The sequence below is a fragment of the Eucalyptus grandis genome, chromosome 11 (assembly GCF_016545825.1).
Source record: "Eucalyptus grandis isolate ANBG69807.140 chromosome 11, ASM1654582v1, whole genome shotgun sequence".
Lineage (NCBI taxonomy): Eukaryota > Viridiplantae > Streptophyta > Magnoliopsida > Myrtales > Myrtaceae > Eucalyptus > Eucalyptus grandis.
The window spans coordinates 47,476,416-47,548,504 of NC_052622.1; the positions used below are offsets into that span (position 1 = coordinate 47,476,416).

The following is a 72,089-nucleotide window of genomic DNA, read 5'->3' on the forward strand; positions in this document are numbered from 1 at the left end:
ACTAATTTGAACCCATTCGCACGATCCGATAAATAAAATGCCAATAACAAAATAAATGCAAATATAAATCTATATGCTATAAAGTTTAACTCCTAATTTCCTATGCAATAAATAAATAAACTAAATCGTCAAAATTTAGGTGTCAACACAAATAAAGCCTTAATATCTTCAAATTTGGCCAAAATCTACATCAACCCGTCAAGCCATGTAAGAAACAAAGTTATAAGATGTTGTTTCTATGTTACTGAATAATAAACCATTGTACGATATAAAATGATGTTGACGATTGTCGTTCTTTCATATTGGTCAATCCATCTTCGAAGTCGGGTGTATTGTATGCTACGATGAAATGAGTATTAGTATGACAAATGAGCCGATGATACGGCCTCGTACTATTATTTTATTGTAGAGGCAATAAAATATATGAAGTGTAGGTACATTAAACGGAAGCCAATTATGAGGTATTACAAACATATATAACAATAAGGTTTTGACAAGCAGTAGCAACTTATGAGGGCGTCCTACATTTTATCCTACCAAAAAAAAAAGAAAAAGGAGGTCCCCATCGAAACCTTACAGCTTCATCCAACTGGAGTGAATGTAGTTTCGATGTCTGAACTCGAAGTCCTCTTTCTCTTCAGAATCACGGTGGAGACCATCGGATGCTACGGAGTTGCACGGGACCTCTCATTGTCATCACGATAAATCTTGAATTGTTGATGAGATGTCCAAGCGAAAAAAAGAAGAAGAAGTCATAATCCTATTGTATTTATACCAATTTGGTCATAAACTTTTCAATTATACAATTTAAATTCTAAACTTTTGACAATCTGCTAGTATAGTCTATTTAGCCAATTTTAGCCAAAAATCACTAACATTAACGATGGTTGTTCTGTATGGCACAGACGGTGTTAATATTGACAAATTTTACAATTTTTTAAATATTATTTTCTTTTTTTCCTTTCTATGTTTATTTTCACAAGTCTGAGCCAACAAGCATTTGGTTTGGTTGATGGCCACCTCACTCTCACTAAGATCCAGGAGGGCCACAACGCCCTCACTAGCCACAAGCAAGGGGCTTATGGCTCTCACCCTTGGCCGACAAGGGCATCGTGGCCCTCTCTGGCCAACAAGAGAGGTCATAGCTCTCTCCTAGATTTGGTTGAGGGCCCAATGCCCTAGCCTATAGTGGGCAAGGGCACAAAGGTCCTTAGCCGAACCTTGCCTATAGCTGGCAAAGGTCTGCCCACTTTTAGTTTAAAAGAAAAAAGAAAAGAAATAAAACAACAAACAAAAAAGTACTAAAAATTCATAATTTTTAAAAAAAAAATAACAAAATTATCAACCTTAGCATTGGTCATGCCATGTAGGACAGTTGATGTCTATGTCAGTAATTTTTGTCAAAATTGGCTGGATGGACTATTTTGGCAAATCGTCAAAAAATTTAAGACTCAATTGATACAACTGAAAATTTAAAAACTTCAACGCGGGAAAACCCCTGCAAAAAAAATAAATAAATTCTGCAGTCGTTGTAAAGCGTGTATCTACATGATGCCACTCACCCTATAAAGGAAGTGGGAATAACGCTGAGCAAATTACGAACATAGGATTAATGACGATGAAATGAACCATATGTAACTAGGACAGAGACGCTATATCCTTAGAGAACCCAATGAGTGAATCACTACCACTTGCATTGAATCCTGTGCATGTGCCTAAAATCACACTCGAGCACCAAACTCCCATCCAATCTTGTCATAACAAAGCTCTCCACCTAAGACATGGCAACCGAATCTCTTCCACTTCCTGTCACCTTTGAACTCTTCCACTCTCTCCACTCTCACTTCTCTTCCTGATCCACCATCATCATGAGCCCACACTCCTTCCCTCATCACCACTTCATCTTCTCAGCAATGGCCTCACTCACCCCAATCTGATTCCTCTCCGTGCCTTGTCATGTGTCATGACCTTGAACCACACAAAGCCATCACTAATCCCATCATCATCCTTCACTGCTCTCAGGCCGAAGACCGAAGCCTCCTCCTTTGTCAAAGCCACATTTACCCTTGCCTTATTATTGTCCTCGTTGTTCACATTATTCTCACACGTGTGAAGCTCCTCCCACTTTTGCTCAAGTATCATCTTGTAGAACATTGACTTCTTCATTTGGTGCTTGGTCTCGACACCTTCATCCCTGACAAAAACACATGGGCAATACCATTCCCCACAGCAATAGGAGCAGTAGACTTGACTCACACCTAGCCTCTGGATTAATCAAGGCTCGTGTGGATATCAGAATGTAACAGATGAATAAGCTGTAATTCGGATTCAATTGCAACAAAAGTAGTTTAATATAACATAGATGGTATCTCTTTTAGTTTCTGTGACTATAATTGGTCAAGAGAAATTAACGCATATTGCATACCCAAAGAACATGTTGAGTGCAAACTGTAGTTAGTACTATTACACATACCCTCGGTATTTGCCCTCCGCAGTTATGATATAATAGATGTTGGATGAGAGAGGCCTATCGAGTGCCGGAATGAACCAGAGCGTGGTTTCGGGGTCTTCACATAATGACTGGAAGAACAGGACCCTGTCCTGAGGAAATGGAAGCTTCGTGACCGATGTGATCTCGTACCCGCAGCAATTCGTGTTCTCTGCTTCTGCTTCCACGTCCGTGATCACCAGGTAGCCTGAAAATGGACCTTCATTTGGTAACTCCTCAAGAGCGCTCGTTGACTTCCTGCATGCAGACAGAGGCCGAGTCGCATACATCTCTCTCTCTCTCTCGCTGATGGTGGTGATTTTTTACTATGCCATTTATACGACAATTGAGGAGACTATTGCACCAGTTCTTGATTGACAGAATGGAAATTTACCTTAAAGAAGGCCAAATATGACATATATATTTTGTATTTGTTGAATCGTTTTAAGGGTAGAATGAAATGGACATAATGCATTTCTTTAGTGATTACTCATGCATTTCTTTTGAGCAAATTAAGATTGGATTTTTGTATCATGCGCGGTAATGCATCGGTAATGCATCTCTTTCTATTTGATTGCAGTGAATTTTAGCCATGACTTTAATATTGAAACCACAAAAAAAAAAAAAAAAATGAGAAGACTACTGCACGATCCTTGGTTGAGAGAGCGGAAATTTATTTTAAAGAGGGCCGAATATGAGCAATTGTTTATATCTGTTGAATAGTTCCAAGGGTTGAATCAAATGGACATAATGCATTTCTTTAGTGACTACTTGTGCATTTCTTTTGAGCAAAATTAGAAGTACTCATCCGATTCCGTATCATGCATTACCTATAAGATAAATGTGTTTAGTTTACTGAAAATTTCTTGTCACTAGAAAATGTTTTCAATAAATTCACTTTCGGAGAAAGCAAACCATTCTCTAGTGTTTGTTTGTAGGGAAAACAAGTTGAAAAAGTTGGTTTTGGTTTCGATAATTCACTAAATGGCATATGATAATAAATAAACTATAATCAAGATCTGCTTTGTTTATTCTGTAGTTCATCAAAATAGCAGGACTTACGAAAATTATGAAATTTTATCCAAAAAATGTTGTATATGATGGTCTTTTGGGAATGTGGAAGAATATAAATTTATTATGAAGAGAGTAGACAAGATTATCGAGAAGAAATATGAGACTTGCTGGGAAAAAAAAAATTGATGAGAGAGATCGGAGAAGGCAAATAATAACAATCAAGGAAAAACGGCTCCTCGAGGGCCATCAATAAATCTAAAGACCGAATTGATATTATTTATATTGATATGTTTGTAGTATAATACTATATATCGATATCGATTGGAAATTAAATATATATTCTATGTAGATAGAGTCAAAAACTATCGGAAGGTCCTGAATTAGACCAATGGAATTCTGTCAGATTTCTTTCTTGCTAAATCAAAAAGCCATATTCCCCAATCTAAGCTTATTATTTTCAATTCATAGTTAACTTTCCAGATTTCTCTTCATCCCCTCCTCTACATCCTTTTCAATGCCGTCTACAGCATTTGCCTTTTCTAGAGTATTGTTGTCGGCTAAATATGAGTCTTGTTTGAAGTTTGTTTGTAAAAACAAACCAAGTGCATGTTTCCTTGTCCCACATAGGAGAAATGGGAGGAAGTGGGACAATTAATAAGTTTGGGGTTTCTTTAGTATACCTAAAGAGATGATTGGGTGTGGACTAGACCCTCGCTGGACGCTGGCTTCCCTCCGCCATGGCCGAAGGAGAGAAGAAGAAGAAAAAGACCAAAATGCCCAATTCCGTTAACTTTAACTAACGGAATGACGAAATTGGTCAATTTTCAAATAGTCAGGGACTAAATCGGACATTTATCGATAGTTCAGGGACGAGATTGCATATTAAGTAGAAGTCCAAGGACCATTTTCCTAATAAACAAAAGAGCAAAAAGGGAAAAAAAAAAGAAAATCCAGAATTTTTTTTTTTAAATTTGAACAAATTGTCCATGTCAGTGTTGGCCTATCATGTCCAACGTCCACATTGGTGACTTTCAGCCAATTTTGATCGGAAGTATTATATTGATAAATCATAAAAAAATTCATAACTAAATTAGTAAAATTGAGAGATTTAAAGTTAAATTGGCCATCGTAAAATAAGTTTAGAATTGAATTGGACATTTATTTGTGTATGTATGAATACGTCAAATCTCAAAGTTTCCAGAACGTTTGTAGTATGTACGCAACAAACTGGGTTTATCTCTGGCTGATAAGTCTAGAAGCGGAATTGAAGGAAAGACAATGACTCCAAGTCAAGGGGGCATTAACTGTGTTTAGAGGGAGTTATCTCTTTTTTTTTTCTTTTCTTTTTCGGTCGAATAGAGGGAGCTATCTCGTAGGGTCAAAATTGTGTAGCGTGATAGGGAAGGCATTAGTTGCTACCAAGAGAATTTTCCAAGTCAGATTTATGGGTTGTTGGGCTTGCAAAGCTAGTCAGATAGGATAATGCATGGACTTAGTTTATGCGTAGTGTAATGGATACAAATAATCACCCAATGCAAAATTGGTATGCACGTTTGTGTTTGTTTTTATGGCTCCGCACATTTTTAAACGTGATTGGCTTGATCTCATATATTTAAAACTATGGAATAGTTGCTATTTACCAAAGTATGCATGGAATTGCTTCAAAGAGGATTTTGAGAAAATATTATATCGTCTATCCACCATAAAGACCAAGCTTGACTTTATTATTATTCATATCAGCCTTGTAGCAAGACCCGTAGAGTTAATTTATTAGATGGTATGGATCCACGTCCACACAATATCTTCTAGAATACATAATATGTTTGTCACGCCCTGACCCGCTTCGAGCATGCGGCACCCCTCACTCGTTGTCATTCATTTCCTTTAGGTCATTCGATTGCGACATCCCAGGAGTCGTCGCCGACACAATCGTTTTATTCGATTAAATACGCAAGTGGAAGCATAAACAATTCACCCAATCAACAAATAGGGATAGTTTCGAACACACTTATAATTACATATATGCATCCATAACGTCATTACAACATACCAGCTATTTATATTCAAACTTGAACGTCACTCATTACGCCATTTCGTGTTCAATCAAAATACGCGGTCATTCGCACTTCCAACTCCAATTTAAAGTTTTAACAACCAAAAATTGCAAAATAGTACATTTGTGACACAATGAACATCAATTAGTTTCCATTAAATTAAATTAATACTACAAAATGGTATACATGTGACAAACAGAGAGTAAAATCCTAAATTAGTATTTCTGTCAACTGTCATTTGTCATCCAACTCAGCAATTTGATTGTAAAATTTAATGGAAACTAAGGGATGGTGAATTTGTCATAAGTTTACCAATTTACAGTTTTTGGTGGTCAAAAGATTAGTTTAGAGTTAATTCTTCACAAGTATATTAGTTTGGGATTTTCGTAGTGCTAACCCATTTTAAAAAATTGCACAAGTTGAAAACATTCATGATTTATGTTCCTTTTTCCACATTACATCAGATATTAGAAGCAAAGCCCAAGTCAAGTCATTATGAACTAAAACTAACCCAATATTTTACTGACCAACTCTTCCACAAATGGATAGTTTTGTTTCAATTTTTGAGAATTGCAATATTCTATTAAAAACAGAAAAAATCTAATGAACTAATTGAAAAATTAAAGAATGACTTAAGGGTTTTAGAACTAATTTGGCCACTTGGGTGTGTATCACCCCGTCATATCTCAAAGTTTCCCGAATGTTTGTAGTATGTACGCAACAAACTGGGATTCTCTCTGGCTGATAGGTCTAGGAGAAGAATTGACGGAACGACGATGACTCCAAGTCAATGGGGCATTAATTACGTTTAGAGGGAGCTACCTCGTAGGGTCAAAATTGTGCAGCGTGATAAGGAAAGGCATTACTTGCTACCAAGAGAATTTTCCAACTTAGTTTCATGGGTTGTTGGGCATGGGGACAATTACTCCAAGTCAATGGGGGCATTAATTACGTTTACAGGGAGCTACCTCGTAGGGTCAAAATTGTGCAGCGTGATAGGAAATGCATCAGTTACTACCAAGAGAATTTTCCAAGTTAGTTTCATGGGTTGTTGGGCATGGGGACAATGACTCCAAGTCAATGGGGGCATTAATTATGTTTAGAGGGAGCTACCTCGTAGGGTCAAAATTTTGCAGCATGATAGGAAAGGCATCAGTTGCTACCAAAAGAATTTTCCAAGTCAGTTTCATGGGTTGTTGGGCATGGGAAGCTAGTCATGATAGGATCACGTATGGACTTTGTTTATGCGTAAAGTGATAAATATAAATAATCACACAATGCAAAATTGTTATGCAAACTCGTGTTTATTTTTTATGGGTCCATATGTTTTTTAAACATGATCGGCTTGATCTCGTATATTTAAAACTATGGAATACTTACTATTTACCAACGTATGCATGGAATTGCTTCAAAGAGGGTTTTGGAAAAATATTGTATGGTCTATACATCAAAAGGACCAAGCTCCTCTTTATCGTTAGTCATGTGAGCCTTACAGTCAGACTCGCACAGTCAATGTATTAGATGGTATGGATCCTCGTAATCTATAGACCACACAATGACTTCTAGAAGGCAAAAAAATATTGGTATAAATATGTGTTCCATTAATTTATTGACACGCCTATTTACATACTTGTTTTTTATTTAAATTTTGCCCTTTTCTCTTTCAATTCTTTCCTTTTTCCTTTGGGAAAAAATTCATATTTTGCTCTTCATTCTTGACAAAATGTAAATTGAATTTATTCAATTAGTTTCTTAAAAAAAAAAAAAATTTAAACATGATTAGATTTAATATGAACCTTTTGGCTATACGAAATATTTAGAAACCTTCAACCATAACTTCCCCTTTTTTCCTTCATTTTTCACTCAATATGAAAACATAATTTAATTTCTTGAAAATTTTACGATTGAATTTTCTAAACCCGAAGCTTTAGTAGTTTATTAGATCCTGTTAGTGCATCACATAAAAAAGATTTATTATTTGCTTTCCTCAACACCAATAAAAAGCTATTTTTGTATCTTGCACAATTTAAAAACATTCACATATTATTTTCCTTTTTCCGCATTACGTCAAATATTAGAAGTAAAGCTTGAAAAAACTTAGCATTATATAAGACTCAATTCGTTTTGCGGAAAATGTACAATTGTGGAAAATGTTTTTAAGAAACCATTTTTTTGGAAAATGACAATTACAATATTTGGCTGAAACTTGAAAATGAGCTAAAAATATTTTTTGTCATTCGGTATCAAAAATCTCATTTGGTTTCCTTTGTGCACCACTTTTAATAACTTTTTTTTAATTTTTGTAAAAAATTGAAATTTTAATTATTTTAATATTATTTTTTTTTTACTATTTCTTTTCTTTTTTTCTTCTTCTTCGGCCAATTGCTGGCCATGGCGGCAGGACGACGAGGCGGCCTAACGCAAGCTCTAGCTCACTAGATTTCGGTGAGCCAAGCCGAGCCAAGCCGACCTTGGGTGAGACTCCACCTCGCTAGATTTGACTAGTAGACCCTTGCCCAAGCCGGCGAGCCGCCTAGGTTGGCGAGCTAGGCAAGGCTCAAGCCTCACCAACCTTTGGCAAAGTCGGGTGGGTCTTGAGCTTGCACAGTGGCCGGTGTTAACAGCCATCATGGTGGCGATCGGTTGAGGAAGAAAAAGAAAGAAAGAAAATAAAATAAAAAATTGAAAAATAAAAGTTAAAACCTTAAATTTTTTAAAGAAAAGAAGAAGAAGAAGAAGAAGAGGGAAATGTGTTTGGTGAAAGAAAGTGCTTCACTTAGTAGTGAAAGAAGGATGATGAAAAACGTTTTCCGCTTTCCCCACTTTTGAAAGTGTTTTTCCATTGACAAAAAATGTTTTCCTTGATTAATTTATTTTCCGTGAATTGAATGATGGAAAATTTAGAAAGTTTTTTTTTTCTTTTTTTTTCTTTTTCTGAAAGTTGTTTTTTTTTTTATATGAATGGAGCCTTAGAGACATGGTAATAATTTTGATTTGTATTTGTTATCTTTAGGTAGTTTTATTCTATAGCCTATTGTTATATGAAGTTGGATTGCGCTTATGTTAGTGGCTGTCGAATTGGGCTAGGCACATGATTTGTACGGAGTACAGTTTTTGGGGTCGTGAGGGAATTGGTCTGACCCTTTTTTTTTTTTTTTTTTTTTGGTCGAAATATTGTTCATTCATTACTAGCCCACTAAAGGGGCATCTTTAGTTGGAACATCTAAGCATAAGATTAAAATTAAAGGTTGAGGAGGATATGAAAACCAATTACTTGTGAAGAGAATTTGCTTGATGGGCTTTAGTGACCCAATCCGTGACCTTGTTTGTTTCTCGAGGCTCATAGATGATCGAAATTCCTTTAAGCTGGGCCAGTAAACTTTTGTAGTCTTCCACAGTGGACCAAGCCGGCCAAGGGGGCTCTTCAAAGCCGATGAGCAATGCACAAGGGGTAAGTGATCTGTTGACACCCGCAGATCAGCTTCGTCGTGGCTTTCAAATCGGTTTCAGTCTGGCCTTTCTCTTTGGCAGCTACAAAGTTCATTGGATTGCCATAATCCTGCTCATGGCTGTCTCTCCCACATCAGAAATACTCTCCACCTTAATTAGAATGAAAAAAGGAGAAACTATCTCCGTTATCCGCTTACTCTAATATTAGTACAGTCAATATATTATAATAAATTGACGATTAAATATTCATTTGATTTTGTGTTTATTGATATTGTATAAATTGAAATACAATGTTTCTATTCATCATTCAATAAGAGTAGTTTATTTTGCCATAATCCTGCTCATGGCTGTTTCTATTCATTTGATTAAATATTCATTTGATTTTGTGTTTATTAGTCGAGTTGCCAAAATGCCAATTAATCGAGATGCTTATTGTATGCAAGTTACAGAAAAAGAATCGATATACGACAGCTCCTTTATCTATGTTGAATTATTAATGAGAGTCACAAGACTAACACAAATAGTAGTTGTTTGTAAATGTACATAAAGCTAAGATTTCCTTGTATCAAATTGACATAACGAACAAATTCTAAGTCTGTAATTTGTGACTTGTATGGAATCACAGTTTGTTTTCCCACTTGCCGAGACAATTGCTTCGCTCACTACATTATTTATTTCACGTAAAAGTGTATAATGTTTTGAAATTCAGCATTAGGTGGAGATTAGCCGAATTGAAGAGGGAAGTCGCAAGTGGATTAAATCTTATCTTTTCGAGAGATTTTACATTAGTTCTTTTATTTCAAAGGCGTAAATGTCATTCCTTATTATGTCCTTTAGCGTATGTATTTTGTCTAATCTAAAGTTTCTTTATTACTAGTCTATGAATAGTGTTTGTGAAGTCTGAATCGAGGGTTCCCTGAACCACATACGATCATTTTCATCACGGAACGTAGTCAAAACCAAACTTCTTCCACGAGATCTCTCACCATCAATTATGAAAGCCCTGGTTTTCGTGTGTAGTGAGCAAAAAAAATGAGGTACTCTCATTTGTGTGTCGTGTCCAACGGGCGCACATAGTGATGCAAAAACCGATTCTGTTATGAGCATCTCCAACCTAGCGTTCTGGAATCCTCCAAAAGCTCCATGGCGCTGAGTTGCTTCGCTCGGTCCCTCGCGCGCTTGTGACGTCCGCAGATCTGGAAGGCGTCGGGGGAGGAAGGGAGAAAGAAATAGAGAATGGGCCGAGTCTTTCTTGACGGGCTCCCCGACAGTGGGGCCTTTCTTTCTTACTCTTATTGAACCTCATTTGGTGGGCTGCCTAAGGAAATGGGTCGGCAAGAAGAAATTAGTGAAGTCTCATCGGTGGGCTCTGAGCTTGGGTTAATGGATCGAATTCAACTTCGAAGAAAATGAAGCAAAATGGGTCCTGTGGTTTAGATCTGAATCGCGGCACTAAAAATCAAATTTGGGCGACATGAGCTGGGCCATGATAAGAAACATGTTTTCCTCTCCGTATACTCCAGAGCAAAATGGAGTTGTGGAAAGAAAGAATAGATCTCTTCAAGAAATGGCTAGAACACTTTTAATTGAAAGTAAAATTTCTTCACTTTCTTTGCTATATTATAAATAGAGTCTTTCTAAGACCTATTCTTGATAAAACCCCCTATGAATTGTTCAAAGGTAAGAAGCCTATTGTTTCAGCTTTCATGTGTTCGGTTGCAAATGCTTTATTTTGAAAAATGCAAATGATCGAGTTGCAAGTTTGAAGAAAGATCGATGAAGGCATCTTCCTTGGATATTCTACATCAAGCAAAGCTACAGAGAGTCTTTGGGAAGAATCAATGAATGTCAAATTCCAAGACTTCAAGATGAATTTGAATCCTCTAGATCTTCTCAAGATTCGGAAGTCCATTCATTTATAAAGAAAAAGATCATATTTCCGTTCCCAAAGATCTTATTATTGGCGAACTTAATGAAGGAATATTTCTAGTGATTTAATATCAAAATTTACGGACTAAGTAAGTTTTTATTACAAAATGGTTTTGTCAAAGGTAAAGTAGATACTACTTTGTTTTCAAAAAGGAAAACAAAAACTTTTTACTTGTTCAAATATATGTTGATTCTAATGAAAGTCTTTTGATGGGAGAGTTTATACCAATTCTCGTAAGATTTTTCATTCTCATCGGTCTTTGGTATCCAAAGAGGGGAGACTTTAATCTTCTAGGATACTGGATGCGAGATCTGGCCGGTTGCGAATCGATAGAAAAAGCACCTCGAACTTGTCAACTACTTGGAAACAGAACGGTGTCTTGGTTTTCAAGGAAGCAAAGCTTGTAGCTCTTTCAACGCATGTAAGCTGAGTATGTAGCTCTTGGGGCTGCTGTTTCGCAAATTCTATGGATAAAACAAAGCTACAAGACTTTGGCATTGAAGACTCATGCACGTAAATCGATGTGACAACACCCGGTCGATAAATCTCACCAAAAATCCAATCCTTCATTCAAGAGCAAAGCATATTGAGATTCGACATCACTTTATTAGAGATCATATTCAAAATGGAGAAATCTCGATTCAATTTGTTGATTCAAAGTCAACTAGCGGACATATTCACAAAGCCTTTGGAGAAGAATCAGTTCGACTTTATCCGTTCAAGACTCAACATTTTGAAGCTTGAAGAAGTTAAAGTCTAGAGACTCACCAACTCTAAGACTCGATCTCTTAGACTTTAAATCCGAGACTCAATCATTCATGGCTATATTTGTAAGTTGTATTTCATCTAAAAGGTACTAATTGTCATTTAGTTATATTAACTCGAAAAGGTACGATCTTTTGTTTAATAATTTTGGCATTTATTGATTTTGAAAGAAGTGATCGTTCACTTTCCTTGCACCGATTGAACTTCCTTTTTCAAAGCGAGTTATATATATACAGTTTTTTTCCTTTCAATCTTCAAAACCTAAGGCACTCTCCTCTCGATATCTTGTTTCTACTCTTTTGTTCATCGTCGAGAAAGTGGTCATTTTTCTTGGGAAAGCAAGTGAAGGAATCCTCCAATAGACAAAGAAAGATGTCGTCTTCGAGGAAATCATCAAGAATCGCAAACGGGGACCACAAAGAATGAAAAGGGACCAACTCATTTCGATCTCACGAGGAAGAAGACTTACCAAGTCGGCGACAAAGTCCGGTCGCTCTCCTCCACGTCATTGACATCTCCCCGCCCACAAAGTGCAAGTCATAACTGAAGAAGAGATAATCGGGATGACCCAAGCATAAGAGTTCAAAGCCCTCCTTTTTGTATAAACTTTATCGTGCATTGAAAACGCACAGTGTACTCCATTGAACTATATAGATGACTTCCTTAAGGACAAAAATTATGGGAATGAGTATCTTTTGAAGAAAATGGAGGAATGGGGAATTGCCCCAGAAAGGAAACAGAGGAAGCACTGCAGGAACATTCCAAGTGATCCTCGTATGCCGAGACAAAATTTAATTGAAGGGAACGAATGATGACAGAATGTTCCTTGAATTTAAACCTAAAATGGGTGTGGCAGCAAAAGGTGAAAGGAAATCGGATGGATTTGTTTAAATCCAAGGATCGGAAAAAAAGTGTATTTCGGTCGTTGAAAAGAGGGTAATCAACCCTAGAAGTGTCAATTTTGACTTCTGGATTCCATCAACTTGAACCTAAGAGAAGTTGAATTTGCTTCAACTTGAGACTTTTCGCTCGACTCCACAGACGGGTATGATCATCGACCGCTTATTTCTATTCAAATCTTAGCTTTTGGATGCGAATAGAATTTCATTCGTGTTCGAGACAAAGTCTATGTGGTAGATGTGAATATGTTGGCGGACATAGTTGGAGTTGAACGGGGACGCTATCTCCCAATCAAAGTCTCATCGCTCGAACTTCTCGATCTTGTCAAAGATAGGGATGTAGATAAGAAAATTATCTATTCAGGATGAATGCCATCAACATTGTGCTTCACAAGATTGTGATCAATTGTCTCGCAACCTAAGTCTACTTCAAAGACTTCGTGTCTCTTTACGGAAGCAAAAATTGATGTATGCGATCAACTCGGGACGAAGTTTTTCTCTCCCGCACACTATTCTTTTCCATATGTACGAGCGGTGTCAAAAGACAAAGGACAATTGCCTTATCTCGGTGCAGTGACCAAGATCTTCAGACATCCTCGAATATTGAACTTGCCACATACTTTTTGTGTTCGAACGTGTGATAAGATGGTGGTAGGGTTGAAATGTTAATGAAGATGCGTCTGCAAGAACTCTCTAAGGCAATGGAGAAATTCAAAGTGAAATCTCTAGTCCACCGTCGCGAAAAAGGAAAGGAAAGAAGGCCATTGGTGCTTCATCGAAAAAGAGGAAAAGAACTTTTATCCTGGAGGATGAGGATGAGGATGAAGATGATGAAGATCCCACTATTCCAGCACTGACAAGAACAAGACGTTCTGTGTCTTATCCGACAGAACTTCAGCAGAGCAGAGAAGAAGAAGAACAGAGAGAGAAGGAGAAAGAAGTTGAGGAAGAAGGAGAAGAAGAAAAAGAACAGTCACGCGTAAATCAAGAGAAGGAAATCAAGAGCATGATATTCACTCTTCCCCTTTCGATGTCCTAGAGACAGGGGGAGTTAGCGAGCAAGAGAGGTCTCCACCTCATGCCTGAAGATCCAAGACAATCTCCGGAAGACCTAAGAAGTTCGGGTCTCTCAATTGCACGAAGAAGGTGATACGTCGATTCCAAATCTGAGACCGTTCAGAAGCGCCATCGTTCGCATACACACCATCTCGAGAAAGCCAATGCCATACATGACGGATGATTCTGCAGATCTTCGTAGTATCATGAATATTCTTCGAAATGCGTAACTGATATATATTCGGATTGTGAAATCCAAGCTTTGAAGCATCCGACAAGCATCTTCGGTCTCTCTGGAAGATAAATTCAAAGACCTCGCCCGCAACTTCAAGCCAATGCCAAGAGAAGAGGTAGCTCATCTGCGAGAAGATCCGAAGAAGCTCGAAGGAGAGTCCAGTCCATTGGGGATTTCCGAGATCGTGCGCATTTTCTTACTCTTATTGAACCTCATTTGGTGGGCTGCCTAAGGAAATGGGTCGGCTTAGTGAAGTCTCATCGGTGGGCTCTGAGCTTGGGTTAATGGATCGAATTCAACTTCGAAGAAAATGAAGCAAAATGGGTCCTGTGGTTTAGATCTGAATCGCGGATTTGGGCGACATGAGCTGGGCCAAACTCTTTTTCTTTGTTCTCTTTCATTTATTTATTTCCGTTCCTTTATATTTCTATTTAATATCATTATTTTTTCATTCTCGCAAAAAGATGCATAGTTCGCCTATTGACGAAAATTCAGGTGTAAAAAATTACTAGCGGCGAAAAGATCAGTCTCATCAAGTCTCTCGTACAAGAATTAAAAGAGAGTTAAGCGTAGCTACTTTTCAGTCTCGGTACAAGGCCAAAAATGTCATGTACACAACCTATAAATAGAGGAGATGATACATGAAGGAAGTTGATCACAAAGCATAGTTCCCACCAATAACATACTGAAAGGAAGCGACTACTCGGCACGCCTTTGAAATTCTGGACTTGAATTGTTCGGCAGCATCTTGCATCTGGAAAATTCCATATTTCCTAATTCATAGTAGGCAAACTTTCCAACGAGTCGCAATCAATTAAATTCAACTCTCTTAGGTTTTGTAAGCTGGAAAGATCTGGTAGCTTTTTTAAGGATGGGCAGAAGCATATCCATAAGCTTTCAGTGATTCTAATTGTTCGAGACCTTGTATCTCAACTAGCTTTGGGCACTGGTCAACTCAACATACAAAAGTCGTAGCTTTCTCAAGCTTGGTAAATGGGATAGTCTCTCAAGAAATTGACACTCCAGTAAGTCAAACTGGCGAAGGTTCTCCAACTGTCCAAGCACATCCAGTGGAATTTCGGTTAAGCACGACCTCCAAATTGCAAAATGGAACAAATATTTGAAGGTGTGAAGGTTTGACCATCCATATGTGGACTCAAGATCAAATAACGACAACCTCTCAATTTTGGGTGGACCCCGATCAAGAGATTGAAAGGTGGAGCTTGGTAATCGGAATACCACGAGTTCGGTAAGAGTACTTTTTTTTTTGGGTCGAAAACAAGACGATAATATTAATACTTGAGAGTTCTTAAACAAAAGACCCATCGGGGCATCCAAACAAAGCAAATCCCAAAGATGCTGGGAGGCCAGACTACCCAAGAATGGGACAGGGAATTCATTCTATGGGCCTTAGCTACCCAATCTGCTACACAATTTGCGGAGCGAGTACAATGGGCCAAGGAGATTTTTTTAAAATAGCCCAAGAGGAATTTAGCTTCGTCCACTAAAGGCTTAATTTCCCACCGCACGTGGTCTTCTTTGACCATTGCATCTAGAAGCTCGCAGCAATCACTTTCCAGTTGCAAGTGCAGGTTTTTCTCTTTCTTCGACTGAAGCAGCTTCAAAGCTTCGACCATGGCCAGTGCCTCCGTTTGGATCACCGATGAAGCTGGAACAATTTTTGCAAACCCATCAAGAAAGGTCCCCGTAGCATCTCGGATAACCCCGCGACGGCACCTTCTGTAGCTCCCTCAACATAAGCTCCATCAATGTTCATTTTTAAGGTATGCGCCTTCGGTGGTATCCACTTTTTGGTCGATTGAGCTGATTCTGAGTAAAGTTTCAAGCTTTGATGGTTCCATTTGCTGAAATTTCTGAGTGACACTTTTGCTGAGCTGATTAGGGCTTTCGAATTTGGGGCAAGCCTCCGAAACACGAAGTCATTCCTCGCTTTCCACATAAACCACAAGAAGGTTGCAATTTCTTTAAAGGTCAGTGAGTTTTGTTGGTGTTCAATAAGGTCTTGAAGCCAAATTTCTATTCGCGTAATATTGTGACGTGATACTTGCATGTTAATCTCAGGGTCCGACCAAATTGAACTAGTCCAGCAACAGAGCAAGAAGAGGTGTTCTATAGATTCCACTTCTTGGTCACAAAAAGGACATGTTGGTCGAGGTATAATTTTCCTCCGATAAAGATTCTCTGTTGTAGGGAGTGCGTTTTGACATATGTTTTGAAAAGTGCTAGTACGTGCACCTAGAGGGGGGTGAATAGGTGCGAAAACAAATTTTGCAAAATATAATGTAGAATTTTACTTTTAACCCGAGTCTGGTTAATAGTAGACTTTGAAAAGGAAATTGAACTCTAACAATTAAATAGAGTTACGAACAAAGTAAAAGAGTTCAGGGAAGAGAATAAGAACATAAGGTTTATAGTGGTTCAGCTTAATCCAAGCCTACGTCCACTCTCCCACACTGACAGCCCACCGGCTGGATTTCACTATGAATCAAAAGAGTCGTTACAAAGATCACGTCCTGATTCCACAAAGTATAGAGACTCTGCTACACTTCCTCAAGGCCTCACAAATGTATAAACTCTCTTTTGAGTACAAATTTACGCTCAACAATTGAATCAGCAAAGAACAATGAGCTTCAGACTTTGGAATTTATTTATCACTCACACACTCGAATAACTAGAGCGTCTCCCTTAAATACTCCTCCATGTCTTCATAATCATTGGCACCTTCCAAAGGAGTTCTTCCAATCTACCCATTGAACAGAATCAATTATGAAGATCTCGAGTTACTTAAGGAATGTGATGATAGCCCACCAATCCTGCTTGCCAATACAATCAGGATCTAGGTTTCCATAAGTAGAACCTTCCAAGTATACTTCGCCAATCAACGGATCCAAATTACTCGAATAAATTTTAAAACGAATAATAGATCTTGAGATGCTATCTCCAACTATGAGATCTTCTTTATCCGCTCGAATCAAAACTTTAAAGAAATACTTAATTTCTGGATATGTCTTCTTCGACGGTCTAGAAACTATCAATGAGGGCAGACTTTAAATCTTGAGTCTGGCGGTCTGGTGGTCTTCAGACTTTGACGACAGAGTCTGCAAGTCTTCAGACTAGACTGATGGAAACGTTTTGTTAGCTTCAAAACAAATAAGGAAGTTTTCTCCAACAATCTCCCCCTTTTTGATGGTGACAAAACTTTCCTGCAGATTTGGATATTTTTTACCTGCAAGACAATACTTAAGCAGACATGGATATCTCATAAAAGATAAATGGATTAGGATAAAGATAGTATCGAATCTGCATCCATAGGAAATGAGTTAGTCCTGTAAAAACAACTATCTTTGCCATGAACACCAATAACGCTTAAGATCCTGTAAGCATTAAACGATCAAACAATCCAAACCAAACCAGTCACAACCAAACAAAAGTAAAGTCAAATAATAAAGTCAAACAAAAGTCAAATCTGCACCAACTTCTCCCCCTTTTTGTCAGCATTAAAAAGGTAGAGACGAAAAGAGAATTGGATAAAATTAAGATTGTTTTGGAACACGAACAAGTTGGAAATCTCCCATCGACTTGACAGTCTCCTCCAGCTTTCTCAGATCCTCCTTTAGTTGCGCTACTTCCTCACCCTTGGCAGTTGCTTGAACTTGAAGATTAAAGGCCTGAACTTGATTGAGCAAAGAAACTGAAAAGGCTTGACTGGCATTCTGCATATTCTGAATTTCGCATCCTAAGGCATAAATTTGGCCTCGCATTTCCATGAGAACATCAAGCAATCTTCTAAAGTTTGCTGAGTTGTCAGTTTGAGTGCTTGCTTCAGCATGATCAGTTTGTGGAGTATTGGCAGATGATGGCATTTCAGCATGAGCACCCTAACTTAGAGATGAAACCTCATGACCTTCTTTAGGAAATTGAGAGGCATATACATCTTCTGGATCGACAGGAGAACGACTAACATCATCACTAGTAAAAGCAAATGAAGAAGTACCTCTTTTCTTAGTAGCTCCCCCTGTTTCAGTGCCTTTAGGTGGAGAGAAGTACTCTTCATATTTTGTCTCTTCTTCAGTGACATGATGATCTTGTTCTTCTCTTTCCCCTTCTTCTACAGTTCTTTCTTCCTCTGCTTCTTTCCTCATCGATTCCCTCTCTTCACTCCTCTATTCTATCTCTTCTTTGTCTTGATCCTCTCTCTCCTCTGTCTCTGGAACAAAACGCTGTAAGTTCCTTAAGGAAAGAGCGAAAATGATGACATCTTCCTCATCTTCTTCATCCTGCAAAATGAGTAGTGCTCTCCTTTTCTTAGATGGAGTTGTCATGGGCTCCTTACCTTTCCGTTTTGCAGCCATAGAGTCTTGACAAGTCTTGACAGGGGTCTTCTCTTTAAAGCGCTCTAAAGCCTTGTTTAGCTCCTTTCAGATGCATTTTGGAAATAGAGGTTGTTGCAACGTATTTGATGATGCGTTTTGCAGCACTTAGATGAGATTCTTTGGGATCTGATTGAAATTTGGCACAAATGCAAACACTAAACAAAATGTCAGGTCTAGAGGCAATAAGATAAAGAAGTGAACCAATGATACTCCTATATAGCTTCTGGTAAACTTTATTTCCTCCTTCATCTTTGTCCAGCTTCGAAGAACTTGACATTGGTATATCAATCTTTTTGCAATTCTCCAAACCGAACTTTTTAACAAGTTCTTTAGCATATTTTTCTTGGTAAATGAAAGTTCCTTCCTTCAATTGTTTTACTTGTAGTCCGAGAAAGAGGGATAGTTCACCCATCATGCTTATCTCGAATTCATCCTGCATAGACTTAGAGAATTTCTTGAACAGACTTTCGTTAGGTGATCCAAAAATAATATCATCAACATAAATTTGAACAATTAAAATGTTTTTACTTTCTCTTTTAATAAATAAAGTAGTGTCTACTTTACCTTTAACAAAGCCATTTTGGATTAAAAACTTACTTAACCTGTCGTACCAAGCTCGAGGTGCTTGCTTTAAACCATATAGCGCCTTTTTTCAGTCTGAATACAGAGTCTGGTTTCCTTGGGTCTTCAAAACCGGGAGGTTGTTCCACATAGACTTCCTCTTGGATAAATTCATAAAGGAATGCACTTTTGACGTCCATTTGGAATAACCTGAAATTCTTATAACAAGCAAAAGCAAGTAATAATCTAATTGCTTCTAATCTTGCTACCGGTGCGTAAGTCTCATCATAGTCTATCTCTTCTTCTTGCGTATATCCTTTAGCCACGAGTCTTGCTTTGTTCCTTATAACTTTTCCTTTCTCGTCCATCTTGTTCCTGAAAACCCATTTAACTTCAATAACAGATTTACCTTTTGGTTTAGGAGTCAATTGCCAGACATCGTTAATACTGAATTGCCTGAGTTCTTCTTGCATAGCTTCAATCCAACTTTCATCAGTTAAAGCTTCTTCTATGCTTTTGGGTTCTATTTTAGAAATAAGAGTCATAGCACTAGACTCTTCATGCTTTTTGGATCTTGTACGAATCCTCCTTCATCAATGTCGCCAATAATGAGTTCTTTGGGATGACTAGACTTGTGCTTCAAGTTGCTGGTTGGTCTAACAGACTGCTGATCTTTTTCTTCATTTGATTCTTTAACGATCATTCGTTGTTGACCTTCTGAAGTCTGAGTTGCTTCTGGAGATTTAGATTTTGTAGAGTCTGGAGCAGGTTCAGATTTTTCAGGTTGAGTCTGGATCGATTGATTTTGTATAAGTTCTTGAAATTTGACATTCATCGATTCCTCCATAGATTGAGTCTTTTTGTTGTATACTCTGTAGGCTTTGCTGGTGGTTGATATCCAAGGAAGATTCCTTCGTTTGATTTTTCTTCAAACTTACCAATTCGATCATTTGCATTTTTCAATATAAAACATTTGCAACCAGACACATGAAAATAGGAAACAATTGGCTTATTTCCTTTGAACAAGTCATAGGGAGTTTTCTCTAGAATAGGCCTTAAGAAGACTCTATTAATAATATAACATGCTGTAGAAACTGCTTCAGCCCAAAAACGAGAAGAAATGTTGCTTTCAATTAAAAGTGTTCTAGCCATTTCTTGCAACGATCTATTCTTCCTTTCCACAACTCCATTCTGTTCTGGAGTGTATGGAGAGGAGAACATATGCTGAAAACCAGATTCATCACAGAATTTAGCAAAATCTTGATTTTCAAACTCACCTCCATGGTCTGTTCGTATACTCAAAATAACATACCCTTTCTCATTCTGTACTTTCTTAGCAAACTTTATAAAATAAGGAAAAATTTTAGACTTACTTGCCAATTTATATACCCAAGTAAATCGGGAATAATCATCCATTATTACTAGGCAATATTTCTTTCCACCAATGCTCTGAGTCCTAGTTGGTCCAAAGAAATCTATATGTAGGAGCTTCCGCACACGATTAGTGGAAACTTGATTTATTGGTTTGAAAGAACTTCTAACCTATTTTCCCAACACGCATGGTGTGAATAGATCAGATTTTTGGTATGTCAGGTTGGGTAGTCCACGAACAAGCTTCTTTGTAGAGATCTTGGCTATTTGCTTCATGTTGATATAGCCAAGTTTTCTATGCCAGAGATTAGCTTCCTCTTGAATTGAAATTAGACATTGAGATTTTTCTGGTTTGATGTCCAAAAGATAGATGTTCCCATGTCTTCGTCCCGTGAACGTCTGAGAGAAGTCTTTACTGGTTCCCGAACATATTCCTTCTTGAAAATTGATTTTAAAACCTGTGTCGCACAGTTGACTGATACTCAGCAAATTGTAGTTGAGTCATTCCACTAAGGAAACGTTGTTGATTATGAGACTTCCAATCTTTACTGTTCCGCATCCGACAATTTTTCCTTTGCAAAGAGATTTTTCCACCATTAACTTGCATAACTTTATGAAACAACTTGAATCCCCTGTCATATGTCTTGAGCATCCACTATCCAAGTACCATTTGACCTTTTTCTTGATAGTGACATGCATTTAAAAAAGAAACTCAAGCTTTCTTTGGTACCCACACTTTCTTGGGTCCAATGGAGTTAGTGCAATATACGGTCTTTGCCCAAACCTTCTTAACAGGTTTCCAAACCATGGGACATTCTTTCTCAAAATGTTCTGAGCTATTGCACTTAGAACATTTAAGAGCACTACGGCCAACAGGTTTTACAAAGACTTTTTGAAAATGATTTCTATAGAAGTCTTTTATAGGTCTTTGTTTGATTCTTTCCTTTACTTTTGGAAAATCAATTAGAGGAATGGTTTCAGAAGTCATTCCCAATCCTAAATTGTTAAAGTAAGGTCTTTGTGCTGAAAGAATCTTTTCCAATTTCTCAGATCCTATAGAAAACCTTTTTGAAATACTTGAGATATCATTTTTCAAAAGTCTGAATCTAATTCTGATACAGTTCATCAATATATTTAGAGACTTTAGTAGGAATTTTTAAATTACTTACCTCGATTTCACTGTCTAAGTCTGAGTCTGTATCTATCTCAAAGTCTGAATCTAATTCCGATTGTGCCATTAGATAAATATTATCATAATCATCATCACTCTCTTTACATTCAGTATCACTCCAAGTTTCTGCTTTGAGTGCCTTTCTATATTTCTCAGCTTTTCATTTCTTTTTCTTCAACAAGGGACAGTTGGGTCTGATGTGTCCCTTTTTCTTGCATTCAAAACAAATCACATCTTTATTAGATTCATCATCCTCAGCTGATTTATTTTGAAACTTTTGAGAACTTTATTTCTTCCAATTGAATCTTTTTCCCTTTTTGTTCAGTTTTCTGAACCTTCTTATCATGAGAGCAAGCTCTTCATCGTCCATATTGTCTTCAGATTCTTGTAACATCAGAATCATCATTAGATTTTAAAGCAATGGATTTTCTACCTTTGGGATCTTCATCTTCATTGATTTGCTCCACTTAATAAGACTGAAGAGTGCTAACCAATTCGTCAATGGAGAGTGGCATGATCATTTGTATCTCCCTTATTGAGATCTTTACGTGATTCTAATCTTTGGAAAGTCCACGCAGCAGTTTGTTAATCTTCATGGGTCCAGAGATTGGTTGACCTTGATACTTAAGACCATTCACGATTTCTAAGGACTAAACATGTTAGTGATAGATTCTCTTGGTTTCATCTTGAAGGCTTCATATTGACCGAGCAGAATATTGATTCTGGTTTCTTTCACTTGATCGGTTCCTTCATAGGTGATGTACAACCTATCCCGAGACTTCTTTAGCTGTTTCACAAGAAGATATTCGGTTATATTTAGTAGGAGATAATGCACAATATAAGGAATAAATTGCTTTTGCATCAAGAGCTTGTCTCTTGGTTATCTCTTCTTGAGTCATCTCACTAGCCTCAATAGCTTCTTTTCCCCTTTTTGAGATTGTTGTAGCTTTAGGAATGATTCCTTTGTCTACCACATCCCATTCCAAAGGATCTTTTGATCTTAGGAATGCCTTCATCTTGTTTTTCCATATACTGTATTCCTTTCCATCAAAATAAGGCGGTTTGGTGTTGCTTTTCCCTTCAACCAAACCTGGAGCCAACATACTAGCCATGGATCGTTAACTCTGAAGTAAAAACACTTCAATTTAAATGAGTACACAGGCTCTGATATCAATTGAAAGTGCTAGTACGTGCACCTAGAGGGGGGTGAATAGGTGCGAAAACAAATTTTGCAAAATATAATGTAGAACTTTACTTTCAACCTGAGTCTGGTTAACAGTAGACTTTGAAGAGGAAATTGGACTCTAACAATTAAATAGAGTTACGAACAAAGTAAAAGAGTTCAGGGAAGAGAATAAGAACACAAGGTTTATAGTGGTTCGGCTTAATCCAAGTCTACATCCACTCTTCCGCACTAATAGCCCACCGGCTGGATTTCACTATGAATCAAAAGAGTCGTTACGGTATCACGTCCTTGATTCCACAATGTAGAGACTCTGCTACACTTCCTCAAGACCTCACAAATGTATGCTCAACAATTGAATCAGCAAAGAACAAAGAGCTTCAGACTTTGGAATTTATCTATCACGCGCACACTCGAATAACTAGAGCGTCTTCCTTAAATACTCCTCCATGCTTTCATAACTGTTGGCACCTTCCAAAGGAGTTCTTCCAATCTACTCGTTGGACATAATCAATTAGGGAGATCTCGAGTTACTTAAGGAATGTGATGATAGCCCACCAATCCCGCTTGCCCATACAATTAGGATTTAGGTTTCCATAAGTAGAACCTTCCAAGTATACTTCACCAATCAACGGATCCAAATTACTTGAATAAATTTCAAAACGAATAATAGATCTTGAGATGCTATCTCCAGCCGTGAGATCTTCTTTAGCCACTCGATCTTCTTTAGCAGCTCGAATCAAAACTTTAAAGAAATACTCAATTTCTGGATATGTCTTCTTCGACGGTCTAGAAACTGTCAATGCGGGCAAACTTTAAATCTTGAGTCTGGCGGTCTGGTGGTCTTCAGACTTTGACGACAGAGTCTGCAAGTCTTCAGACTAGACTGATGGAAATGTTTTGTCAAGTTCAAAGAAGTTTTCTCCAACATGCTCCACATAAAGATCTTAAGTTTAGGGGGTGTCTTCATACTCCAAATATGATTCCATAATTTACCGGCAAGAAAGTTCTTAGAAACTTCAATGCGGGCAAACTTTAAATCTTCATCGGTGGTCTTCGGACTTTGAAATGCAAGTCTTGACTTCGATGGAAATGTTTTGTCAAGTTCAAAGAAGTTTTCTCCAACATGCTCCACATAAAGATCTTAAGTTTAGGGGGTGTCTTCATACTCCAAATATGATTCCATAATTTACCGGCAAGAAAGAAGATGTTGCTTTCATAATATGTTGTGGCTTGTTTGTTTTTCGGATCATATCATAGGCACTTTTCACTGAGTAGATACCTGATTTGGAAGCCATCCACATCAATTTATCTTGCGTGGCATGAGAGCTGAGTGGCATTGCAAGAATTTCATTCACTTTGTTTGTTCATCGAACATTCCGTGAGCATGTGAACATCCCACTTTCTCTGATTTTGTATAATCAAATTAGCAACTTTAATTGGGTCACTAGAGTTGGTTGGTCCCCCGATAATACCTCGTTTTAGCCACCTGTCTTCTCAGATATTGATATTTTCTCCTGTACCTACTGACCATATAACCGAATTTGTAATAGTATCTCTTCCCATCAACAAACTTTGCCAACCCCAAGAGGGGTGGGATCCCTTCCCAGCATGCCCAAATGCTCTCGTAGAAAAATAAATTCCCTTGAGAATTTTGCACCATAAGGATGACTGAGTTTGAGATAGCCTCCATGCTTGCTTCCCAAGCATTGCTCTATTGAAATCCAATAAGTCTCTAAAGCCCATTCCCCCTTTGTCTTTTATGCTTTTAAGCACTTCCCATCTTTTCCAATGCAAAGTCAGCGGGTAACGCGGTCATTTCCAAACGGTCCACTGACAACTCACGCAACCTAGTTAGCCTCCCAATCCACTACAAATCTTGAGCTTGTTATGCGTTTAGGGGTGCATGAGGCATATCAACATATCTACGACGACCAAAATCGAATAAATGCATAGCACGTAAGTCGGTCAGGTTTGATACATTCGGAATCCTCTGTAATGTTGAAGATGAAATGACCAAACGTGACAAACTTGTAGGAAACTCTGGCAGTTGTCAAAGCTCCTCACAACCACCCATAGTCAATCTCGTAAGTTGAGAAAGCCGACTAATACTTGGTGGCACCTCATAAATATGGGTTCCTGATAAATTTTGCTCTTTCAAAGATGATAGCTCCCCAATTTCCATTGGAATTTCTCCCTCCAAAAATATGCAAATTGAAGAATCTAATTCTTCAAGCTTCTTCAACATCCCTATCGTCTTAGGAAGCTTTCTTAATTTACATCCTTCCATGTCTCGAATCTCCAATCTCTTAAGCTCTCCGATTGAATCAATCAGCTCAATAATGTTTGTGGACAATATAATCAACTTGACTAGATTTTTCAATTTCCTAATTGACTTTGGAAGTTTCTTTACAAATGAATTACATAAAGACAACACTTGAAGACCAGGTATCTCTCCAATTGAATCCGGAAGTTGAAGGAGTGCAAGATTTTCCATCCTTAGTGTTGATAGACGCTTTAGATTACCTAATGAGTCTAGCCATGATTGACGTCCCATGTCTAGGTTGAGCGTGGTTGGAGCTCCCTTAAGCACCCACAAAAGAATACACCCCTTAATTTCCAAGTGCTTCAAATGCTGCAGCATAGTAATGGATGGGTCAATTTCAACCAACCTATGACAATTCTTGATGACGAGTCTCTCCAAAGTAAAGGATGTAGAGAAGTTAGGTGTCTTGATCAACCTTTTACAACTCATGAGATGTAGAGCTCTTAACCTGCATTTTCCCTGTAAAATTACTCATGCAAGAATGTATAAAGACTGTCAAATTTACTATGCCCAAGGAAAAAGAGTAAATGTAAATTAGCTTGTATCACACGATGATCATACCGTGATTTGGCCCCATCCACTCCAATCATCTGTAATGTCAGATTCTAAGATTTTAAGGACAATCAAATTACTTGGAGAGAAGTTTGTAGCTTGAAACTCTGAAGGACAATTTTTCCAAGAGAGCCATCTTAGCTCCAAGAGGAGATTTTGGAAGTCCCCTACAAAGATTCTTCCATCCAATTTGAGGAACGTTAAGTTTACCAGCCATGAAATGTCTTCACTTGTAAAATTGCACACTTGAGATTGTCTCCCTAGTTTGAGTGCTACTATTTCTTTGGTTCCTTATTAAAGGAAATTAGAGCTCAATTAGCCTAAGCTTTGGTGAACATAAGAAAAAGGTCCATGAATTTAACATAAAGTAGTTCTTTATCTTGGTAAAAGGCTAGGAGGGGTAATAGTGGAGCTACCTCTCCAAGATTTAAATAAGGGTCTCACACCCTCTATGTAATGTTTGGGTTGAGTGTTACTTATTCAATTTGCCCATAAGTGTATGAGCCTATCGAGGTGGCAAATACCTAATACACAAGTTGACAAAGATTCGCTTATGCATTACTTGAACTTGTGACCTTATAGTTGTTCAAAAAAAAAAAAAAAAAAAGGAACTTGTGACCTTATCGAAGATAGTGTGACCTTTTTACTACTAAGCTACCATGTTCTGTGGTAATCTAACATGATACCGACCTATATTCTACACTAAGTGAAAAGCAGAACTTTGATCAATATGTACCTCTTTCTTTTGAATAACATCCATGGGTACGATGGTACACCATATTCTACTCTGCTCTCTAGGATTTTTTATGCTCTCTCTACAAACAAGTTCCCTTCCTAAATCTTTGAGTTGGTCATGTGTCCAAATGTGATTGTTCTTTATTTTTATTAGAGACTTATTAATAAGAATTGGGATGGCTTCATTGGGATAAAGTTGACAAGCACTCCACATAAAAATTGAATTGCTTCTTCGTTCGCCGGCCATGTGACATGCAACGTCAAGGAAGATTTCTTTATGCTCATATTCCAACCTGTCATAACTTACCTTCAATACCTCCTGAACTTCTTTGTGAGGCTTTTTCTTTAGCTTGGCTAATACATCATCGCATACTTCTTCACTTTCCAAGTAAAGTGAGGATCCGATGACCACAAGAGACAGTGGAAGTCCACCAGTGATTTTCACAATTTCTCTTGTTATTTTATCATATTCACATGGAGGAGCATTGCTCTCAAATGCATATCTGTTGAAAAGTTGGATAGCACGATTCTGATCCATCTCCTTCATTTCATAGAAGTAATAAACCTTAGGATGCCTTGAGGTATTATTCTTGTTAATTCTGAAAATACTGATTCCCTAGTTGTCACAATAATTCTACTTCCCGGACTGAACCATTCGCACTTCTTTGCTAGCTTCACAAGCTTGTCCCTTTTATCCAAATTATCATGAACAATTAGAACTTTTTTGTGGTGGCATTTGCTTTTAATCACGTTGATCCCAAAGTTGGTATCATGAACCTTTAAAGATTCAGACTTGAGGATGTCAGATAATAATCTTTTTGCAATTTCACAATTTTACCTTGCTGTGAAAATTGTGAAATGTCTGACAAGAAACTGCATCCATCAAATTGAGAAGTGATATGGTTAAAAACAACGTTGGCAAGAGTTGTCTTATTGATTCCGCCCAGGCCGTGTATTATGACAAACTGCACATCCAAAGAGTCTTCACCTAACATATAAATCACGTTTTGTACATGATAATCGATTCCCACTAAATGATCACGCACTACTCGAGCTCCTCTCGCCAATCTCAATGAAACCTCATCAGTAAAAAGTTTTATAAGTTCCCTTGGCTGCCACACAAGAAATCGAGATTGAGTAATAACATAAAGGACATTAAGTTCCAGGATATTCTAAATGTGAAGTCTGAGTTCACAATAGTGGCGGAAATAGAACTTTTTACCGAGTGGCCGAAACGAATCAAAGCCAAGATATCTATTTTAAACACACAGATGTATCATATCTTTTTACATTGAGAAAGGAACAAAATTACGCAGACAGAAAGAGAGCACAAGATTGCTGGCAAAGCTACCAAGTCAAAAACACAACAAATCAAAGGCTAACGCCCATGGCATAGAACTTTGAACCCGAAAAACGACAGCACATTCACAGCAAAATAACCACATTGAATACACCGTCATCCTTGACTAATGCAAGCGTCACGATTTATGCTGTGAACAAAACAAATTCGTGGAAATTTAAACCACCTAAAAATATATATCGAACTAGCCATAACACTACTCTTTCGTTGCATTTTCGGAACTAGATATAACTTTGTCCTTGCATTTGCTTTGCAGAAAATCGCCTATTGGAAAATATTATTTATTCAAAATACTCTTTATTACTTATCACTTAGAAAGATTAGTCGGTGGATAATATTGTCATTATCCACAACAAATTATGTCTAAAAATTCTATCTTTGATGATAAAAGTATTTTCAATTAATTGATGTCCCATATTAAAAATTATTTTTAAGAGAGTATTTTCTAAATCATGATAGAAAAAATGAGCTAATCATAGTCCCTGACACAGTTATTGATCATTTTGTGGCTATAGCTCTATATACATATCAACTCCAAGAAATCAGAAATAATTTTTCTCTTCTTTGTGAAGATATGCTAGAGGAATGAAGTATATAGTCTTATTGAAAAGCTCTTGAAACTCTCTGATCCTCTATCTCTGCAGTGCCATCCTTTGATTGAAGCAACCTCTATTAAAGCCACCTTCCACTGTTGCACTTCATCGTAGCTGAATTTGTCTTCATGCCTTTTCAAGGCATCAACGTATAATCCAGTTCTGAGCTTAACATCACAAGGATCAACATTGAAAAAAATGGGAATAATCACTTTGTCTGTCAATCTTCTCGAGCACCATATGGGTGAGTTCGTGAAGGCACATTGCACTAGATGCATAGTTTATGGAGAAGATGGACACATAAATTTTGGAGCCATTGATCACACTTAGAAGCTCTTCTCCAATCTTTTCACCTTTTCGGATCTCTTCATTGTGTATGAAGACGCGAATCCCAACTCCATTCAGGGAGTGATAGAGGCAATCGGTGAAATTAAGGCGAGTGTCCGGCCCTCTAAAATTCAAGAACACCTCAAATTCAGCTCCCAATGGCTTATCACCTCCACTTATCGAAGAGGACATTGTCGTGTCAGAGTCCTTCTTTCTCTTCATCGCCACCAACACCATTTGCTAAGTTGAACTACATCTCCTGTTTACGATTCTTCCTAGTCTGATCAGCGATTCCTGGAGAGAATGTCGTCTGTGAAAGCTTAAGAGTAAAGAGTACTAATTACGCTTGCTAGGAGAATGTCAGAGAAAGACTTTGAATCTTGTGGGACAAGATTCCCAAATAAAATAATAGCACTCTCGTATTGGCCATAGAAGATAAAATTCAGCTAACAAAAGAAGACATTTAGGCTCCATTTATTTCATGAAAAATGAATAATTAGAAAAATATTTTCTTAAAAAGTGATTGCTTAATGAATAAATGAAAAGTATTTTCATTCTCCACAAAAATATTTAGAAATAAATTGTTGTTGAAAATGAAATATTTTCATTAATTAGTTATTTTAAATAATACAAATTATCATTTTTAGGAAAATATTTTTCACTAACTAAGTATTCCCAAAGCTGAGAGATGCACCAGAATGGTAGAGGTGGGTGCGCAAAAGAATAAGAAGATGGTGGTGACTCTGCACTTGGAGTGGCGTATGGAATTAGTGAATGGATTGAGATTTTTATGATTATTTTAATCAAATCAATTTGATTCAAATTCATAATTAAATAAAGAAATAATAAAAAATTATTGAATAAATTTACACTAAAATAATTAATCCACTATTTGTTAATATCATTAATTATTTCAATTTGACTAATTCAACTCCATTTCTATAATCCATAAAATTTGGAGGCAAAAAAAAAAGAAAAGTAATCCACATTTTGGAATCGTGTGTCAGGGCATGTTGGAAGAAAGGAGAAAAAAATAAATTTGGGAGATGAATTGTGTGTCACGGAAAATGAGAGTCAAAAGAAAAGAAAAGACTAGATTTTTCTTCTTTCTCCCTTTATTATTTTTATTATTTTTATTTAAATTAAAATTTGACCCGTGCATATCGGAATTACATGTTGGAATTTCAAACTTGCATATAAAAAATTTGGACTCGCATGTCGGAGTGTGTCGAGAGAGTTGACTAGGTGTTGGAAAATCCAATACTTGTTGATCGAGTATAGAGTGTCGAAGTGTCCGACACGACATGAAGGTTCCCAAAGAGTGTCGGTACTTCATACGCCACAAATTTACTAGTTTACAGTTTTTTGTGATCAAATTATTAATTTATGATAATTTTTTCATAAGTATACTAGTTCAGGGGTAATAGGTTTGGGAGAGGAATTGACGGAACAAAAATGACTCCAAGTTGATGGGGGCATTAACAACGTTTAGAGGGAGCTATCTCAGAGGGTCAAAATTTTGCAGCGTGATAGGAAGGGCATCAATTACTACCAAGAGAATTTTCCAAGTCCGATTCATGGGTTGCCGGGCTTGGAAAACTAGTCATGATAGGATCATGTATGGACTTAGTTTATTCATAACGTGATGGATACAAATCATCACACGTTGCCAAATTGTTATGTGAGCTTGTGTTTATTTTTTTGGTTCCATACATTTTTTTTTTTCGTGATTGGCTTGATGTCATATATTTAGAACTATGGAATACTTGCTATCTACCAACATATGCATCGAATTACTTCAAAGAGGGTTTTGAGAAAATATTACATGGTCTATACACCATAAAGACCAAGCTTGTCTTTATCATTATTCATGTGGGCCTTATAGTGAGACCCGCATATTTAATGTATTAGATGGTATGGATCCACGTAGTCTATAGACCATACAATAACTTCTTGAAGACATAAAATGCTGGTATGAATATGTGTTCCATTAATTTATTGACACGCCCAGCTATGTCTTTTCTTTTAATTATGAACTTTTCTCTTTCATATCTTTCCTTTTCCTTTGAGGGAAAATTCATACTTTGCTCTTCATTCTTGTTGAATATAATTTGTACTTAATTCTTAGAAAAAATTAAACGTAATTAAATTTAACATGAACCTTTTGGTTATAGAAAATCTTTAGAAGACTTTCATCCATAACTTCTTCTTTTTTCTTCATTATTCACTCTATATAAAAAAGAAATTAATTTCTTAAAAAATGTATGATTGATTTTTCTAAACCCTAACTTTTAATAATTTATTATATTCTCTTAGTGCACGACAAAATTTTTTTATGATTTTCTTTCCTAACAACAATATGTTGGGATCAACGAAAAGCCATTTTAAAACAGATTAATATAACGAAAAACCCCAAACCGGTACACTTCTAACTAATTTTTCTCAAACTAATTTTTTAAACACCAAAATTCTTAAATTGGTACATCTATGACAATTTTATTATAAACTAATTTTTTGACAACCAAAAATTTCAAACAAGTACATTTGTGATAAATTTACTATATGTTAATTTCTATTGAATTGAATTAATACCACGCAAAACCATAGTACACTTGTGATAAACGGAAGATAAAACCCTAAATTGATATAATTGTCAATTGTCATATATCATCCAACTCAGTAATATGATGATAAAATTCAAAGAAAACTAATGAAGGGTAAATTTGTCATGAGTTTACTAATTTAGGGGTTTTTGGTGGTCAAAATATTAATTTGAAGTAAATTTATCATAAGTATATCACTTCGGGGATTTTCGTGATATTAATCCATTTTAAAAACTTACACAATTCGAAAACATTCACGGTTTATTTTCCCTTTTTCTACATTACATCAACTATTAGAAGTAAAGCCCAAGTAAACTTATTATTAACCAAACCTAACCTAATCTTTATATAAATAAACCCTTCCACAAATTTATAGTTTTTTTTTTCGATTTTTCATCTTTTAGGAATTTCTAAATCAGTATTGTAATATTATATAAAAAATATAAAAATCTCATAAACTAATTGAAAAATTAAAAATGACCTAAACTTAAGTGTTTTAGAACTAAATTGGCTGCTTGGATAGACCTTGTCAAATCTCAAAATTTCCAAACATTTGTAGTATGTATGCAACAAACTAGGATTTTCTAAGACTAACAGGTCATGGCACGGCATTCACGGAACAATCACGACTCCAGGTCGATGGGGCATTGACTTCGTTTAGAAGGAGCTATCTCAGGGTCAAAATTGTGCAGTGTGATAGGAAAGGCATCAGTTGCTGCCAAGGGAAGTCTTTGAGCCAGCTTCACGGATTGTTGGAGTTGGGAAGATAGTCTTGATATTATCATGTACGGACTTAGTTTATCCCAATGCAAATTTGGTATGCAAGCTTGTGTTTATTTTTATGGGTCCATACATTTTTTTTTTTAAAAATGTGATTGGTTCAATGCCATATATTTAGTAATATGGAATATTTGCTATTTACCAACCTATGCAAGGAATTGCTTCAAAAAGGGTCTTGAAAAAAATATTATACAGTCTATACACCATAAAGACTAAGCTTATCTTTATCAACCACTGGGGTTTGCCCTAGTGGCCACCCTTCCAACATGGAAGGGGGAGGTGGGGGGTTCGAATCCCCACCTTCTCCGGGGGAGGGGGTTGGGGTAGACACGATTTAGTTTCAGGAGTAGGTTTCGACTCCCACGCCTTACAAGGAGGCATGACAAAAGTCTGAGAGTGAGTGTTAGAGTAGGATAGAGTAGGACCGACCAAAAAAAAAAAGCTTGTCTTTTTCATTATTCATGTGGGCCCTACAATGAAACTCACATAATTAATGTATTAGACAAGATGGATCCATGTAGTCTATAGACTACATATTATCTTCTAGAAGACATAAAATGTTGGTATGAACATGTGTTCCATGAATTTATCGACATGCCCAATTATGTATTTTCTTTTAATTATGATCTTTTCTCTTTAATATCTTTCCTTTTCCTTGGGAAAAACTTCATACTTTACTCTCCGTTCTTGTTGAATGTAATTTGTACTTAATTCTTAGAAAAAAAATTGAACGTAATTAAATTTAATATGAACTTTTTGGTTATACAAAATCTTTAGAAAACTTTCATCCATAACTTCTTCTTTTCTCTTCATTATTTACTCTATATGAAATAATAAATTAATTTCTTAAAAAATTTCTAATTGAATTTTTTAAACTCGAACTTTTAGTAATTTATTTTATTCTATTAGTGCACCATGAAAAAGATTTATGATTTTCTTTCCTAAAAGCAATATGTTGGGATCAATGAAAAGCTATTTTAAAAAGGATTAATACAATGCAAAACCCGAAATTGGTACACTTGCGATTAATTTACCTTATACTAATTTTTTAACTACCAAAAATCTTAAATTGGTATACTTGTGATAAATTTACCATAAACTAATTTTTTGACAATCAAAAACCCCAAACAAGTACAATTATGACAAATTTTTCATTTATTAGTTTCCATTAAATTAGATTAATACCACAAAAAACCATGATACATTTGTGACAAACGGAAAATAAAATCCTAAACTAGTATAATTGTCAATTGTCATGTGTCATCCAACTCAACAATTTGACGGTAAAATATAAAGAAAAATTATGACAAATAATTTTGTCATGGGTTTACTAGTTTGGAGGTTTCTGGTGGTCAAAAGATTAATTTAAAGTAATTTTTTCACAAGTATACCACTTCGGGGATTTTCGTGATATTAACCCATTTTAGAAACTTGTACAATTTGAAAACATTCACGATTTATTTTCCTTTTTCTACGTTAAATCAAATATTAGAAGCAAAGCCCAAGTAAACTAATTATTAACTAAAACTAACCTAAGATTTATATAATAAACCCTTCCACAAATTGATAGTTTTATTTCGATTTTTCATCTTTTAGGAATTTCTAAATGGGTATTGTAATATTATATTAAAAACAGAAAAAAATCATATAAACTAATTAAAAAATTAAAAAAGATCTAAGCTTAAGTATTTTAGAACTAAATTGGCCGCTTGTATAGACCTCGTCAAATCTCAAAATTTTCAAAACATTTGTAGTATGTACACAATGAACTAGGATTCTCTTTGACTAATAGGTCTCGGCGCAGCATTCATGGAGCAATCATGACTCTAAGTCGACGGGGCATTGACTACGTCCGGAGCGAGCTATCTCGTGGCGTCAAAATTGTGCAGCGTGATAGGAAATACATCAGTTGCTGCCAAGAGAAGTTTCCAAGCCAGCTTCATGGGTTGTTGGGGTTGGGAAGCTAGTAATGATACGATCATGTACGGACTTAGTTTATGCATGATGTGATGGATACAAATAATCACCTACTGAAAAATTGGGATGCAAGCTTGTGTTTATTTTTATGGGTCGATACATTTTTTTAAACGTGATTGGGTTGATGCCGTATATTTAAAACTATGGAATACTTGCTATTTACCAACGTATGCATGGAATTGCTTCAAAAAGGGTTTTGAAAAAAATATTATATGGTCTATACACCATAGTTAATATATTAGATAATATGGATCCATGTAGTCTATAGACCACACAATATCTTCTAGAAGACATCAAATGTAGGTATGAATGTGTTCCATAAATATATTGACATGCCCAGTTATGTATTTTCATTTAATTATGATCTTTTCTCTTTCATATATTTCCTTTTCCTTAGGGAAAAAATTCGTACTTTGCTCTTCATTATTGATAAATGTAAGTTGTACTTAACTTCTTAGAAAAAATTGAACTTAATTAAATTTAATATGAACTTTTTGGTTATACAAAATCTTTAAAAATCTTCCATCCATAATTTCTTCATTTTTCTTCATTATTCACTCTATATGAAAAGAAAAATTAATTTCTTAAAAAAATTCTGATTGAACTAAACCCGAACTTTTAATAATTTATGTGAGGATTAATATCACAAAAAACCTTACTAGTTTCCATTAAATTTTATGGTTAAATTATTAAGTTAGATGATACGTGCAGCTGGCAAGTATACTAGTTTGTGGTTTTATACTCCGTTTGTCATAGGTGTACCAGTTTATGATTTTCATAATATTAATCCAATTTAACAATTAACAAGGGGTAAGTTTATCGAAAATGTATTAATTTAAGGCATTTGGGGTAAAAAAAATTAATTTATGGTAAATTTGTCATAAATATACTAATTTTGTGTTAAATTTATTTGGGATAAATTTGTCATACATGTACTAATTTGGAGTTCTTTTGGTATTAACCTTTTATACATGACAAATAAAGATATATCACTTCTTCCAAAAGAGTTTTTTTTTTTTTTGGTAACTCAGGGAACCCCGTAAGCCGACAGCCAGCGAGTAAACCCTGGGGGAGCGATTACAGGACCCACCACCACAGTACTCCAGGTAAGAATCCCTAATGACGCATCAGGGATTCGAACTTCTCCCCTTCGTGAGGGGGAGAGAGCTGAGCAGTTTGTGCCACCGAGGGCAGTGATTTCTTCCCAAAAGAGTTTTTTTTTTTTTTGGTAAAGTTCTTCCCAAAAGAGTTAATACAATGAAAAACCACAAACTAGTATAATTACGATAGATTTATCCAAAATTAATTTTTTAACTACTAAAAACCCCAAATTGATAACCTGTGAAAAATTTATCTCAAATTAATTTTTTAACAACCAAAAGTCCTAAACTAGTATATATGTGATATATTAACTATCCATTAGTGTCCATTAAATTGGATTAATGCCACTAAAAACCACAAAAAATGGTACACATGTGGCAAACATATGGTAAAATCCTAAATTAATATACAGTAATTTGATAGTAAAATTTAAAAGAAATTAAAGGAGGGAAAATTTATCACAGGCCAAGTAACACTGACACTGAGATGCCACACCCGACATGACGCGATACAACATGCTGACAAATTAATTCTAAAAAAATAGAAAATTCCCACATGTGAAAGCACGTTATATATTAAATGTATATTTTAATATATACATGATAAATTATCATTTTTATAATTATTTTAATCAAATCATTTTATTCAGATTCATAAATAAATAAACAAACAAGAGTATAGAATAAATTTATACTAAAAATATTAATCCATCATTTGTTAATATCATTCATTATTTCAAATTGAGAGGGAGAAAAAAAAAAAGTAGCCCACATTTTGGACTCACATGTCAAAGCGTGTTGAAAGAGAAGAGAAAAACAAATTTGGAGAGTGAGTTGTGTGTCACGGGAAGTGAAAGTCGAAGAGAAGAGAAAATTAGACTTTTCACTTTCTCCCTTTATTATTTTATTATCTTATTAATTTTTATATATTTACATTTTGACATCTCATTTATTGAAATTTTTAATATTCACTCGCGTGTGTTGGAATTTCAAACTCGAATGTTAAAAATCTGGACTTAGTTACAAGATTTTCCAATAATTGTTGACAGAGTGTTGAAAAGTATCGGAGAATGTCAAACTTCAACATGACACAAAAGTTCTAGGAGAGTGTCGGTTCTTCCTATGTCACAGGTTTACTGGTTTGCAATTTTTAGTGGTCAGATACCAATTTGTGGTAAATTTTTTACAAATATACCGGTTCGAAGTTTTTCGTTGTTATTGTGACCTACCCCTCAGGGGGAGGAAATAGGTTTAGGGATATTGCCTAGAAGATGGACCTAAGGCCCATCATTAGGCACGTGCTCTCCCAAGCCCATACCTCGCATGACATTGGGGTATTTTTTAGAATTTTGCAATAAGGAGTCACCTCTAATCTATTGGGGTCGGCTAGAAACCAAGTGAGGCATGTGAGTGTACCTCACTTTCCTATGCAACCAGAGAATCTAGGGTCGGGGACTTGATTATACTAATTAACCAATTAGTGTCATTTCGGTATTTAATCTTGTTCATTTTAAAAGAAAAGATTTTTGTTAGGCAGTTTAGATTGATTTTATACCTATCCACTAACATGTGGGGTGATCATGCAAGTACGCAATCATTCAAGTAACAATTTGCAACCAAAATCCTAATTGCGGTAAGCTTTAACACGTGCAATTAAACATTCGCAAACGTAATTAAATATGCAAATCAAACATGCAATATAATCGATATACGAGCAAATAAATGCCTAATTACACTAAGAAGGCAAGACATGACAATTCCCAACCAAACCTTGCCTTTTTTAGATTTTCGATTTTCTTTTAAATATTTTTTATTTTTTATTTTTTGGAAAAAATATTTTTTTTTTTTGGGCGAACTGAGTTGAGTCTAGTCCGACTCGACCCGGGTCTGACCTAGTTGGACGGGTTAGTCAAACCCGGCTGGGTCCGGCCCGTTTGGGGGTGGGTTGGTTAACCTGCCCGAAAAGGGCCAAGCCCGACTAGCCCTGGTTAGGCCTGCATTCAAATGAGGATTGGGCCCAACCAACAGGCCCAACTCCCTTTTTAAAAATTGGCCCTCCGCAGGCCCAAACGGAAGGGGCCGAGCGGGCCAAATCTATAATATGACCCAGCTTGGCCCTTGACCTCATTCCGCGATAAGGGACAATGATGGCGTGCGGCATAGGTGGCCTCTTCGACTGAGGCCACGATGGTGCCGCCTCAACTAGGTGGGCGGGGGCAACCCTCGACCTCTGAGGTCGGGGGTTTCGGCAGCTACGGCGAGGACCGTCTCGGGGTGGGCTCCAACGACAGTGTGTATGGGGACTTGCGACCCCATTTTTCCTCGGCTCCGGTGACACAGCTTCGGGGAGCTCGACCTAATCGATGTCCAGAAGGGAGAGGGGGAGAGATGGAGAGAGAGAGAGAGAGAGAGAGAGAGGCGGCGGAGGCTTTAAACAACGAATCCAAGGGTGGGCTTTAGTCAGGCAATTCATCAAACAGGTGGAGGGCACTGCTTAATCAAGAGGTTTTCAGCTTAGCCGAGACTTGAGTGTGAGTCCAAAGGGTTAACGAGGCTTACCGGGATGACATGACACGTAGCGAGGATGAGTGGTGGGTCAGAGCTCGCTCAAAACGGTCAGGGGAGCTTCGGCCAGCTCGATAACACACTACACACACAAGATATTTGACGGAATGCCTACCTAGATTCCGGGAGACAGTGGTGGTCGACGTCGATCGGGCGGCTCACTGGCGACGGCTGGACATTCTGGAGGTTCCTCCTCTCCTTGGCTTGCCTCCACTAGCTCGCTCCTCCCTCCGTTCTCCTCATTTGTCTCTCTCTCCCCCTCAGTTCCTCCTCCTCTGTCCTATTTTGCTCTATGGTTTCCCCCTTTTGGTTCTGCCTCTCCCCCCTTTCTCCGTGACATCTTGAAAATTCAGTTCCGTTTTCAATTTAATAAATTGGGCCTTTCATCGACGCGTCTATAGTGTTGTTCTCAAAGCTGATCACTTCTAGGATAATTAGACTATTTGGGGAAGTCATTAAGGGATTTTAATGCAATAGACTTGATGATTCGACCAGGAATCGACTGCACGACTATGCTTATCTGCAGAGATCAATACGACACAATAAGATTGATTAGAGATCAGAGATAGGTCGGTTCGACTAAGATGTGTGGTTAAACGTGGGTGATTCCACTAAATTGAAAAATTCTCGTCGATCAGCACTAGACTGATTTTTCAGTCGTTTTGGTACCTTGTGTCCATATTTGAAACCTCAAGATTTTCACGACCACCGAAAGTCGCCAATGTGTCGAAGAGTTTCATTGTGGCTCGAAGAAAATCGACCACGAGTCAATTGCACTAAAAATTTCTGAAAGCTACCCGGTAGCCTAGGTCATGCTAAAATCGTGCCAGATTGAAATTAACTGTGAATTTGAATTCGATTTCAAAAATTGAAAGTTCTTTCATGTCACGAGTCATTTTAGGAATGTCGACTCATCTTTTGAAGGTTTTTTCTGTAAATCGAGATTTTTGGCGAAAAATCGACATATGGCTGTTTTTGTCCAGAAAATTCATAGGACCGTTTTTTATCATGAAATTGGGATGCAAGTGGGTCCTATTGGCGAGGAAATGTCAATTTGATCAAGGGTATGATGGTTGAATTTATAGATGCTGAATTGAGTTGAATCAAGTGAGGATTGAATCCAATTTGGGGAAAATTCAATCAAAATTCGTAGCTCCCCCATGGACACCACTTTTGGACCATTTCAAGAGCTGCTAAAGGAAGCTTTGAGGCTAGAGATTGTAGAGGAAACCAATTGCCTTGGTAGGGGCCAAGTCGAGAACCAAGAGATGAGATTGAAGACCAAGGAGGGACCCCCATGCCTAAAGCTGTCCCCCTTCTTCCCCTTCCCCATCCGGTCGACCACCCCCGCCTTTCCCCTTCTTTGTTTGAAGCTCTAGAAACTCAAAACCGACCAGCAGCCCTCCCCAAGTTGCCGGAGCAGCCCTGCCTCCCATCTGATAACCGCTTGCCCCGCTGGTGTTGCTCGCTCGCACGCCTGAACCCGCGCGCCTCTTGCTCAACGTCCGCCTTTGCTCACCGGTCTAGCAGGTTGTCCGAGCCTGGTCCAGCCCATCGAGGTTAGCCAGAGCTCCTCGGACCACCATACATTGCTGTGAAGCCCCGCCTGGTCCCCGTTGCAGCGTCGCCGCTCGTCCCTGCTCATTTTGGCCCCACTCATTTCAGCCCCAACCAGCCACCGTCCATCTCTCTCGGCCCATAGACTAGAACCGAAGCCCGTGGGTATTTCAAAGATCGTTTGGCCTATTTTCAAGCCTTTTCGAACCTCGCTTGGTGGTGCTGCTTTGAGATTTGTGGACCGTCTCCGCCTCACCGTCGTTTTGGTTTGAGTGGATCGTTTATTATGTGAGTTTAACTCACTAATCCCTGCTTAGTAAGTTAATGATGTTTAAGGGTTGATTAGTTTAGACTAAGTATGGTTTAGGTGGTTAGTTAGAACGGATTAATGATTTAGTTAATTATTGATGCATGTTAGGTGATTAGGTTAGTGTAGTTAGCAAGTAAATAGGCCATAGTATTTAATTAGACAGGTTCGAAAATTTTCTGGGCCCGTCTCAGTATTTAATTAGGCTTTTCCGGCCTAAGTGTGCATTTTTGCTATTTATTGGTAATTATTAATTAATTTTCATAATTAATTAATTAATTATTATTTTCTGGAAATTAAATCGGGATAGCCGGTGACCGAAATTTCATGCCGATCACGGTGGTGTGATTTGTTTATTTAATTGAGTGCTATTTTGTGCAAATTGAGTGTGATTTGTAATTTTGGGGTATTTATCCCAAAATTTTACATTTTCAGTATTTAATTAGAAAATACCGGGTGTCAATTTACAATTCCAAAAATGTGTTTATGGATCATGGAAATTAGTGGGATTTTCAAGAGGGAAAATATTATATTTTGGTTAAGGCCGACCGTGTACCTCCACACAATTATTTTTATCGGGAATAATAAAAATGATGGCATTCTTAGTTAGAGAGAACAAGTATACTATACAAGTTTACGGACTTTGATATATTAGCTTTGGGGGAGCAGTATACTTTATCAACTTAGGGTGAGCATCCTGGGTATAATATATCAGTCTACGAACTTGATATGTCAGCTTTGGTTAAGTAGTATACCGGTATACTATATTAGTCTACGAACTTTGATATGTCAGCTTTGGGTGAGCAGTATACCTTAGCGGCTTCTGGTGAGCATTATTAGTATACTATATCGGCTTGAGGGCTCTGATATGTCAGCTTTGGGTAAGCAGTATACTATATTATCAGCTTTGGGTAAGCAATATACTTTCTATTATCAGCTTTGGGTAAGCAATATACTTTCTATTATCAGCTTTGGGTGAGCAGTCCTTGATGAGATCGGACTTTATAAATAATATTGATTTGATTGATCGAGTAATGGTCTTGATGACATGGAATCGACTGAGTCAATTGATTGATGGTTCGATCTGATGTGATTTATTATGTGATTCGATGATTTCGTGAATCATACTGACTTGTAGGAAGGTACTGAGGCAAAGGTAAGTCCTCTGATTCATGTTGTGCTTAGGCAGCCCTTAGAGTGTATTTTCTTCCTAGTTGGGTCTTAGGAAGTGAGCTTGTTGAGACGTCGTCTCACCTTGTTGTGGGATAATATTTTCAGGTCTTTAGATGGTCACTCCTCCCGAGCGTTTTGGACAATCGAAGAAAGTCATAGAACATGTATCTTACTTCCCGCTTCATAGGAGCCCTCGAGAATGGGTCTATAAGCTCATCAAGTCTGTAGTTTGGGTCAATGAGGCTTTACCCCACAAGGTACCTCATCAATTCAGGTCATGGTACCGACGTGCTCGAGATGGACAGAGAGAGGGTCCCATACCGGAATCTGAGATACCTCTATATGTGCTGGAGGTTGCTTTTGGGAAAGGCACGGCAGATTCTCCTGGTGGGTCAATGGTGGATCCGTATCTGTCAGATCTAGGGACCCCGGTGTACTTAGCTAAAGGCTCCAATGAGGATGAGGAGGAGGAAGAAGATCTGTATCTTTATGAAACCCCCCTATTTTGCAGACCTTGTATTGTATATACATTAGCTAGCTTGTATATGACATAGTTTGTTATGTATATATAAGTGTAGTTTGGTTTTCAAAAATTTATGGCCTTGCTTTTCTATCCCATCTTGTTATTGTTTGGGGATTATTTATTCGCTTCCGCATGCGTATTAAAAAGAATGGGTCGGCGACGCGTCTTGGGACGTCGTTAGTTAATTGACCACAAAGGGATGGGCACGCACTCGGAGGATTGAGGCATGACACTCTCGGGTTCCCCCCTCCTTCTCCTCTGGTCGCAATCTCCCTCTTCTCTCGCTCCTATCTTCTACCCATGCTCTCCTGTCTTTTCTCTCTACTCCTTCTTCTTTTCTGCAGGTTTTTGGGTGCGAAGATGGCTAGAGGAGGGAGAAGGCTGGGGCGCGGGCCGGGCTGAAGGGAGAGGGAAGTTGGTTCGGGCCATGCGAGCGTGAGAGAAGAAAAGGGAGAGGTAGGTTGGGTAGAGGCCATATTTGGCCCAACCCAACCCCCCTCGAGTTCTCTTTTTTTCTTTTCTCTTTCTTTTTTGTTTTTTTTTTTTGTTTTTGTTTTTTTAAAAATAGGTGTCAACAGTTGCCTCTCTTTGAATGTAGCCTCAAAGAGGTTGCATTCAAAGATAGAAAATACCTAAATTATTTTGGTGGTAGAGAGACCCTAGGTGCATAGGCTTGCACCAGGTCGAGTTATGGAAGCGCGTCGTGTCAATAAGAGGAAGAAAGACCCTAGGCTACAGAAGCACGTCATGTCATAAGAAGAAAGGGAAACCTCGGGCTACAGCCATGTCATAGGAAAGAGAGACTCCGGGCTGCAGAAGCATATCATGTCATAAAAAGAAAGAGAGAAGAGATCCCGAGTTATAGAAGCACGTCGTGTTATAAGAAGAAAGTGAGATCCCGAGCTACAGAAGCATGCTATGTCATAGAAAAAAGAGACTCTAGGTTACAAATGCATACTGTGTCATGAAAAGAAAGAGAGAAGAGACCCTGGGCTACAAAAGCACGTCGTGTCATAAGAAGAAAGAGAGACCTTGGGCTACAGAAGTACACTGTGTCATAAAAAGAAAAAAAATGACATCTTATTATTTGGCTCTAGCAACCAAGAAAAGCAGTAGAGCATCCACAACCTTGAACCTAGCCCTCTTTTTTCTTCCCTTCTCCGTCATTTTCCAGATAAACCAGGAGATACTAGAAGTAAAAAGACTAAGCCAAGAGAAAAAGGCAAATGAAGAAAGGGGTATGGTGGAAACTCACCATTACTTTGGGTTCTTGAATAGAAGATGGTTGTACCTGAATCTACAGACAAGAGAGAGCAGGAAGCCATTCTCTTCTTTCCTCACCGTGATGGACCAACTGCGGCGGGTCAAATGTCCAGAGCTAGAGAGCAAAGGATAGTGAACAATCGTGCAATAATCAAAGTCCTCTCTGCCTTTGAGACACCGGTGAGATACGAGTCTTTTGCCAGATTTGGGCCTCATCGAGGAATTAAATGTTGACTCGGGCTCTTCACTTTCAGGGTCAAGGTGGTCACATTGCTGCCAGCGGCCGTTAGTTTCACTATAGAGTAATAAATGAATAGGGGAGGGGTGATTCTTGTCCCATCTGATGGATACGATGATGTAATAATGCATATTGGGAAAATGCTGAGGGGACTGTCTCCATAGGACAATAGAGACATGATCAAAGCTCAGCCACGAGACTTTTCTTGAGGAAACCGATAAACTTCCTTGGCCGGTTCCACATTTATTTCTTTCTTGCAAACTACAATTGAGAGACAAAATCGTAAGAAACAAATTGAAACTGGTTGATATGCGAAGAAACAATAAAAATATATGAAGAGCTCAATTATAACTTTCAAAATAGTGGACTTTATTTCTGGCCAAAGAAAAATATTATGCGCATATTGTTTCCAAATTGAAAAATAACTCAATCACTAAAAAAAAATAGTTATGTAATTATCTTATATGCTTTAAACTTTCGATTATTGTAGGATTTTGTAATTAAATAAGTCATAACTCTTAAGAAAAATTTATTCATCTCTACTTTTTGATTGCAAGAAAGTAATAGGCATTCACTATCATCGAATTCTAGTTTGTATATATTTATTATAGACATAAAATGCATAATTTTTTCTTCTTATCTCATTTAGAACTAACTTCACTAATGAAAATAATGGTGGTGATGAAGACGGGGTGATCAATGCAATTGAAGATGCAAAATGAAAGCGTCACTATATTGAAGAACATGAAATTTGCACCTTGCATAGGTATGTAGTTTAATTTTTATGATACGGCTTATGCATTTTATAACAATTTTGCTAAAACAACGGGATTTGGCATTAGAGTGCTGAACTCATGTAAAAGAAAAGGCAATAACGGAAAAAAGTGGTGTAGTACTTTGTTGCAGTCATTAAGGGTCCAAGATTGAAAATGAGTCGGTTAAGTCAAGAGTGGGGAAAAGATGCAGTTGCCTAGCAATGGTCAAAGTACATCTAGTTGAGTCTTAGAAGTGGGAAATAACAAAAGTTGTATTCAATCATAATCATTTAACAACTCCTTGTGGGAGGGTAGTTTAGTCTTCTTCATTATTAGTGAACCTTAATGCTCACTATATATATTGATGTAATCCCTAATTATAAAAATAACAATTTTCTTCTCTTTTGCTTACATGGTATTGGAGCCAAAAAAAATACACCTTTTACCTTAGTTACCGACGATCATTGTTACATCATCAGAAAAACTACTATTGCCAAATGATGAGAAACCATTGTCGCCGAATGGCACATCCACAATGCTTTAGTCACTGTCGCCAAGGTTCGACAACCAGATCTGGCATCATCCGAACCATACCCATGCTCACTTATTCTCACAACTAGAATGGCGTCGCAAATGAGGTTTGCTCCTCCTTCCTTGCTCGAGGAGCATCTAGTGTGTTGGACTTTCGGAGCACTATGAAGTGATAGGATATGAAGTTCTTCTAGGTGATGTGCGCACAATTACTCATCTTCTAGGTGATGTGGCCAAGGATTGCAAGTGTAGCCAATGCAATCGTTTGAGAGTTTAATTGGTTGGTTTTCATATGATGATTAGTGAATTCACTTCTCAACAAAAAAGTAATGTGGGTTTGTTTGTAGTTATGAAATTTTGATAGTTTTGGTGTTGATCTAGAACTCTGTGTTGGATGGTTTAGCATCGCTTTTGATATATGAATAGTTTAATGCCTTAAGAGATGAGTTTATGTTTAGCGCATATTTAAGTTTTCTGTTTATTATTGAGTTATGGCTAGAAACTCTAAACCTGGTGTGAGCATGGATATTGTTCTTACTAATCTAAAGTTGAGTTCTATCAAGCTAGATGGGACCTATTACCCTTCTTGGTCTATGGTGGTTGAGACGTATCTATTGGCCACCAAAGAGTTGAGTTATTTGACTTCACCTTCTCATTTAGATAAAACAAATAAAATGAAGGTGAATGATTAGAGCTCTAGCAATGCTACCATTCGGAAATTGTTGTGGAATACCATGGATTCTTTTAGGTTAGGGTTTCTACCCACCTGGGTTGCTGCTGCGTTTCTTTTGTTGGGATGGATCGGGTGGGGGATAGGACCCATTTTGTGGATGAGGGGACTAGGTCCCGCGGTAAATCTCTTGTCTTGGATGAAGGAGCTTCGTCTATGGCCTTGTTGCCGGATAATCATAACCTGAGCACTGTTCCATCTAGAATGGAGGACTCGCGACTTCCCCAAGCGTCAATTGGTGCACGTTCTGGTGGGAGGGGAAGGTCGCGATCAAAGCGGCTGCAAGGCAAAGACAACCCAAAGAATCCCTCTAGGAAAACGTGGGTGGCTGTCGCGAAAATGGTGGCAAAAGGTTACGACCTTGTGTACACACTGCCGACCATGGTGAACAACAAACCTGTCATTGAGATTACGGACCGGGATCTCGGGAAGCGGCGGATCCAAAGATGCATGAATGCTTAATGAGTTACTTCCTCGGCCGTTGGATGCCCTTCAAGGTTGTTGAGGATGCTTTGAAGAAAGCCTGGGGTCCAAATTTATTTGAAGTTATGTTAAACAACAAAGCCTTATTCATGTTCCATATCCCGGATAGGGAGTTCCGTAGGAATGTTCTGGAGGGTGGACGAATCTTAGTCGGCAGTGTTCCGCTTATCCTCCAGCAATAGACGCCGGGTCTTGAGCTGAGTAAGGAGGACCATTTCTTGGTCTCAGTGTGGGTCAGGTTGTCCAACTTACCCTTTTCCTGCTGGTCTGCCCAATTCATTAGGAAGGTAGCTAGTGCAGTTGGGAAACCTTTGTATGTAGACCAGCATACTGAACATTTGAAGAGCTTATCTTTTGCTCGGGTGTGTGTTGAGATCACGGCAAACTAGCCAGCTTGCGAAGTGATAGAGACAGTTCATAATGGTAAGAAATGTGAGATAGGGGTGGAATTTGAATGGAGGCCCATTGCCTATGCTGGGTATGGAATTTTCGGCCATAAGTGTTCTGCTGCATCTGGTAGAACCCCCAAAGAGCCTGCTATTGCAGTTAGTCCCAATGTAGAGGCTATACCTCAAGCTCTTGCTAATGAAGGGGCCCCTTCTCAGCAAGACAGGTTGGATCCAGCCCCTTCGGTGGTTGCTCGAACTGGCCCTCCTTCGGAGAATAGAGACATCCCTGAAAGGAAACTACTCAAGACTTGGAACCTGTTGTGATACAACATACTGTGTCGGAGCCTAAGGATTCTGCAGAGCCATCCACTAAGGATGTCTCCCCTGTTATTGCCTCGTCACAGGATGCTGCGATAGTGGAGGCCCCCCTGGTTGGTCCTTCCTCCTCATCCTCTCAACCTTCTCTTGGTCTGAGTGATTCGGGGTGGAAGCAATTCAAAAAGAAAAAGAAGAAGCAACAGACTTCGGTTGGTGCGGCCTCGTTTGAGCTGACCCCTCCTGGTGTTGGAGGGCAATTCCTCAATTTGAAGGATGCTGGGCCTTCAGAGTTTGTCCAGGCACAAAAACCCCCCAAAGGTCCTTTGAAGTCCTCTGTGAAGAGTATCTTTGCTCAATCCTCCCAGGCTGCTGAGGATTCGGATTTGGCCTTTGTCGCATCGGTTGTTAATCCGGAGGATGACATTAGGAGTTTTGCTTCGTCTAGTGAAGACGAAGGCCTCCCGAATAGACCCCTCTCCCCCAAAGCTCCTACAGTTGATACTGGGTTGGGCTCAATTCAGGACCAACTTATCCAGCTTTGCCCTGATCCACCCGAACCGGCACGACTAGTTGCCTCAAAGGCGACTAAGGCTAGTCGCAAGGCCTCCAAGCGGAGGTAGTTCCTCTCCCCTCATTTGTCTATGTTTTTTGGACTTTGGAATATCAGGGGGATTATGGACCCTATTAGAAGGGGGAAGTCAGGAAGTTTGTTGCTTCTAATAAATTAAGCCTTATTGGCCTTATTGAGACTAAAGTCCCAGAGCTGTTTTTTGAGTCCATCTCTTCCACCCTCCTTAGAGGTTGGAATTGGCTTGCAAATTATGAGTATGCTCCGCGTGGTAGAATCTGGATTGGATGGAACCCAACTTCTGTTAATTTTGAGTTGATTTCTCTTAATGACCAAGCCATTCATGGGCGTTTGAATGGGATTTCTTCTAACTTCACTTGCTGCATCTCTGTTGTGTATGGCGAACATTCTTTTGTGTGCCGAAGACCTTTGTGGTCAGACCTCTTCCGTTGTGATGATCTATTCCAAGACTTTGCCTGGCTCGTTGTGGGCGATTTCAACACTATTAAGGATCCTTCCGATCGCTTTGGTAGCTCTAATTCTTGGATTCCTTGCTTTGATGATTTTAGGCTCTGTCTTGATCAAACGGAACTTGAAGATCTCAGATACACGGGACTGCGATTTACCTGGTCCACCTCTTCGGGTGCAACCAGGAAGATGCGGAAGATTGATCGTGTGTTGGTCAATTCTAAGTGGAGGATGGATTTCTCCTTCTCGAAGCCTTCTTTTCTTAATGCGGGAATCTCGGATCATACCCCTATAATTGTTAGGGTTGTTGAACCCTGTTTGAGGAGAAAGCCCTTTAAATACTTTGATTTTTGGGAGGAACACCCTGACTTTCGTGCGATTGTTCACCAAGCATGGAATAGCCAGGTTCAAGGAGTCCCTATGTATAGGCTGGTCTCAAAGCTTAAAATTTTGAAAAGCTGCCTCAAAGCCCTAAACCAGGAAGCCTACTCAGACATATCCTTAAGAATGCTGGAAGCGAGGGAGGCCCTTCGATCTACCCAGCTGCTTCTCCATTCGGATCCCAACAATACCGCCTTGGCTGAGTTGGAGGTAGGCCAACGTCGGACTTTTGTAGATCTTCGTGGCCAGGAGGAATCTTTTTATAAACAAAAGTCTAGAGTTAGGTGGTTAAAAAAGGGTGATTGCAACACTAAATTTTTCCACAACTATGTCAAAGCCAGACACCTCAATAATCGGATTCTCTCTGTCAAGGACAGTTCAGGTTCGGTAGTTTCAGATCCTAGCCTAGTGCCGCAAGTGTTTGTTTCTTTCTTCTCCGATCTCCTTGCGCCACGTTCGAGACTGACAAAGCCTACGTTGCACGAGCTGACATCGCTCATTCGGAAGCCTCTCGGATGACTGTAAGTTCCCTTGCTTCGCCGGTCTCTGATATGGAAATTAATAATACCTTGTTTTCGCTAGCTAAGGGAAAAACACTTGGCCCAGATGGGTTCACAGCTGAATTTTTCAGAAATAATTGGGACATAGTTGGCTCTTTAGTTCTTGAAGCTGTTAAGGACTTCTTTTCTTCGGGTTGTCTCCTCAAGGAGGTGAATGCAACTATTTTGGCTCTTGTCCCTAAAGTGCCTAATGCCTACGAGGTCAATGAGTTCAGACCGATTGCGTGCTGCAACACTGTTTATAAAATTATCACGAAGATTCTAGCGAACCGTATTGCACCAGTGCTTAAGGATCTAGTTAGCCCGTCCCAAAATGCCTTTGTAAAGGGAAAGAGGATAAGAGATAATATTTTTCTTGCGCAAGAGCCTCGACATTTTCTCCTCGTGGAGTGGCCTGATTCCTAACAAGAGCAAGAGTGATATCTTCCTCTCGGGTGGCCTTCCATCACTTCGCAACAACATCCTCTTGGCTTTTAGGTTTCAAGAAGGCAAGTTCCCGGTCCGTTATCTGGGGGTGCTGATTATATCATCAAGGCTGGGGAAGGCTGATTATCATCAACTTATTATCGCCTAACTTCTAGAGTCCAATCTTGGGTTCATAGATTTCTGTCTTTTGCTGGGAGACTTCAACTAATCAAGTCAATTCTCCATTCTATTCAACCCTTTTGGACTAGTGTTTTCACCTTGCCCTCCTCGGTTATCTTAGGTATTGAAAGTATCCTTAGGCGGTTCTTATGGAAAGGCACGTCCCTTGGGAGGGGGGTGCTAAAGTGTCTTGGGTGGATGTTTGCTTGCCTAAGGTTGAAGGGGGCTTGGGAATTCGATAGGTCAAGGACTGTAATACAGCCTCAATGTTGAAGTATATTTGGTTTCTCTTTACGGACAAGGAGTCTTTGTGGTGCCGTTGGGTTCATTCTATTTTTTTAAAGAAGCATAACTTTTGGGTATCCCCTCAGCCTTCAATCTATTCTTGGGGATGGAAAAAGATCCTTCAACTTCGGAGCTATTTCAGGCAATCTTTTGGTTGGGAAGTTGGGAATGGACGCTCAATTTCCTTTTGGTTCGACAACTGGTTGCCCTACGGTCCTCTACATTCCTTGCTTCCTTCTTCTTTTTTGATTGACTTGGACCTTCCTTTGCATGTGGTTGTAGCTACCCTCTATTCTCATGCAGGGAGATCCATCAAGTTAAGGCTAGAGGAGTGGGGGCTGTCCTTTCCGAGTCTCTCCTCTGCAAAGGACCGGTTTATTTGGAGAGGGGATTCTTCGGGATCCTTTTCGGTTTCCTCTGCTTGGAACCTCATCAGACATAAGGAGAATCGAGTACCGTGGGCTCCTTTTATATGGGATGGTGCTTTTGCACCTCGTTTCCAATTTCTATTGTGGCTCATCCCCAAGAACCGCCTACCAACACAAGTGCTCCTCCAGTCCTATGGAAGGATTGATCACTCGGTGTGTGTTTTTTGCAATGCTCAGCCAGACTCAATTAACCATCTTTTCTTTGAGTGCAACACATCTACTACATTGGTATACTTCTGGGTGTCTAGGTGTAATTTTCCATGGCGGAATGGTACTTGGATGGACAACCTTTCTTGGGCGTTGAAATTCCTTACGGGTAAGGATTTCTTCCATAGTATGGCTCGGTTTTCTTTTGGAGCTTTATGTTTCTTAATTTGGAAGAAAAGAAATGCCATGATCTTTTGAGGTGAATCACTAGCTGTGCTCGCCCTAAAAAATCACTTGATGAAGGTGGTCAAAGATAAAGTGATAACCTACAGGAATGTTCCCTCTACTCCAAGGAATTGTCGACTCCAAAGGGGATGGGGATTTGACCCATCTGTCTTCATGTAGTCTTCCAGTGGTGTGGTCGTTGTGAGCTTCTCTCTTCGTTGCCTCCTCTTCAGCGGTCTTCTCTAGGCGTGCTTAGAGATTCAGTCGTTGGTGTTTTGTACTGGCTCTGTGCTTTGTTGTCAGCTTTGTTCCTTGTATTGCCCTTGGTGGATTTTGTGCGGCTCCCTTCCACTCTTCCTATTTCCTACAGTTAGAGTGTAAGTTTTTGGTGCCATTTTCTGTTCATTTGTCCAAAGCTCTTCAATATATTCTTACCGTTACCAAAAAAAATAAAAAATTAGTCCTCAGTTTATGCAGTGTACATCAACCAAAGCATTTGAGACAAGTGTGCTCTTATGTTTTCAAGAAGAGAGAACATGACCCATGTTTGTGATGTTTGGGAGGAGTTATTTAATCTACGTTTAGGAGATATGCCTCTATCTTATTACTATTCTAGGTTTACCACTCTTTGCAAGAGATTGGACACTTATTTGCTTATCATTGATGACGTTAGAAAGTTGGCAAAGCGTCAGGAAGATATGAGAGTTATGTTATTTCTTTAGGGGCTTGGTCCTGCTCATTCTTCTCTTTGATAGTAGATTACTTCTCAGAGTACTCTTCTATCAGTTGATGAGGTCTTCTCTTGGGTCCTTCAATACATGCCTACTTCATCATATGCACTTTATTCTACACCTGTAGTAAGCTCTATGGTTTCTTAGTCTTTTGGTGGTCGTGGAGGCTAGGGGCATGGTTCTTGTGGCCGTGATAGATCTTGTTTCTCTTTGGGTCGTGGTTGTTATGGTAGTAGGGGTGTTGGAAGTTCACGTTATTGCAACCACTATCAGCAAGCCAGCCATACTGAGGACTATTGCTATACTCTACATCCCAAGCTTTGTCCACCAGTTGCTTATGCCGAAGTGGGCGACCCCCTAGTGCAGAAGGTTGCCGATGAACCATAAGAATTGCCTAACACCATTATGTTGTCTTGTGTCAAGTATGAGTCCTTTGTATGTCCCCACCAGGTGGTGGATTCCTCAATTCCTATTGCTACTTTGGTAAAGACTTCTTCAGGTAGCTCATCTTGTTTACTCTCTTATGCACCCACTTCTTGGGTCGTAGAATCAGGTGCCACCAATCATATGACTAGTAACTCTAACTTATTATCTGGTATTACTCCTATGTCGCCTAGTTCTGTTACACTTACTGATGGTGCATAGTCCCTTATCATTAGTCAAGGGGATGTAACCTTGGGTCCTTTTCTTTCTCTTTCATCTGTTTACGATTTACTAGCTTTCCAATATAACTTGCTTTTTGTTAGTTCCCTTACCAGAGATTTGAGTTGTTATGTGACATTTACCTCCACTCGTTGTGTCTTTTAAGATGTGAGGACCAGACGAATGATTGGTGGAGGGCATGAGTCCAATGGGCTATACTACCTAAACAAAGACCTTATTGCTGCGGCCGTTTAGAAGAACACCACCTCTGACTTCTTTAGAATGCATTATTGTAAAGGTCATCCACCACCTAACATATTTCGTAATTTTCTCCTGTTTTATCTTTTATGGGTCCTATCTAGTGCGATGCTTACCAATTTAGCAAACATCATTGGGTATCTTTCCTTTCCCATGTCCAAAGTTGTGACATCCTGAATTTTTCAGTTCTGCTTTCAATTAAATTAATCGGGCTTTTCATGGACGCACTTATAAGGCTGTTCTCGGAGATGATAACTCTTAAGATAACTAGACTATCTATGAAAGTCATTAAGGGATTTTAATGCAATAGACTTGAAAATTCGACCAAGAATCGGCTACTCGACCATGCTCATCTGCAGAGGTCATTACGACATGGTTAAAAATCGATTAGAGATCAGAGATAGGTTTGCTCGATAGAGATGTGTGGCTAAACGTGGGTGATTCCACTAAATTTACAAAATTCTTGTTGACTGGCACTAGACTGATTTTACTATCATTTTGGTACCCTGTGTCCATAATCGAAACCTCAAGATTTTCATGACCACTGAGAGTTGCCAATGTGTTGAAGAAGTCCATTGTGGCTCGAAAAAAATAGAGCACGGGTTATTTGCACTAAAAATTTATGAAAGCTACCCAATAGGCTAGCTCGCGCTAAAATCGCGCCAGATTGAAATTAACCGCGAATTTGAATCCGATTTCAAAAATTAAAAGTTCTATCATGTCGCGAGTTATTTTAGGAATGTTGACTCAGTCTCTGAAGATTTTTTTGGAAACCAAGTTTTTGGCGGAAAAAGTCGAGATAGAGCCGTTTTCGATCGGAAAAATCAGAGGATCATTTTTTATTGTCTGGGGATTATTATTCGCTTCCGCATGTGCATTAAAATGAACGGGTTGGCGATGCATCCTAGGACGTCGCTATTTAATCGACTAAGCCAGGATGGGTACATGCTCGGAGGATCGGGGCGTGACATCCCCGTGTAATGGTATTAGAGCCAGGTTAGTGACTGGAGTGATAAGATGCGATAGGTCTATGGGATAGTTAGTAGGAAAGGCCTTTAATTCATGCTGGTGCATGTTTGTGATAGTTGATTGGTAGAATTGTTTGTTTGTGTGGATTGCTTAACTTTTAATTCTATGTGGAATTGGAAGCAGGCTTCTTTAAAGAACCTCCAGAATGAGCGATCAGGAGCAGAGGACTCCTAGGAAGCGTCCTGTAGGGCCCGTGACTCGAGATAGGACGCCGACAAGGGTTGATACCCAAGAAGGCCAAGGTAAAGCGCTAGCACAGGCTAACGCTAGTGGAGTAGCACCACCTCTTGTTGGTGCTAGGGTAGCAATCCCTGGTGATCCAGGATCTATCGGGATGCGATAAGAGATATGATGGGGCAACAGGCCTAGAATCAAGCTACCGCCTTTACTGCCGCCGTTGCAGCCGCTGCTACTGCCACTGCCAATGCTTCCGTGGCCGCACCTGTCGCCACACCTGCTGAAGTTCCAGCTGGGAACGTGGTTGTGGAAAGGAAGAGACCGATCCACAAGTTAGTGTAGCAATTTCTAAAGCTGAACCTGCCGTGGTTCGCGGGTGCTTGAGATCCCGAGGCGCCTCATTTGTGGATACAAGACCTGGATAAGGCATTTTCACTTCTGAGGTGCAATGAGGAAGAGAAGGTTGTCCTAGCAGTATATCAACTGCAGGGTAATGCTAATACTTGGTGGAGAGTCGCTAGAGAGATAGTATTTCCGAGGGGAGTAGTCCCCTTGTGGGACGCTTTCCTCAGAGATTTAATGATAAGTATTTATTGGGAAGCGCTCGAGAGCAGAAAATGGAAGAATTCCAGCGTCTTTGCCAAGGAATGATGACTGTTGACCGGTACGAGGTCAAATTTATGGAGCTTTCTCCGTATGCTCCAAGGTTCATCTAGGATCTAGAGGAAAAAGCTTGAAGGTTTAGGAATGGCCTTCGTCTAGAACTAAAACAACCGTTGGTGTCGTTGGATCTGAATGACTATCAAGAAGTTTACCATCGAGCACAGTTGCTTGAAAGAAGTTTGAACGAGCAAGTCACCTCGTATGGATCAAGGTTTAGTTCAAACAGAGAAGGGATCCGACATGGGAAGAGGCCCATGACTGGAGGAAGGTTCCATATTCCACCCAACAGGAAGGGTGGAATTGGAAAATCAGGATCAAGTCGGAACGATCTGTGTCGCCCTTGTGGAAGGTGACATGGTACAGTCCCGTGCCCTCGAAGGACAAGTGCTTGTTTTGAATGTGGCCAACAGGGTCACATGGCCAGAGATTATCCTAGACTACCAAGAGGACAACCGCAGTTATCGCCACTACCACCGTTGGGACAAATAAGAGGGTACGTGCCATAGAACGCACCATAAGGTGGACAGATGAGACCCTTGGCTCAGGGAACGGTGTATGCCATCACTAGAGGTCACGCAGAGGATACGCTTGATGCGATTACAAGTATGGTTTCATTGAACGACCATAATGCTTATGCTTTATTTGACCCAGGAGCAACTCATTCTTTTATTGCCAAGCAATATGTTAAGCTGATAGGATTAAGTCCTGTATTATTGGAGTCAGTGGTCAGCATATCTACACCTTTGAAGGATAAGGTGTTAGCTGCTTTGGGTTGTTCTGGTTGCAAGTTAGCGATTTGTGAGCGAGAGGGGAAAATAGACTTGTTAGTCCTAGCCATGTATGACTTTGATTTGATAATTGACATGGATTGGCTCACCAAGCAACGAGCTAAAATGGCCTGTTATTGTAAAACGATTCAATTTGACCCGTTAGAGGGTGAGAGTTTTGAGTTTGTTGGGAGTCAAGGAGGACCCTCGATTACCTTGATCTCGTCATTTGAGGCAACCCATTTGTTAGACGAGGGTTGTTAAGGTTACCTGGCAACTGTCATGGATACGACAGTTGAGGAACTAAAGATTGAAGACATTACAGTTGTGCAAGAATTTCCAAATGTATTCCCGAAGGAATTGCCAAGTTTACCACCGGAGAGAGAGATCGAGTTTGTGATTGAGCTAGCACCCGGGACAGAACCAATCTCTAAGGCTCCATACAGGATGGTGTTATCTGAGTTGAATGAATTGAAGGTGAAGATACAGGAGTTGTTAGACAAGGGATTTATACGTCCCAGTGCATCACCTTGGGGAGCACCAGTTCTGTTTGTAAAGAAGAAAGATGATTCGTTGCGTCTATGCATCAACTATCGTCAACTCAATCAGGTGACGATCAAGAACAAGTATTCACTCCCGAGGATCGATGACTTGTTTGATCAGTTGCAAGGAGCGTCAATATTTTCAAAGATCGACCTAAGGACAGGATATCATCAGCTGAGGATCAGGAATGAGGACATTCCAAAGTCAGCATTTCGTACTTGTTAAGGACATTATGAGTTCATTGTAATGCCATTCGGGTTGACGAATGCCCCAAACTGCTTTTATGGATTTGATGAACCGAATGTTGAAAGAATATCTGGATCAGTTTGTGATTGTGTTCATCAATGATATTCCGGTGTATTCAAGGAGTGATGAAGAGCATGAAAGTCATCTGAGATTGGTACTGCAGACTTTGAGAGTTCATCAGCTGTACGCAAAGTTCAGCAAGTGCAAGTTTTGGTTGACTCGTGTTGCTTTCTTAGGTCACATGATTTCAGGCGAAGGAATCTCCGGAGGACCCGTCCAAGATTGAAGTAGTAATCAGCTGGCCAAGACCAACTACAATGACAAAGATCAGAAGTTTTCTAGGTTTAGCAGGTTACTACAGAAGGTTCGTGGAAGGGTTCTTAGTTTTAGCGTTGCCATTGACAAGACTACTAAAGAAAGAAGAAAAGTTTGTGTGGACAGACAAGTGCGAGAGTGGTTTTCAAGAGCTTAAGCAGAAGTTGACTACCACACCTATGCTAACCATTCCATCTAGTCCTAGAGGATTTGAGATTTATAGTGATGCGTCTTTTAGAGGATTGGGTTGCGTGTTGATGCAACATGGAAGGGTTGTTGCATACGCCTCCCGTTAGTTGAGACCTCATGAACATAATTACTCGACGCATGACTTAAAACTCGCAGCCATCATTTTCGCTCTGAAGATTTGGAGACATTATTTGTTTGGAAAAAGATTCCAGATCTTCACAAACCATCAAAGTCTCAAGTACTTATTCTCTCAGAAGGAGTTGAATATGAGACAACGTCGTTGGATGGAACTGCTGAAAGACTACGAGTATGATATTTTATATCACCTCGGAAAAGCGAATAAGGTCGTCAACGCTTTGAGTCAAAAGTCTTTAGTTGCTCACTTCTTGGTTAAGGAGTAGAATTTAAGTGAGAGAACTCGAGATTCGGTGTTCAAGTTCGAGGTAGGCCACCTTTCGAATCTTATGGCCACCCTCATAATTGAATCGGATGTCCAGATCAGGATCAAATTACTTCAGCCAACAGACCTAGATGTTCAAAAAATCTTGCAAGAGGATACAGAGGAGAGAAAGGCTGACTTTTAGATTTCTGAATATGGAACACTAAAGTTCCGAGGACGATTGGTTATACTTGACGATGCAGAGCTTAGAGAGGACATCTTATCAGAAGTTCATCGTAGCAGCTATAGCATTCACCCTGGTAGTACGAAGATGTATCAAAATCTGCGTCAACACTATTGGTGGTTTGGTATGAAGGTAGACATTGCCAAGTGTCAGCAGGTCAAAGCTCAGCATTGTAAGCTGGGAGGACTTCTGGAACCTCTCGAGATCCCAGAGTGGAAATGGGAGCACATCATGATGGATTTCGTGACCGGCCTACCGAGGAGTCAAAAAGGAAATGATTCCATTTAGGTAGTGGTTGATAGACTGACAAAGTCAACTCACTTCATTGTAGTATGAAAGGACTTTAGTTTGGATAGACATATAGAGTTGTACGTGCGTCAGATAGTTTGTTTGCATGGAGTGTTGGTGACGATCACTTTAGACCGAGACTCGAGATTCACAGCTGCCTTTTGGAAAAGCTTGCAGAGTGCTTTAGGTACGAAGCTACAGTATAGCACGACATATCATCCTCAGACAGATGGCTAGTTTGAGAAGACAATTCAAACCCTTGAGGACATGCTGCGAGCTTGCGTACTAGACTTCAAGGGAAGCTGGAAAGAACAACTTCATCTGGTGGAATTTGCCTACAACAACAGTTATTAGCAGAGCATTCAGATAGCTCCTTTCGAAGCGTTGTATGGCAGAGCGTGCAAAATACCAGTTTGTTGGGATGAAGTCGGGGAAAGAGAGATCACAGGCCCAGAGTTGGTTCAGCATTTAGTGGATGTAGTTGCAGTTATCAGAGGTAGATTGAAGACCGCTCAGAGTCACTAGAAGAGTAACGCAGATAAGCGTCGAAGGCTTTTGGAATTCCAAGTTGGTGATCACATTTTTCTGAAGGTGTCACCAATAAGGGGAACTTTGCGCTTTGGCAAGAAAGGAAAGCATAGTCTGAGGTACGTAGGTTCGTTCAAGATTCTAGAGAGAATCGGGACCCTAGCGTATCATCTTGCATTGTCGCCGAGATTGGCACAAGTGCACAACGTCTTTCACTTGTCGATGTTGAGGAAGTATGAGCTTGACCCGACCCACGTGCTTAATTTTGAGGAATTGGACGTCCACGACCGAGTGTCATACATTGAATGCCCGGTTCAGATTGAAGAGCAGGTTTTGCATACAAAGACCATCCCGTTGGTCAAAGTAGTCTGGCAACATCACGGCACTGAAGGAGCAACATGGGAGAGCGAAGAGTCGATGAGACAATTGTACCCCCACCTTTTTGCTTAAGTATTGTAATAGTTTAAATTTCGAGAACGAAATTTTTATAAGAAAGGAAGAGTTGTGACATCCTGAATTTTTCAGTTCTGCTTTCAATTAAATTAATCGGGTTTTTCATCGACGCACATATAAGGCTGTTTTCGAAATTGATCAATCTTGAGATAACTGGACTATCTGGGAAAGTCATTAAGGGATTTTAATGCAATAGGCTTGAGAATTCGACTAGGAATCGGCTACTCAACCGTGCTCATATGCAGAGGTCATTACAATACAGTTAAAAATCGATTAGAGATCAGAGATAGGTCAGCTTGATAGAAATGTGTCGCTAAACGTGGGTGATTCCACTAAATTTACCAAATTCTCGTCGACCGGCACTAAACTGATTTTTCTATCGTTTTGGTACCCTGTGTCCGTAATCGTAACCTCGAGATTTTCACGACCACCAAAAGTCACCAATGTGTCGAAGAAGTTCATTATGGCTTGAAGAAAATTGACCACGGGTCATTTGTACTAAAAATTTATGAAAGCTACCAAGTAGGTTAGGTCACGCTAAAATTGCGCCAAATTGAAATTAACCGCGAATTTGAATCCGATTTTAGAAATTGAAAGTTCTATCATGTCATGAGTCATTTTAGGAACGTCGACTCAGTCTCCGAAGATTTCTCTGCAAACTAAGTTTTTGGCGGAAAAAGTCGAGATAGGACCGTTTCGACCGAAAAAATCAGAGAATCATTTTTGATTGTGGAATTGGGATACAAGTGGGTGCAATTGGCAAGGAAAAATGCCAATTCAATCGTTGACTTGATAATTGGATTTTTAAAGGCTGGATTGAGTGAATTCAAGGAGGATTTGAAGTCCAAGTTGTGGGAAATCAAATGAAATTCGTGTGCCCCCCTTTGCACCCAACTTTTGGACCAACTCAAGTCTTCTAGAAGGAGTTTTTGGTCTGGAAATTTGCTATGGACACTAGCTGGGCAAGATGGACCAGTCAAGGGGACAAAATGGGATAAGAGGAGACCAAGGTGGTCCCCCTTATCCAACCGGTCTCCCCCTTTTCTTCCCCAATCTGTCGACCACCTCCTCCTTCTTCTTCATCTTTGAGCTCAACAGCCAGAGAAACTGTGGACCAGCCCTCTCCTCCATCGAGCCACCCGTCGGACCGCCGCTCACGCAACCATCACGCCCTAGAGCTCGATTGCCGTCCGTCTGCTCGCGCGCTAGGCTTGAGCTTTCCTAGCCGTTGTCCTACTTCTGACCGTGAGCCCAGGGAGTTCCCTGAGCCAGTCGCAACTCCGTCGCCATTGCTGAAGCCACCGGGTCGGCTGCCAAGCCATTGAAAGCTCACCGCAGCCCCTTCGCCAGCTGCTATCGCCATTCCTACCTCGGCCGGCCACCGAAGCCACCTTTCTCGACCAAGACCAACACCGAATAGAGGCTGAAGTTCCAGGGTTTCTAGCCACTGTTTGGGCTGTTTCCGGGCCATTACCAACCTCGAAAGGCGTGCCCCGCTTTGGAGTTTCTCAATCCCCGCCGCGTCCCTGTCATTTTGATCCAAGCTGATCATTAATCAAGTGAATTTAACTCACTAATCCATGCTTAGTAAGTTAATGATGTTTAAGGGTTGATTAGTTTAGATTAAGTATGTATTAGGTGGATAGTTAGATTAAATTAATAATTTAATTAATCGTTGTTGCATGTTAGATGGTTTGAGTAGTGTAATTAGAGCTTAGACAGGCTCTAGTATTTATCTAGAGTGGTTCAGAAATTTTCCGGGCCCGTCTTGGCTTTTAATTAGGCTTTACGGGCATAAGTGAGCATTTTTGGCATTATTTAATTAATTTCCGTAATTATTTAATTAATTAATTATTTTTCGAAAATTAGACTGGGATAGTCGATGATCGCAATTTTATGCTGATTGCAATGATGTGATCTGTTTATTTAATTAACTGTTATTTTGTGCAAATTGTGTGTGATTTGGGATTTTGGGATTTTCTTCCAAATTTATTTAATTTTACTAATTAATTAGAAAATCACCGGGGGTCGATTGACAATGCCAAAAATAGATTTGTGGACTATTGAAATTAGTGGGATTTTCAAGGGTGAAAATATTGTATTTTGGCTAAGGCTGACCGTGTACCTATACACGATTATTTTTATCAAGTATGATAAAAAATTGTGATTTGGTTAAATGGTCAGGATGGTATACTATATCAACCTACGGGCTCTAATATGTCAGCTTAGCGCGAGCGATATACCGGTATACTATATCAACCTACGAGCTCTGATATGTCAGCTTAGCGCAAGCAATATACCTTATCAGCTTAGAGCAAGCTATATTATTGATCGGCTTAGAGTGAACAATGTTAGTATACTATATCAGCATGCGGGCGATATGTTAGCTTAGAGCGAGTAGTGTACTATTTATCAGCTAAGTTCGAGCTATATTATCTATTAACAGCTTAAAGTGAGTAGTCTCGATTATGATCGGACTTATAGATGGTATTGATTGAGATGACCGGAGAATGGTCTTGTTGATATGGAATCGACTGAGTCGATTGATCGATGATTCGATTTGAGTGGATGAATTGATTGGTTGAATTTTATCGACTTGCAGGAATGAACTAAGGCCAAGGTAAGTCCTCTGACTCGTGTTTGTGCCCAGGCAGCCCTCAGGGCATATTTTCTTCCTAGTCAAGTCTTAGAGGGTGAACTTGCTTTGAGACGTCGTCTCACCTGTTGTGGGATAACATTTCAGGTCCATAGATGGCAGCTCCTCCCGAGCATCTTGGGCAACCAAAGAAGATCATAGAATAGAAGTACCATATTCCGATCCATGGGCACCCTGGGGGATTAGAGTATGAACTGGTGAAGACCGTGGTCTGGGTTGATGTGAGTCTACCCAAAAAGGTGCCCCATCAATACAGAGCATGGTACTGTCAAGATCGTAATGGAAATAGAGAGGGCCCCATACCGGAACTTGAGGTTCCTCTGTATGTGCTGGAGGTTGTGTTTGGAAAAGGTACGGCAGATCCTCCAAAAGGCTTAGTGGTGGACGTGGAGCCAGATATGTCAGATCTAGGATCTCCAGTGTATTCCATTGTAGGCTCCAGTTGGAGTGTGGAAGGAGATGATGAGGAGGATGAGGAGCCGTAGTTTTGTGAAAACCCTCCCCCCCGTTTTGTAAACATTATAAGTGGACCAGCTTGTATTACATGGATATAACTTGGTTTGTCCTTTATGTATATATAAGTGTGTTGGTGTTGGTCTTCAAAAATTTTGGCCCTACTTTCCTATCCCATTGTGTTATTGTCTGGGGATTATTATTCGTTTCCGCATGTGCATTAAAATGAATGGGTCGGCGATGTGTCCTGGGACGTCGCTATTTAATCGACCAAGCCGAGATGGGTATGTGCTTGGAGGATCGGGGCATGACAAAAGTTGTGTGTCAAGTCCTTTTGAGTTGGTACATTCTAATGCTTGGGGCCATGTCATGTCAATGATATGTCTAGTTATAAGTACCTTGTTACATTCGTGGATAATTATTCCTGTGTAACGTGGTTATATTTAATAAAAGATCGAATTGAAGTTTTTTCCTATTTTCGTATGTTTTACTTCAAGATTCTCAATCAGTTTTATGTTTTTGTTAAATGTTTGGACTTTAATAATGCCAAAGAATATATGGCCATTTACTCTGGTTTTCAATCCATATTTATATCTCATGGAATTTTACATTAAACCTCTCATCCCCATACTCCCTAGTCGAATGAGGTGGTGAAACGAAAAATCGCCATCTCTTGGATGTTGCTCGTTGTCTCCTTTTCCATGTGAAACTCCCCCCCCCAAAACATTCTCGGGCATGCTATTCTTATGGCATGCTATCTCATAAATTGCCTCCTATCCTCTGTACTTCATGGGGGCATACCTTACTCTACTCTCCATCCTAAAAGTTCACTTTTTCTTTGCCACTCTATGTGTTTGGTTGTGTTTGTTTTGTGCATTGTCTTGCTCCTGGTCATGATAAGCTCAATCCACGGGCTGACAAATGTGTGTTTCTTGGGTACTCTCAAACTTAGAAAGGGTACGAGTATTATAGTCTGGTTAGTCGACAGTTGTATGTCTTGGCAGATGCAACCTTTTTTGAGGATCAGTCATATTACTTCTCTATTGCCCAATCGGTGACTTCTTCTAAAGATACATTGTCCTTGGCCACAGCTCCTTTACCACCGATCCCCTTGCCAGGTATACCTGGGAGGTTGTGACATCCCGATTTTCAGGTTCTATTTTCAATTGAATAAGTTGGGCTTTTCATTGACGCACCTATAGTTCTTTCTCTGAGTTGGCCACTCACGAGATAACTAGCATATCAAGTGAAGTTGTTAAGGAATATAAACCTAATAGACTTGAGAATTCGACTAGGAATCGACTGCTCGACCGTGCTAGTCCGCAAGGGTCACTACGGCATAGTTAAAAATCAATTAGAGACCAGATATAGGTTGATTTGACAGAGCCATGTGATTAAGTGTGGGTGATTCCACCTAATTGCAAAATTCTCGTCGATCGACACTAGATAGTTTTTTCTGTCATTTTGGTACCCTATGTCCGTATTTGAAATCTCGAGATTTTCACGACAACCGAGTCACCAATGTGTCTAATATGTACAATATGGTTCGAAAATAATCGACAACGGGTCAATTTCACTAAAAATTCCTAAAAGCTACCCGGTAGGTTAGGTCACACTAAAATCGCATCAGATTGAAATTAACCACGACTTATTTTAGGAATGTCGACTCATCTTTTGAAGAATTTTCGGAGAGTCCAGAATTTATATGGAAAATCAATTCGGACAATTCGAAAAAGAAATGAAATTCGGAGGGGCCAAATTGAGTGAATTTTTGGTCTCCAAAGTGAGCTATTTAGTGAAGGGAAATTGTGGAAATTGTGTAGGCTTCCTCCTAAGCAAAATTGGACATCAAATTGGAGAGATTTGTTAATAAATTGAATTTTGGATAAATTGGAAAATGAAAGTAAATTCGGATGGAAGAGAGAGTGGCCAATTTTGCTACCCAAAGTGGATTATTTGTGGGTTTAACAAGCGAGAAAGTCATAGGGGACCAAGCATTGATGGGTGGATAAGTTTGTTTGACTTTCTACCCCCCATTCGCGGCTTTTCACGCACACCTCCGCTAATCCTCCTTCTTCGTGCGCGCCCTCCTACTTCACCGAATCCTCCTGCTTCTGTTTTCTCTTTTATTTTCCTTTCATGTTTATTCCGTCTACCCCCACCAGCAAACAAACCCTCCTCCCTCACGTCTCTTCCCATCATCATCAACCATCATCCAACGCCACCAGCATACCCCCTCAGCCCACCATCCCATTTCCTCACGCCATCCTTCCACCGCCTAACGTAACCGCCACCTCCAACTCCTCCCTTGTTGCTACATCACCGCCCACTGCCACAGCCATCAAACCACCCACATCCAGCTTCATCTTCACATTGCAGCTCTAGCAACCACCAGCGGAACCACTAGAGCCCAACAGTTGTTCGTTCTAGCCTCGCTCAGCCCGCGACCAGCCTCAATCAAAATCGAGTCCAGCCCCTTGGCTATGACTTGAGGGGCCATTTTCAGCTTCGGTTTGTCCTCCATTGGCGCCGCCGTAAGCTTAAGTTTCGGCTGCCATCATGCCACCGCTGCCGTGGACTCACCGGATCGCTAAATCGGTGAGTTTACTTGCTAACTCTGCTTAGGGAGTTAATGACGTTTAAGGGGTGATTAGTTTAGGCTAAGTATGGTTTAAGTGGTTAGTGATAATGGATTAACGATTTAATTATTTGTTTATGCATGTTAGGTGAATAGAACGGCTTAATTAGGGACTAGATAGATTGTGCTATTTATCTAGATTGGTTCAGAAATTTTCTGGGCCTGTTTTGTTGTTTAATTAAGCATTTTCGGCCTAGGTTTCTATTTTTGGTAATTAATTGCATTTATTTAATTATTTTTTGGTATTTATTTAATTATTTATTATTTTTCGAAAATTATACTTGAGATAGTCGGTGACCGGAATTTCGTGCTGCTTGCAATGGTGTGCTTGGTTTATTTAATTGAATGTTATTTTGTGCAAATTGAGTGATGATTGTAATTTCGGGTATTTATCCCAAAATTGTGTAATTTTGGTATTTAATTAGAAAATACCAGGGCGTTGGTTTTTAACGCCAAAAACGTTTTTAAGCACTATAATAAATAGTGGGATTTAAAATATATATATATAAAAATATATATATATATATATATATATATATAGAATTTTGGCTCAGACTGACCGTGTATCCACACACAACTATTTTTACCAGGCATATTTAACACGATGATATTAGGCCAAGTTCATTATTTTAATTGAGGAATCGGCGTGCAAAGCACAAGGTCCTTGGCCAAGATTGATTTATTGTGTATCAGCTTGTGTGAGCATTATTGTATGTTAGCTTGTGAGAGCAATATACTATATCAGCATATGTGAGCTTGATATTATTACTGACCACTATAAAGCGATTTGATAGTCATTGCCTTTGTTTTTTTGATATCCAGGATCCGCCAGAGGCCCCTTTCGCTTACGCTATTCGTAGTCATTGCCTTTGTTTATGGCATATAATGCAAAAAATGCCACAAAAATTAGGGGTCATCTTCAATATAATGGTATAAAGTTAGCAATAGAAGATCAATTTACAACTCATTATATGTAAGTGACTTTGAGATTGCTTGGAAGGCGAGTTGATTCATTCACATGGATTCCATGATAGTGATTGACTTCAAATATTGTATGAGGAATAGGAAAAATGGGTGCCAATATATTCGAAAAATACCTTCCTCGTGGGCATGTCAACTAATCAAAGGAGTGAGTGTGAATGCTTTTTTTGATGGATATGTACATAGACAAACATGTTAGAGTGACTTTATGTCTAAATATGACCTTGCACTCAAAGATAACTATAAAAAAGAAGCTTGTGCTGATTTTGATTCTAAACAATCCGAACCTTTGTTGAAAATCGGGTGTTATTATGAGAAGTGACTCTCTATATGTACCCACAGTATCTTTAGAAAGTTTTAAGATGAAGTAAAAACAATGTTATAGTGCTTTAACTTAACTTAGGTGCATAGAGATGGAGTCGCATTAACTTTCAGAGGAAAGAAGTACACCCAAAGTGCCAAAACTTGATAGGAAGCCAAAAATTCGAAAAGGTATGTTTAAATGCAATTTTTATTATTATAAATAAGACACTTGATTGCCAACTCTAACGAGCTTGCTAGAAATTGGACGTGCTTGCCAAAAATCTGATATGGCGTTACGTTATTGATAAAACCGGTCTACGTGGCTCGTCGACATGTCCACTTGGCAATCATTGTTTAAAATGGCATTGTCCTCCATGTTCACTTAAGTGCTAGTCGTGGTTAAAGAAGGATTATTTAAGTGTCAAGTTATGATGTAAGTAATTACTTAAGTGTCAATTGTAGTTAGAAGTGAACACTTACGTGCCAAGTTTTGTAGAAAGTGATAACTTAAATGCTAAAAATGAAGTCATTTAGCATACTCTTGGTGTTTACGTAGATAATTTTTTTTTAAACGAATTGCCATATCAGTTAAAAATCTTGTCGGAAAAAGCCATGTAAGCTATTTGGTTGGAAATTCTCGCTATTGGCACTTAAGTGTTCATTTTTTCTCCAAATATAACACTTTAGCATACATTTTGAAAGTTTTGGCACTAATTTGCTCACTTGTGCCAAGTTTTGACATTTATGATATATTTCTCTGACTTTTAGAGTAAAACAGCATCAAAGTGATCATGATAATAGTAATTCCTGAAATTGTCGAATTTGAAATTTTGTATTGTAGCATGAGAACTAAGTTCATTGTATTTATGGAATGTTTGCTTTTAAGGGCTATCTTTATAGATCTTCGTCACATTGGAGTAAATGAGATACCTATTAATACTTGATTTTCAACCGATGTGTCCTCAAAGGTGAAATTTAAGATTAAGATTTCCAATTGCGACGGAACCCTTTTTTAAGCAAAAATGTTGTTTTCCATTTCTTTCTTATTGGTCCTTTATTTGTAATTAATTTCCTAGCCATTTCATAAAAAGTCAAAAAGTCAAAAGTTAACTTTTGACTTTTTTTTTTGTTAATCCTTTGACCAAAAAGTCAAAGTTGGAAATCTTTGGCCATAATTTTTTGTACAAAAAGTTAGGCTTTTTGTACAAAAAGTTCCCAAATAATCCTAATTTCACTTTGGCCATAATTAAAAAAAAATGAAAATTTGTCCCTATTAATCAATATTTTAGTAATTAATCATTAAAATTTTAACTTTTGGTCAATCTTTAACCAAAAAAATAAAAAAAAATGTGAAAATCTGGAAAACATCTTATTTTAGCTTCAATTTGACTTTGGCAACAAAAATTTCTCAAAAATCGATTAGGAATCTATTTTTCCGATTTTTTTTTTCGGATTTAGGTTCAAAATCAATAAAAAATAAAAATACTTTCTTTCTAGTTATATTTTAGCTTAATTTCATTTATGACATTTGATCTAGAGGTCATTTCATGATTAATCATTGAACCAATTTTAGATTTTGGCATGACGGGATGAGAATTTACATTTTTAGACCTAATTAAGATTCTTGAAGAGTTCTTCAAAGTTCGAAAGATTTCACTCTTAATGACTTCCTTTTCTTAATGATAATCTAAGTCCGGAATTGATTTTGTCAATTTTAGTTGGGAACATTCCGATTTGATGGATTTAGCTTAATTGAACTGAAAAGTCAAGCTAATGTGTTTCAATTGATGCAATTCAAGTTAACCCATTCAAGATTAAGGTTCAATTTAATAAATTGAGGTTCAATTTGATAGTTGAACATAAATTTCATTTTAGTGTGTTCGTTTCATCATGTTAATGTCAATTTGAATGTGTTAGGCCATCATATGTTCAATTGATATTTCATTATATCAATTGAATTCGATTGCGATCAATTTGGCAATTGAGGATGGGAATTGCGGAAATTACATCAATTGGTTAGAAAATCTGAATATGCATGCCCATTAAATCTGAGTGCAACTAATATCATTCATGAGATAGTTGGACCAATTGAAATCAAGCGAGATGTTGCTAAAAGGTTTGATCGAATAGGACAAGTATTCTTTACAATCTAATAGCATGCATTCCTTGCCAAAGATTGACCAAATCAGTCAAAACTAGTTCAAATTGGTCCGATCGGCCTTCGGTGGGAAATGACCATTTTTCAACAAGGTTTCGATGGCTGGTGACCACCACGAGGTGGCCAACCTCTTGGCCAACCACCCCAACCCCTTTTTGGATGAAATTACAAAAACACATCAAATGAAATTTATAAAACTGCCATAAAGTTAGGAAATTACTAAAACACCCTTGATTCATCACTAATCCAAAAATTAATCTTGGCCATTTAGGTTTTCATCTTAGCCTCCAATATGACATGTGCTTAATTTCCTCCAATCACAAGAAAGCTTAACAATTAAGGACTTTTGATCTTATCTTGGGAGATTAAACCCTAGCTCTTGAGGGCTAGGATCTCATCTTGGTTTGGGGGAAGGGGGATACATATGCATTATCCCTCCAAAAATTCAAGGTGGAGCTCATTTAAGAAGACAACTTTCTCTCGGTACAACTCTCTCTCCCTCTCTCTCGATCGGCCTACTCCCCTTTTTGCACCCACAAGTCACCACATCTTCGATCTACCTCACGACTGCCCCTCATTGATTGATCACAACACTGGCTGCTGCTTCCTTCGGTCAAAAGCTGTTAATTGACGACCAAACCTCCTTGGGCATCCTTACATGCTCCATGCCAAAAGGCTCATAAGGAGCAACAGGCAATTCCAATTGCCAATCTGGCAATCCCGTAGGGTCCTGCGCCCCTCCTAGCCTTGCGATGCCACTCATTGACTGGTCCTTGACCTTATGGTGGCTGAGGCTCATCCGGATCCTTGTCGAAGCTCACAATTTCTTCCTATCTTCTACTCTAGTTCATTTTTGAGCTTATTCAAGTTGATTCTCACCTTGATCTTTTGTGTACTTGTTTCAGTTCATTTGAGCATCCTTCAGTCACGAATCCAATGAAGCGAGATCACCTTAAGTGATTGGGGCTAGGATTCACTCTTAGATGACTATCAATGTTTAGAAATAATTGTTAGAGAAAACTCCTTAATTGTTTTGAAGCTGACAAAACATTTCCAAAAAGTCTAGTTTGAAGACTTGTAGGCTCAAGTGCTACGCGTCTTCAAACTTTTCATCAAAGTCTCGAAGACCATTAGACTTTAATCTCAAAGTCTGCCCTCACTGACAGTTTTCTAGACGAAGAATGAAAACTTCTCTAGATGAAGGATTATCTTCAAGGTTTCAATTCATATGGTTTTTGGAAGACCTTATGGCTGGATTTAGCATATAGATGATTGATTATTCTTATTGGAATCTACTCCAATTTGAAAATCTTTTGAAAGGTGAAGTATACTTGGTAGGTTCTGCTTATGGAAACTAAGATCCTGATTGTATGGGCGAGCATGATTGATGGGCTCTCATCACATTCCTAAAACAAACTTGAGATCTCCTTGATTGATTCTGTCCAACAGGTAGATTGGAGGAATTCATTTGGAAAGTGCCAACGGTCGTGAAGGCATGAATGAGTATTTAAGGCAGACTCTCTAGTTGTTCGAGTGTGTTCGTAAAAGAAAAATTTCAAAGTCTAAAGCTTCCCTATTCTTTGCCATTTCATCTGTCGATCTTAACTTGTACTCAAAAAGAGAGCAAACACTTGTGAGACCTTGGAAGAGTGTAGTAGAGTTTCTTTAAAAGGCCTTATCAGAGCGCCAAATCATTCCGTGCCCAGGTCTTCTCTGAATACTTGAATGTGTTATGCCATTTCTATGAAATTAATGTCTTGTCCTTTGAAAATCCTCAAAACAATAAAGTTAAAGCTAACACTTCAAGCTTCTTTTCTACTTTGATTTCATTAGATCTTGAACTTGTTTTTATCCTTAGGGTCTGATTAGGACCCCTGATCAATACGTGCCATGACCTTGAAGTTGGACTTCTTGGGACCAATTTGTTTCATTATTTTAGTGAAGTTAAGTCATTCTTTGCAAAACCTTAAAACACAAAATTTGTTCGTTGATCTTTCAATTGAAAGCATGCAAAGTTTTAGGATCTAACTTTTGATTTGACAACCCTAACGACCTATCTTTTGAATAATGTCTGCTCTGTTTTCCATTCAATTCAGTTCTGTCCACTGAATAGAAATCAATTTTTTGACATCAATCCATAGCTCCTTTGTGAAAACTCAAAACTCAAAACTTGTTTGGTACACTTTGCTTTAGTTGCATAAATTTTTTCATAATTGTTTGACCTTTACTGCTATTTTGTCATTAACTTTTCATGTTCAGACCCGAACAGGGTCAGGTCATGAACGCTTTGGGGAAAAACACCTATTTCGGGTCAATTGGTTCAAAAGAAGGGTGAGGGATCTTCTTAACACTTGTTGTATTCTTCATAATTTTTCTAATGACACGTGAATGATGCTGATTGATGATCATTTTCTTGGCCATATGTTTTGACAAATGTAAATGACACGAATTGTCAAATAATGAATAGGTGACCCTTTTAGGTTCGCTTTCTTTGGTCGCTTGATTGAGAAATAAGGCTTTTTAGCCTAATTGCATGCTCTTTTTGTTTTCTTCATGTATCCGCATGTTGTTTGCTAGATTTATCTTCTAGGTGCGATGCATGATTGTGGGTTTTATTTGGGATACACATAGATCCAAATTTAGAGCCAAATGGGATTGACCTTTGCTTGTGAACACGGGGATGGCCAATCATCAATGGTCCCAAATTATTCGATTAGAGAATTTAGGATAGGTCGACATGTGCAAATCAAAGGCCGGTCCCGAGGCTCATGTTACATATCTAGGGTTTGCCTTGAGTTGCTCGAACTTGCTTGTACTTGCTTGATTGCATGGCATAAATTAGTTGCCTAGTTTAGAACTACTCCCTTAAGGTGATCTATGGGGAAGGAAGCCGAAATACTTGAAGATGGTGGAATGACCAATGTCCTATCCAGTCTTAATTCTTTGTACCATTTGATTTTGACATATGTCTAAGGTTTTCCCTTTTGTATTGTATAAATACCCGATAAGTTGCGGGTTTATTTTTCATGCACTTTAGATAATGCTTTATTTGCTTTCTTGGATGTTTACTTTCCTACAATGCACTTTCCAATTAATTGAGTGCTTTTCCTTTTACTTTGATAGTTAGCTTCGAATAACTCGAATGAACCATTTAGCTTAGAATAACTTGAATAAACCATCCTTACATGCTCACCTTTTGATAAATTTGCAACAAAAAATGTAAAAAGAATGCATGACTACCTTAGGTAACAGCCAAACTCATTAGGTACCAAAAGAGCATTAATAGAAATCTTTTGCGTAACGGACATCCTCAAATCCATGAATATATTGTTTCGTGGAAATTAAGGGAGGTCTCCTAACCCTTGATTGGGTAACTAGCTGGCCTCCCTAAAAGAGGCTAGTGGTGACTCCTAGATCTATATTTAGGTTGCTTAAAGAACCTTAAAATGAACACCTATCGTGCGAGGTATGTATTTAGGAGAACTCACATTCATAATTAGTGGATTGATTGTGGCTCACCAACTAGATGATGCTTCTCAAGCCGTCGTTTATGGGAATGCCTACTTGGACTATTTTACGAGCAAATACCCCTATATCTACTCCCTGGAGGGCCCTTCCTGCCTCAAGGGGTAGGTTGTGACAATACCAAGTAAATGCATATTGTCTCGATGAAGAGAGGATTTCAAATGTTCGTACCTTACGAACTCCATATCTAATGGTGTCAATTTTGACGATCCAAAAGAATGGGCATGATCGTTTGCTTAATTATGCTATTCGGATCACACGAGAAGGTTCAAAATGTAGAGTTTAAAATTTGGTTTGCAAGTATTGGAAGAAGCAAAATAGAGGATTTAGATTGTAAACCTCAATCGGGCTATAGAGCACCCAATTAATTTATGTGAAAATGATACTCAATGTGACTTCCCAGATTTTCAGTCCTGTTTTCTATTGAATAAATTGGGCATTTCATCGACGCGCCTATAGGGCTATTCTCAGAGCTGATCACTCTTGAGATAACTAGACTAACTAGGGAAGCCATTAAGGAATAACTAGACTATCTAAGGAAGCCATTAAGGAATTTTAATGCAACAGACTTGAGAATTCGACTAGGAATCGGCTTCTCGACCGTGCTCATCTTTAGAGGCCATTACGGCACAGTTAAAAATCGATTTGAGATCAGAGATATGACGGTTCGATTGAGATGTGTAGCTAATCGTGGGTGACACCACTAAATTGGAAAATTCTCATTGACTGGCACTAGATTGATTTCTCTATCGTTTTGGTACTTTGTGTCCGTAATTGAAACCTCGAGATTTTCACGATAATCGAAAGTCGCCAATATGTCGAATGGGTTCATTGTGGCTTGAAGAAAATCGACCACGGGTCATTTGCACTAAAAATTTCTGAAAACTACCCCGTAGCCTATGTGACATCTTGAATTTTTCAACATGTTTTCTACTGAATTAATCGGGCATTTCATTGATGCGTTTATAGGGCTATTCTCAGAGCCGATCACTCTCGAAGTAACTAGACTGTCAGGGTAAGCCATTAAGAAATTTTAAGGCAATACACTTGAGAATTCGATCAGGAATCGGCTTGTCGACTGTGCTTATCTTTAGAAGCCATTACGGCATAGTTAAAAATTGATTTGAGATTAGAGATAGGTTTGTTAGAATGAGATGTGTGGCCGATCGTGGGTGACTCCATTAAATTGGAAAATTCTCGTCGATTGATACTAACCTGATTTTACTGTCATTTTGGTACCCTGTGTCCGTAATTGAATCATCGAGATTCTCACGACAACCAAAAGTCGCCATTGAGTCGAATGGGTTCATAGTGGTTCAAAGAAAATTGACCATGGGTCATTTGCCCTTAAAAAGTTCTGAAAACTACCCGGTAGTCTAGGTCACGCTAAAAACGTGCCAAGTGGAAATTAACTGCCAATTTGAGTCCAATTTCAGAAATTGAAGATTCTGGCATGTCACAATAAATTCTAGGTCCTGCAACTCAGTCTCAGAAGATTTTTCTGACAACCGACACATTTTGGGAAAAAGTCGTCACTGGGCCATTTTTGTGCAATTGAAGCTGAGAATTAATTCTGATTTCAAATTTGGGAAGCATTGGGGATTCTTGGATGAGGAAAATTATCAATTTGATAAATGGGACATCAATTGATTTTATGAGAGCCGATTGAGAGAGAATCAAGCTGGAATTAATTCCAATTGAAGCCTTATTCTTCAAAATTCGTAATCCCCCATACCCTAGTCAATTTTGGACCATTAGAAAGGTTATTTGGGGTGTTGGTGTGGCCAAAGGAAGGCCAAGGGATAATACATGGCATAGGTTGAAACTTGGGGAGCAAGGGTAGAAAAAATGGACAAAGTGGAGCCCCAATCTCACTCATCTCTATCTCTTCTCCCTCTCACCCCCTTGGCTGGCGATCACTCTCTCTCTCCCCTCATTTTCGCACACCACCAGCACAGCAAGCAGAAGAGCAGCTCACCGTCGCTGCCAGCCGCTTGGATCGCCGCCGTCTCACGCACGCCGCCCGTGCGCTCCCGCCTGGCCGCACCATGCCGCTCGCCACCCCCCTCTTGGCCACCTTCCTCTCACGTCCAGCTGCTGTCCTTGGTCTGTGGAAGCCTTTCCGGGCTGGTTTTGGTTGTTTCTTCGCCGATAAAGTTCCGTCAAGGTCCGGTTTGGTTTAATCTTTCATTCTTGTGCAAGTCTCGCCTAAACCAAGTGGTTTCCTTCAATTTTTCAGCCAAGAACATAAGGTTTCGGTGTGGGTTTCCAGCTAAGTTCTAGGCCCATTTTGGAGGTGTTCTGGGCCTCGGTTTCTAGGTTCATTTCTAGGTCCGCTTTGGAGTTAATTGTTCCTCGTGCCGTTCCCGTCGGATTGATCCGACTTGCGCGTTATTCCGGTGAGTAACCTCACTAATCCTTGCTTAGTAGACTAATTATGCTTAAGGGTTGTTTAGTATTAATTAAATAGGATTAGGTGGTTAGATTAGAATGGATTAGTGATTATTAGTTAATTGCATT

The 72,089-nt window shown here is 38.9% G+C and overlaps 1 protein-coding gene and 1 pseudogene across 1 annotated transcript; both read right to left on the bottom strand.

Moving 5' to 3' along the window:
* Positions 1–1,532: 1,532 nt before the first annotated feature.
* Positions 1,533–2,785, bottom strand: LOC120289976 (annotated as a pseudogene).
* A 21,839-nt stretch (positions 2,786–24,624) lies between these two features.
* On the bottom strand, positions 24,625–26,731 carry LOC120289977 (disease resistance protein RUN1-like). Its single transcript, XM_039305395.1, has 2 exons — positions 26,492–26,731; positions 24,625–25,356 (listed from the first exon to the last, which is right to left on the bottom strand). The coding sequence occupies exons 1-2, from the start codon at positions 26,729–26,731 to the stop codon at positions 24,625–24,627; spliced, it is 972 nt and encodes a 323-aa protein (XP_039161329.1).
* Between the last annotated feature and the right edge of the window lie 45,358 nt (positions 26,732–72,089).

What these genes read in the sequence shown, in the direction of transcription:
- LOC120289977 (XM_039305395.1), bottom strand. Translation starts at nt 26,731, where the DNA reads ATGAAGGAGATGGATCAGAATCGTGCTATCCAACTTTTCAACAGATAT. An exon ending in AAGTTCAGGAGGTATTGAAG is followed by an intron (nt 25,357 to 26,491) that starts GTAAGTTATGAC and finishes GTAATTTTACAG; the next exon opens with GGAAAATGCAGGTTAAGAGC.